This window comes from Lynx canadensis, chromosome B2, assembly GCF_007474595.2.
Source record: "Lynx canadensis isolate LIC74 chromosome B2, mLynCan4.pri.v2, whole genome shotgun sequence".
NCBI lineage: Eukaryota > Metazoa > Chordata > Mammalia > Carnivora > Felidae > Lynx > Lynx canadensis.
The window spans coordinates 103,294,382-103,366,470 of NC_044307.1; the positions used below are offsets into that span (position 1 = coordinate 103,294,382).

Sequence of the window (72,089 nt, forward strand, 5' to 3'; positions counted from 1 at the left end):
TTCATGTCTAGAAATTCTATTTGGAGACAGCTGGGTGGCTCAGTAGGCTTAAGCATCTGACTCTTGATTTCAGCTCAGGTCATGGTCTGTTTCGTGAGTTTGAGCCCCACATTGGGCTCTGCACAGACCTCATGGAGCCTGCTTGGGGTTCTCTCTCTCTATGCCTCTTCCCCCCTGCTCACAGACTCTCTCTCAAAATAAATAAACTAAACTTAAAAAGGAAGTTCTATATGAGTATTTTTCATATCTTTGATGTCGTTATATAACATGTTTAATCCTGTTTCTATCATCTTAAACATGTGGAATATAGTTATAATAAAGGTTTTAATCTCTTGTGTACATATCTAATTTTTTCTCATCTGTATAGTTATAGGTCTGTCTGCAATCATTGCTTTTTCTTTTCATTTGTCTTTTCTTTCTTTTTTTTCTCTTTCTTTCTTTCTTTCTTTCTTTCTTTCTTTCTTTTTTTTTTTTCTTGCCAGACATTATACATTATACTTTGTTAGGGACTAGTTTTTTCTGTTCCTATAAATAATCTTAAGCTTTGCTCTGAGATGTAGTTAATGGGAAAGCCTGGTCTTTTTTCAATTTGTTAGATGACACCAAGCAGCCATTAGTCTGGAGCTGATTTTGTGCCATCACTAAGGTGATGCTCTTCTGAGAACCTTTAACTGATGCTACATGAATTATGCGGTTTTCTAGTGTGGCTGCTGGAAACAAAAACTCATTTCTGGCTGTGTTGAGCTCCAAGTTGTATTCTCTCTGCTCTTTTGGACGTTCTTTCTGTCAGCTGTCAGAAATTTGTGAGAAATACCTGAGCTTCTATCTGAAGCTCTCTCTTTATTACACGTTGTACATACGTATATATATTCTGTCCTGTGAACTTAGCCATCTGAACTCCCCTTAACTGCCAGCTCTATCTTCTCAACTCAGGGAGGACTGGTGAACTTCACTTGTGTCTTCCCTCACCTGTGCCTGTGACCTAAAAACTCTAGGAAGTATTGTGGGAGCAATTACAAAAGGCTGCCTTCTCACTGTGACCTCAGATAGTCTTTTCTCTCTATTGTGTGTATGCATGACCCTGGTGTTTCTCTGTGTGTCCAATGTACTCTTCTTATAAGGACCAAATCAGATTAAATTAGGGTCTACTCTAATTGCCTTCATTTAACCTAATCACCCTTTTAAAGACCTTATCTTCAAATCCGTCCTACAGGTTAAGACTTCCACGTATGAATTGTGGGGGTGAATGGGCACAATTTAGCCCAGAACAACATTTGTTTTCTTTCTCTCATGGATCACTACTCTGTCTGATATCTCAAAACTATTATTTCATATGTTTTGCCCAAATTTTAAGTTGTTTCAGGAGAGAGGTTAAATCCAGTACCTGTTACATCATCTCAGCTAGAAGTGAAATTCTGAAACTGTTAATTTTAAAATGGTACAATTTGTTGATTTTTTTCTGCTTATCCCAAGTTGCTTTTTTCTTGAGTATCCCAAGATATTCTTTTATATCATTTCTAAAAGGTTTATATCATGGCCTCTCCTGGTTAAGTAGTTAATCTACCTGGAATTGATTTTTGTTTATGGTGTAATATTGGAATCCAGTGCATTTTTTTTCCTCATAAGGATATCCAATTGTGTCAGCATTATTTTCTAAAAGGTCAATTCTATTTCCCCCTTTCTATGAAGAATATTCTTATCATAAATCAAGTGTTTATAAATGTGAGAATTTGATTCTTGCCCTCTATTCTGTTCCACTAGTATAATTTTTATTCCTGCAATATTATTCCAAATAATCCTATATGCTCTTATTTACAAATAAAGGTTTGATAATATCAATTGCTAATGAGGATGTACAGGAAAAGCAATACTCATAAATGTTATTGAGAATAGAATCCGTTTATGATCACTGTTTTTGTTTCTTAAGGCTGCCATAACAAATTACCATAGCTGAGTGACTTGAAATAACATTATTTTCTCATAGTTCTGGAGGCCAGAAGTCCAAGATCAAGGTTTCAGCAGGGCCAGACCGTTCCTGAAGGCTCTAGAGAAGAATCTTGCTATGCTTATGGTTGCCAGAAATGTAGCTACATCACTCCAATTTCTGCCTGTCTTCACTTGGCCATCTTTCCTCTGGGTATGTCTCCTGGTCTCCACATCACTCTCTCCTTATAAGGATCCTAGTCAGTGGATTCAGTATCTATCCTAATCTAGTATGACCTTATCTTAACTTGATTACATCTACAAAGACCCAATTTTCAAATATGGTTACATTCACAGGTATCAGGTGTTAGCACTTTGACATATCTCTTTTGGGGGACAAAATTCCAACCACAAAAATTACTTGGAAAAATAATACGACATTTATTAATAGAGTTGAATGCATACATAACCTAAGACTAGCAAGCAATTCCATTCTTAAATATATAAGAGACACAATCCCTACGTGCACCAGACTGTAAGAATATGTTTAGCCATATCATTTATATGTTATATAAAGGTGATAGGGAATAAACAAATTCTGACATATTGTGTAGTAAATACTGCAATGCAATGAAAAGGAACAAACTATACATATAGTCACCAACTTAAATGAATCTTATAAACATACTGTTTGGCAAAAAATACTAGTCACAAAAGAACACATAGAGTATAATTCTACTAAAATTAGCAATCTGTGCCAATATTTCAGGCCACAATGTGTAATTTAAAGAAATTCATACAAGAAGTTTGACATGAAGATGTAAGTATTAATTCTCTGCTAATTCAAGCTGTCTTGAAGAGAAGAGTTTTGCACTTTCCAAAGAGTCTGACAGGTTGGTTCATCCAAAGTAGAGGTCAGCAAACTTTTTCTGTAAAAAAACAGACAGTAAAGCAACCATAGACATTACATAAGAGAATGAGCATGGCTGGATTCCAATACAGCTTTATTTACAACAATAGACAGTGGGCTGCATTTGGCCCACAGACCATAATTAGTTTCCTCATGATCAAAAGCACAGATAAAATTATGTTGTCAACAACCCATGACACCCTGCTCAAAAGCCTTTACTTTATTTATTTGTTCTTTCTGCCAAATTAAGTCCAATCTCCTTACCTTCCATTCAAAGCACAGCAAGATTTTGGGTCCCGGCCTATGTCTCCAACCTCATTTTTCTCCTCCACTCCTCAATCACAAATTTGAATTTGAATCAAGTTGGGGTCTTAGGCACTCTCTCAACATTTCCTCATGCTCTTCGTCCATGCTCACACTGTTCCCATCAAATGGAATATTCCCATAAGAACAAAACCATGTCTACATTCTGCTCATCCTTCCAGAGGTAGCTCACATATGCTGCTTCCCCAGTAATAACTATTTAAATCATCTGATCCAAATTTCTCTTCTCGATTTCCATAACACTTATTCCTTTCATATCTCCTTTAAGACTGTTTTCTCCCCTTATTTTGTTGAGGTATAATTTACACATACTAAAATCCACCCATTTAAAGTGCATAGTTGATGAATTTTGACAGCTGCATACAATTGTATAATCACCATCACAACCAAGATATAAAACACTTCTATAATCTCAAAAAAGGTTTTTTTGTGCCCCTTTGAAGTTGACCCCCTCCTCCAAACTCTGGGTAACTCTGTTCCTTTTTGTCATTATAGTTTTGCCTTTTCTAGATTCTCCTATAAGTGGAACCATAGAGGATATGTCTTTTTTTAATATATGACTTTCAGTTAGGATAAAGTTTCTGAGGTTCATCCATGCTGTTTTTGAACATATTTTGTTCCTTTTTAAAGAGATATACCACAAACTTTATTAGTAGGACAGACATTGAATTGCTCCTATTTTTAATTCCAATGAATAGTGCTGCTATGAACATTTGCAACAGATCTTTGTGCGGACGTGTGTTTTATGTTACTTTGGCCAATACCTAGGAGTGAAATTGCTGGGTCAGATGAAAACACCAGACTGTTTCCCACCATCGTCACATGAGAGTTCCAGTTGCTCCCCATCCTCATTAGCTCTGGTCGTCAGTCTTTAATTTTTTCATACTAGTCGCCGTTGTGGTGTCTCAGTACACTCTTTCATTTGCGGTCCCTAATGACTAATTGTGTTGAGTTACTTTCATGGTGTTTAGTAGCCATCTGTATCTATTCTTGGGTGAAATGGCCTAAGTGTTTGCCCAGTGTTAAAATCGGGTTGTCTTGAGTTGTAAGAGTGCTTTATAAATTCCAGATAAAAGTCCTTTGTCGGATAGGTTTTGCACATATTTTCTCTTGCTCTGTGGCTTGCCTTTTTGTTTCCTTGGATATTTTTCTCCACGAAAAAGAAATTAAATTGAATGAAGTTCATCCTTCCTGTATTTGTAAACTCCATAAGGGTAGGGATTGTGAGTTACACATCTTAAGTGTCAATATATGATAATAAGGACTGGGAACTAATTATGTAATGGGCACTAAGATTTGTGTTTTTTTAATGTTTATATATATTTTTTTCAACGTTTATTTATTTTTGGGACAGAGAGAGACAGAGCATGAACGGGGCAGGGGCAGAGAGAGAGAGGGAGACACAGAATCGGAAACAGGCTCCAGGCTCTGAGCCATCAGCCAGAGCCCGACGCGGGGCTCGAACTCACGGACCGCGAGATGTGACCTGGCTGAAGTCGGACGCTTAACCGACTGCGCCACCCAGGCGCCCCCACTAAGATTTGTTTTATATATTTCTTTGCATTTGATTGTTACCCACCTGTAAGTAGGTGTTCTTGTCCTCACTGTGGTGCTGTGGAGATGAAAGCACTGAGAGGTGTCGTAACTTCATCAGTTAAACTGACTAGTAAGAAATGGGGCCAGAATTCAAACCAGGGTCTTCTGTTTGACCTTGAAGTCCATGCTCTTAGACATTAGGATGCCTCCCTTTGTTGGATGACTCGGTATATGAGTGAATGAATGCTGCCTTATTGTTCTTAAAGATTACGTGTGTGTGTGCACATGCATTAGTAGTAGCCTTTGTACGCATTAAAAACTCTGCAACAATTCAAAGGACTGAAAATAGTGATTAGCCATGATGGGAAGAGAAAGTTGGGGAAGCAAAAGTAGGAAGAAAGTTACCATGTTTTACATCTTTCATTTTTGAACCAGATGAATGTATTATGTAGTATATCAACCTATTAAAAGAAAAATGAAGCCCCATATTTAGGACAATGACATATATTAGAAATCAATAGAAAAATAGCTTATACATTTATTAAGGGAATAGTTACTAATGATTCTGCAAGAGAGAGAGAGAGAAAGAAACCATTACATGCTGTGTCTTCAGAGTAGAGGATTTCTCTACAATATTTTAAATTTGAAGCTTCCACATGTGACTGTAGACATGCTTGCAAATTTAGGCCAAGGGCAAGAAGTCATACCTTCAAAACTCCCTTTTCATTCACCATGTTAGTTCTTTTTTTCCCAACATTTATTTTTTATTTTTGAGACAGAGAGAGACAGAACATGAACAGGGGAGGGTCAGAGAGGGGAGACACAGAATCTGAAACAGGCTCCAGGCTCTGAGCTGTCAGCACAGAGCCCGATGCGGGGCTCGAACTCACGGACCGCGAGATCATGACCTGAGCTGAAGTTGGCTGCTCAACCGACTGAGCCCCCAGGCGCCCCAAAACCACCATGTAGTTCTAATGTGTGGTAGCCAAGCCCATCCTTCTGTGGGGCCCTCAACAAAGGAAGAGTCAATTACTGTTACAAGCTTTGGGTTATTAACATAGAATTTGTACTTGTAGTTGCCTGCTCCCCAGATCACAGAAGGACAAAATTACAATGAATTTTGAAAGACTCCCCTGCAACTAATGAAAATACAATTAATGAAAACAGAAGACTCACTGGCCTTAATGAGAAGGACTGAGATGGATTTAATTGCTGGGCCTACCCCAAATGCTCTGTTAGATTCACACCGTGGAAGAGCCAACATGGATATAGTGGAGCGTGGACACGACATCAATAAGACATGTCAAGCTATTCATCACTTTGACGTTTCATGAAAGCCCTGACAGAAACCACGCAGTCGCTCATGACTGGTTGGATATATTGCTATGTTCCTAAGGCAGCTTCTGCAGACTTGAAAGAGAAGGCAAAAGAGTGCCAGCATGTCTTTGTCCTCTCGTTCCAGCTCCCTGGCTGCCTGGATCACAGCATGCATTATCTGGATCGAAGGGATGACGCTTGTCCAGAAGGCTGGATGCACAGGTGGAAGATGCCGCAGCCGGCACCAGTGACACCTGAAGAATGAGCCAGGTGGAGATGAGCTAAAAAGGAAAGGGAGCTTTAGGAGTGGGCCTAGGGAGAACGGTGGTTGGGGGTATTTATATAGAAGGGATGGATAGTGAAGTCATTAATGATTCTGAGAGAGACAGAGTGGGAGAGAGAAATCATCGCAAGCACCCCACGCCCAGGGCCTACATTGTAGAGAGTTAAACACTGCACACAGAGTACATTTACCTGATAGGAAGCTCTGTGCAAAGGTCCCAAAGCAATTCCTTAAAAGTCCTATGTCATGAGGAGCTTAGAAAGATCTAGACATGGAATGTAGCAATGGCCGTAATGGGTTATAATAAACCCCATTGGCTGGCCTGAGTTTTAACTCCCTGCAATGGCGGTTCTCTTCAGATAAGGAGCCCTGAGCAACCTTTCCTTCCTTAGGTCTTATAGGGGTATCTTATTCTATAGTAATAATAGCCTGCGCAGTGCAGAAAAGCACAGTAAAAGATAAGTGCTCATAAGCAGTATGGTGCAGTAATTAAGAGCCCAGGATCTTGGTAAAAATCTCAGCTCTGTCACTTTCTACCCTTAAGGTGATAGGACAAGCTAATAATTACTTTGCACCCTCACTCTTCTCATCTCAAAAATAGAAATAATAATGAAAATAATAGTATTTGTTTCTATAATAATAGATATAATAATATAGAGATGGAGTATGAGAGAGTATGATAGAGAGTATAAGATAGAGTAAGAGATAAGAGAGATAGAAGTAGATAATAGTATAGAAGTAAGATAATAGAGATAATAGATATTATTTATTAATATAATATTTTATATACTATCTAATAATATATATTATTAATATAATAATATAATAATAATATAATAATAATAATATAGATATATCTATATAATAGATATATATATATAACATAATAGATCAGTTGTTGTGGAGAGAAACAAGGTAAGTATATAATGTGCTTAGCATGACCCTGGAAACAGAAAGCTTCCAATAACTCTAGGCAGTCATGTGGTTACCATTGTTATTACCATTTTATTACCAATAATACCAATACCAATTACCAATATTATTACCATTAATAATATTAATATTATTATGACTCCAGCTTATCTTCTACTTCCCATATTTAATCTGTTAACAAATCATTCAATATAAAATCTGATGTCTACCTTGGCCCAGATTTTGTCATCTTGACTGAAAATATATATGCCTGTTGGTTCCCAGTCTCATTCTTCTTCATCTCAAACTTTTGACCAAGCGTACATCGGAGGTAAGTATATGGCGAATACACTTGTTATTTACATTATCTGACAGTGTGAATATTTGCTTCCCAGAAGCCTGATATGGAAAACACATAGCACCGCTAAAAGCATTAAATAAAATAGAGTTGATATGGTTACACTAATCTGCACTTTCTAAATTTATTGATGGAGGCAAAGAAAATAGGCTGGTGTGGATTTCGTACAATTTTGGATCACACTAACCTAGATTCAAACAGTTCGTTCAGCTAAAAATATTGTTTCCTCCCATGAGGTTCCCAATTTTGCAGAGAAAGATGCCTCTGAGAAGTACATTACTTGATACAGTGAGTGGTCTTGCATTCTGGAGGAGAAATTACACAAGGACATCACCACCACATTCTCCAGAAGTAGAGATTCTTTGGCACTGAGTCCCAACCGACGTAGGGTCCCCTGAAGTACAGAACAAATGATACCAGACAGAGGGTGTCTTTGTGTGGTCAATGTTGACTTCCTTTTGTGGCCAGGCCCACTGAGTTGGGGGTGACAGAAGGCAAGAAAGAAACCAGACCCACAATTAACAGATGGCTGACCCAAGCCCAAGGGGGAAAGAAACCACCTCAGAAGCCTCACAGAAAATATTTGCTTGGGAGGCTCTTCCTTAGAAGGATGCTGAGGGTTGTTAAATGTATCCTGCTGTTAGGCAAGTGAGAATTTTACTGTTTCTTACACAGAAAGAAACACCAGGAAGAAAAGCCCTGCTCTTAAGAACAGTTCTTTTTTTTTTTTTTTACGTTCCCCCCACCCCAAGAACAGTTTTTTAATTATAAAAGTAGAAAACATGTTTTTTTCTAACACTTAACATTGAACTTCCTTCATCATCCCATAAGCAACCTTGCGGATGTCAGGTGGCAAGTCCTCAGGGTCACCTATACCCATCCCTGTCTGCTCCTCTTCAGCAGGGAGACATCTCAAGCCACATTTCATTTCTGTAGTGTGGAGGCAAGTGTCACACATTTTGTAGGTAATTCAGTAGATACCAGTGGGATTAATGTTTTAAAATGAAACCATCGGGGGCATCAAGATGGGCGTCTGCCAGCAGAGTTGTTCAGGTAGTCAAACCACATAGTCCATGAATAAGGTTCCCTGACAGAAGAGACAATCCTAAACTCAATGTATCAGAAGTTTTGAGCTCAGCAGGACTCCCATCTCACTCTTCTTCAATTTCACAGCGTTCTAAGGGCAGGAAATCACCAGATTTGCTGATTCATCAGGGTCCACCAGACACTGCAGAAATAATAAAAACATTACGTCAGAAATACAGAAGGAAACTTGTGTCTCGAGAAGAAATTGAATTTATCCAACGTGGAGGTCCAGAATAATCACTGACAGTGTGGCTGCTGTTTGTAATCAGACAAAAGAATGGTCTTTACAATAAAGGACTTCCAAAATGGCACATGAGAAATACACATTAAACAACTTGAATATTCTGTAAGAAAAAAAAAAGGAAATATAGAAGATTTAGATGGACCACTTGTATCTCCTAACATATGTATCTTGGTCAGCTTCTCCACAAACTTACCTATTTGCTTATATTCTTATTAAAGTATACATTTATAAAATTTTTAAAGAAATTATCAGCTCTGCTTTAACCATCATCCTTATTTAAATTTCACTGACCTTTATACCGAGGCCAAATACATTTTCATCTTTATACTTTGTTAAAGCCATCTATGTAAAGTTGGCAGAAAAACCTATGCTAACTTATAGTTAGTAATAGTCTCCACATGTATTTTATTTTTTTAACCCCAAATCTCAAGGCATTTTAGAAAGAAACATTTTTGCATCTTTTATTTTTAATGAAAAAATAAAATAATGATAAAAAATGCATGTCAATCTAGGGGTGCCTGGGTGGCTCACTCGGTTAAGTGCCCGACTTCAGCTTAGGTCATGATCTTGTGGTCCGTGAGTTCGAGCCCCGCGTTGAGCTCTGTGCTGACAGCTCAGAGCCTGGAGTCTGCTTCAGAATCTGTCTCCCTTTCTCTGCCCCTCCCCACCTCACACTCTGTCTCTGTCTCTCTCAAAAATAAATAAACATTAAAAAAATTTTTTTAAAAATGAATGCAATCTAAATAATAGCCAATAAAAAGTTAGCAAATTCTGGTAATTGATAAAAGAGTATACTATGCAGTCATTAAAATTATGATATAGCTTTACATTAACAGAACACTATCCTTGGAATTTTATTAAAAAAAGTAAAAGCAGTTTTAAAATATGTATAATACAATACTTGATTTTGTAAAAATATGTGTGGATGTATGTGTAAAAATATGTATGGATATGTTTGTGTTTGTAAATAGGAAAGTAATTAAAGGTATTTAACACTGGTTTTCTACCATGATGGGGAAGGGGGCACAGTACAACTGATTCTTGTTTTTATATTTTTTATATTCTTGTTTACTATATTTTCTGTTTTATAACAATGGAGAAGTATTACTTTATATACAGAAAAAATACAGCCAATTTAAAGAATATGTAGCAACAATCATTTTTTTTAAGTTTTTTAATGTTTATTTTTGAGAGAGAGAGAGCGCGCGCACAAGTGGGGGAGGGGCAGAGAGAGAAAGGGAGAAGAATTTGAAGCAGGCTCCAGGCTCGGAGCTGTCAGCACATCTCAGACTCGGGAAATCATGACCTGAGCCGAAGTCTGATGCTTAACCAACTGAGCCACCTAGGTGACCCAACAATCTTAAAATATTTTTGATTTACCCCATATCTCATGACCAATAATTATTTAAATTTTTTTCATGCAAGTTGTACTGGTTAGCTAATTTTTTTAATGTATTTATTTATTTTTGAGAAAGAGAGAGAGAGAGAGAGAATGAGCGGGAGAGGGGCAGAGAGAGAGGGAGACAGAGGATTCAAGATGGGCTCTCCGCTGACTGCCAAGAGTCTGATGTGGGACTCAAACTCACAAACTGTGAGATCATGACCTGATCCAAAGTCGGACGCTCAACCAACTGAGCCACCCGGGCGCCCCTGATAAGCTAATATTTTGAAACAAAGCACACCAAAATTCACTTCCTTAAAATGCTAATCTATTATTATTATAGCTGATGAATCTCTTTGACACCTGAGGATTGCCTGATCTAGGCTGAGTTTGGTTGATGTCACAGGTTGACTTGCATCCCCCCAAAAATGATATGTCAAAGTCCCAACACCTAGTTCCTCAGAATGTGACTGTATTTGGAGGAAAGGCTCTTTAAAGAAGTAACTAAGTTAAAATCAGGTCATTATGGTGGGCCTAATCGAGTATGATTGGTGTTCTTACAAAAGAGGAATGCCTCAAAAGAGAATGCTAGGTGAACATAAAGACAAGCTACAAGCCAAGAAGAGAAGCCTCAGAAGAAACCAAACCTACCAGACTTCTAGCCTTGATCTCGGACTTCCAGGCTTCAGGGCTGTGAAAAACCGAATTTCTGTTGTTGAAGCCCCCTAGTCTGTTACGGCAGTCCTGGAAAACTAACAGAGCTGATAAGAGCTGGGCTCCAGCTATAGGTTGGTTCGACTACTTTAGTGGGGGCAACCCACTTCCATGTGTCTAAATTCCTTTTTCTGGCACCTGGCTAGCCCTGGGCTTATCTTTCTCATGGGTGGCAGGAACACAAGAGAGAAGGTGGAAATATGCAAGATCCCTTGAGGCTTAACTTTGGAGCTAGCACGCTATCCCTTCTGCCTCATTCTATTGACCAAGGCAATTCACATGACCAAACCAAAAGTAGAGATCAAACACAACCTAAGTAATAGTCCATAAGAAGTATGCCTACTATGGGAGAGCACTGCCAAATGGCATGGCATAGAGGGAAAGTGGGGTGGGGAGGGGGAATTGGGGCAAATAATGAAATCTGTCATAATATCTTCGCTGGTCATATATATGTTTATATTGTCTTAGGTCACGTACTATATCTATATATTTCCACTTTTATTTAACGTTTTAATCTTATTCCCCACTTTTGCATCAGATTAATAATTTAAAATTGTATTGGATGCATAATACACCGTATTAAACCCACTCTTTTTTATCAATTGCGACGCCACAGGTACAGAGTCAATTGTAAAGTAGGTTGGTGAGGAACTAGAATAAAGAAAACCTAATTGAAAATTTGCTTCTAAAATCAGTCTATGAAGTTAACACATAAGTTAACCAATATAAAAGTTTAATTCAAATGGAAAGTTCAAAACAGCACAGTATAGTGTTTTGCACATAGCAAGCATTCAATATATATTTGTTGAATAGATTCTATGTAAATTTATTTTGAATGTGAGGACTGTAGCTAAAACAACGCATTAAAATTTTGAGAAATCTCATTTGGTAAATGAAGGAAAACAACAAAAAAACATATGGAAAATACTGATGACAATATTAACTGCAAAATATTACAACCTGATATCCACCATCAACTTTCTGGTTAGAAATATGTGGAAGCATTTTATGGACCTGCTAAAACTTTTTATTCACTTGGGTGGAAGATTGGCTAAAATTTAGCAGTCCTGAGAATAATTTTTTTTAACTATGATCCTGTCTTGTACTCCCACGTTTATACAAAAGGAATGCAAGAAGTTATCGGAGAATTTTGTTTTCTGAAGAGTGATAAGCCTCGTTTTTCTAAAAGGATCAAAGAATGACAAAACTTTATTGAAGTTTCCTTTCTAAGAGAAAGTAAATCTTGGCTCCAAGTTCATTTTCCAAATCAGGAAGCAGAAAATTTTTTCAGGAAAATATTGAACTTGAGAAGTAGAAAAAAAGTTTTTCCACCGGCTAATTATTTTTATAATTTGGTTCTAAAAACGTTACCACTATATGTATTCCTAAAAAAGATTTTAGTGTCTTATGTAATCAGTAATGCAGTCACGTAAAAAGCATGTGGAAATTGCAGAGCTAAATAGCAGACATATATTAATTACATTCAGTACATGCCCATACTCTAGGGATAGCTAAATGTGTGTATAGTACTCCTTTGTCTCCTCTTCGAAACCCTTCTAGAGCTCTGTTATGAATTATATTGTTTAAATATGTCCACATTCAGTTTCAGGAGAGTTATTCCCAAGTCAGTTTCAAACTGAACACATGTTGCATCTGTTTTCTGTTTGTGAATACTGAATGCTTGGCACTTTAATTGGGATATTTTTCTTTGGAATGAAATAATTTCAAATATTCGCTTAATCAAAACATCAGCTTCCCTTTCTAGTTTCCATCATGGATTGTTGGTAGGTTTCCCAGACCTGGTCTCCTGTGCAGGGGAGGACCTACCTCCCCATGGTGTGCAACAGGCAAAGAGGGAAGTCAGGCAATAACCGGACCATTAGCTCATTCCTTCTCCATATCCTGCTCCTCTCTAGATGCTACTTGACTTGAGGGTACATATTCAAATACTCTAGAAAGTTATAACTGTCTCACCTTCTTCTGATAATTTATAATCTTTTTTCTTTGAAAGTGTTAATGGCAGCAGAAACATTTTTTCCATAGGTGAAGTTTCCATGAAGCCACTGGACCCTCACAGCTCCCTCCCCTGCCAGATTCAAATAAGGGCTTTTGGGGCCCTTGATCTTTGGGATACATGCATGTAAGAGAAATTAGCCTGGCAGCAGGAATATAGCAGGGCTAGGCGGATCGAAGCAGAAAGAGACTGCCGGGAAGGAAGACAAACTAAGGAGGCTGTTGCTGTGGTGCATGGTGAAAATAAGGAAGGTCATTGAAGTAGAATTAAAATGTGCTACTGGGGAAAGCATGTACTTCAAAGACTTAAATCAAAGCTCAATCACTTATGAGTCCATTGACCCTGATCAAGGTACCCAATCTCTCTACACCTCAGTGTCTCTACTTAGAAAACAGAGGCGAAATTAACATCCATAATTTTTCAAAAACTAAATGATAAAGGTTTTTAAATGCCTAGTATTTAATAGAAGCTCAATGTTAATATATGATTTTATTTATTTATTTATTTATTTATTTATTTATTGTGAGAGAGAGAGAGAGAGAGAGTGCAGGTTGGGGAGAAGGGTAGAGGAAGAGAGAGAGAATCTTGAGGCTCCTTGCCCATCATGGAGCCTGACGTGGGGCACGATCTCACCATCGTGAATGAGATCATGACCTGAGCCTAAATCAGGAGTCGGATGCCTAACCAACCGAGCCACACAGGTGCCACAGCCAGCCAGGTGCCACCCAGCCGTACGTTAAAATAATATATGATTTTAAATGGACACATTCGAAAAATATTATGATGGAAGAAACAAATCAATGCCAGTGGGCTGAATACAGGAGATGAAAAAGAAAGATATTCAAAGATGAGAAGGTGTCTAGCCCATTGACACATATTTCTCTACTTTATGGACCATGGGACACTTTTTTTCCATGAGGAATCTCCGAGGACACTAGTTAGAGAAGTGTGAACATGGTACCTCTGTTTGGGAGATCAACAAGCACAGCTTCACATTCAAGGTTCCAGTCAGGTGCTCCTGCAAATACATTTGTCAACATTTAATCTAAAAGCTTCCCCAAACTATTTGAGAAAGGAACATGCTTCTTATTTTATCAACTATGCATATACCATGGAACTAGTGTTTTGCAAAACAGACTATGGGAGACACAGGTTTAGATTTTGATCCTGTGCTTTGTTCTGGGTTTTCAGCTTGTTCTAAGGGAGATTCAGATTGACTAACCATAGGGCAATCCCCGAAGATTGCTCTGGAACCTCTCCGAAGGGCAGGTCAGTAACCCGCCATTTCCTTTTGTTCTGTGGCAAGTCTTCATCGGGCCCGCCCCACAACAGGTTCTAGATCTTCAGCACGTGTCCTTCTGGATTTCTTTAAGATTCTAGTCGAAAATAAAACACCGGGAATCTCAAAGTTTGCTTCTTTGTGGGGACTTTTTTTTTTACCTCGAGCTTTCCCTCCGTTATCTGAAAGTTATAAAATGTTAACAATGTAACCTGCTTTTCCCTCACGAATTAATATATCTAAATATATTTCTATGTCAACAATATAGTTTTACACCATCATGTTTATGGAATAATTAATATTCCAGTGAGTTAATAAACTATAATTCCTTACAGAAATTTGCAAGACTAACTATTTAGGTTGTTACTATAAACGATACTAAAATGAACATCTGGGAACTAAGTCTTTTATGTTTGCCAATGATTTTTTTTTTTTTAATCAGCCTCAAAAACACTATAAAAATTTACAGTTCCACACATTATTCACGTTTCCAAGCACCATTCTCTCTTGGAGAGAATGACACAAGAAGATTAGTTAGTCTCCACACTTATGACCAAAGAAGGAGAAGGGATGGGACATTTCCTTCTCCTGAGCTGTGTTTGTCATGTATATTTAAGGTACGCTAGAGCCGGTATCCTTGGGGATGGTGATACCGAATGGCCAAAAGGTTGTCATCAAAACCTCCCAGCTTGCTTTCAAAGCACTTTCATATCTTCATTCACTAACTCTTGTCTTCCATTCCCCTGTACAGTTCTAGTTGTTTACTTTTGTACCTGGAAAGTGTTTGGAGACAAGGTTATTTTAACCTATCATGATATATTTCTGTGATATCAAATTTCCAAATCATGACATACTTAATTTTTAAAAGTGTTAGTTCTAGCAACAGTGAATCTTGACACTGGTATAATATTGAGAAATTAAGCCAACTCAGAAACCACGGAGTAGTCTCACTTGCCAAATTTTGTTCTGATCTATGGAATAGAATTTAGGTATTAATAGTAAGTAATATAAACTAGGCACTTAAAATATGCCAGGCACTCTTTGAGCACTTTGTATGCATTCTCTTCTGTCATTCTCTCAACGAACCCATGAGATCAGCACCATTGTATCATCATCCCCATTTTATGAATTAGGTAACCAAAGAGTAATGAGGTTAAATAACGTGCTTTAAATCAGGCACTACTAACAGTGGCAGCGATGAGACTCCAATTTTGGTTTTTTGCTCATCTTATTCCCTTCCTTCACCTTCTTTCTGAAGAGATTGATCCAAAGAACTATCAGGTGAGGTAGGCCGATGTGTGTCCCCCAGCCCCCATCTGGAGGAGACTCAAAGTAGATTATCAGAATCTGAGAAGGGTCTGGGGGTGCCCATAGAGCTGAGCTGGGCCACTCTTCTGCTCCTCAAGGAAACAACTGAAGTCACTGAATGGCATTCACTGGAACATGGGCTGGGCCAGAGGGTCCAAGATAGCTGGACTCCCCTCTCTGGTCCCTTGGGGGTGCGGAGGGTGCCTGGAAGACTGGGTTCAGCTAGGACTAGCAACAGAAGTGTCTACATAAGCCTCTCGAGCTGGGCAGATACAGGACAGTCAGACATGGCATCTGGGTTTCCCTGCAGTGCATATCCCTAGAACATGAGGAAGAATCTGAATGGTCTTTTATGACCCAGCCTTAAGAGTCCTCTAGGTGTCAGTTCTGTTGTATTTTGTTTGAAGCAGCCATGAGCCCACTCGGATCCAAGGGGGAGGACGGAGACACCACTTCTCAATGGGAGCAATGTCACAAACTTGCAGGCTGTTTTGTAAAATGTCACATCCCCTAACTGATCTCGCTGCTTTCATTCCTGCCTCTCAACAATTTGTTCACCACACAGCAGCATTTTAAAATGTGAATCATGTCATGTTACTTCCTGTTTCTACCTTCTCAGTTGATAATAGCGTTCAATTGCCCTTCTCTCCAGCTCCTTCTGGTGCCTTGCTCGGTGGGCTCCAACTCTTTCCTTTCCTCAAATGCACTGCTCTCTCTCTCGTCTCGGGACACTTGGTGTGCTGCTCCCAATGTCCGGGGTATGCGATACTCAGTCTAGTGGGGACTAGGCTAATTCTGATGCTTCAGATCCCGCTGAAAAGACATTTCCTCAGCTAGAACTTCCTGACCCTGTCTCTCCCTTCACCCCTTTCCCCCACCGCCCAGTCTAATCCAATTTCCCTCAGTGTTCTCTTCCTACAACTCCTTCTTTTCCTCTGTATACACTCACCACAACTGTAACTGTGTATTTGCCTGCGTACTTGCTTGTTGAATGTCTAGCTCCTTCCTTATATCGGAAGGCAGATTAGATTAGATTTGGGGCCAATGCTCTCAGCACCACCAGAAAAGCATCAGTTAGGAGAGGGCCTAACATAAACACAAGTATTTATTTTAGAGGTGAAATTCATAGAACACAAAATCGACCATTTTATTTTTTATTTATTTATTTTTTTTAATTTTTTTTTTGAACGTTTTTTATTTATTTTTGGGACAGAGAGAGACAGAGCATGAACGGGGGAGGGGCAGAGAGAGAGGGAGACACAGAATCGGAAACAGGCTCCAGGCTCTGAGCCATCAGCCCAGAGCCCGACGCGGGGCTCGAACTCACGGACCGCGAGATCGTGACCTGGCTGAAGTCGGACGCTTAACCGACTGCGCCACCCAGGCGCCCCAGAATCGACCATTTTAAAGTGACCATTCAGTGGCGTTCAGTGCATCCACAGTTGTACAACCACCACCTCTATCTAGTTCCAAAACGTTTTCATCATCCCAAAAGAAATCTTGTACCCATTAGGCACTAGCTATTATTTTAGCCCTCTGTGCTAGCCTCTGGCAACTGCCAATCTAAATTCTCTTGCTAAGAATTGATCTGTTCTGAATATTCTGTATAACTGCAGTCATAAAACAGGTGACATTTTGTGTCGGGCTTCTTTGAACTTAGTGTAATTTTTTAAAGTTTATTTATTTATTTACTGAGAGAGAGAGGGAGGGAGAGGGAGAGAGAAGCCCAGGCAGGCTCTACACTGTCAGCTGGCTATGGTGCGGGGCTCAATCTTGCAAACCATGTGATCATGACCTGAGCTGAAATCGAGTCATATGTTTAACTGACTGAGCTCAGGCACCCTTGGTGTAATGTTTTCAAGGTTTGTCTGTGCTATAGCATGTATCAGTATTTCACTCTTCTTTATGGCTTAAATATATATCAGATATACATAAGAGACATGGGTCTTCAGTTGTTTCTGGTGGTGTCTTCATCTGGCTTTGGTACCAGGAAAAGACTGGCCTCATAAAATGAGTTGGGAAGTGTTCCTTCATCGTCTACTTTTTGTAAGAGTTTGAGGACTGGTGTTAATCCTTTAAATGATTGATAGAATTCACCAGTGAAGCCATCTGGTCCTGGACTTTTCTTTATTGGGAGTTGTTTTTTTGTTTTTGTTTTTGTTTTTTTTTAATTAAAGATTCAATCCCTGGGGTGCCTGGGTGGCTCAGGCAGTTGAGCGACCGACTTGAGCTCAGGTCATGATCTTACAGTTCCTGAGTTTGAGCCCTGCATCGGGCTCTGTGCTGACAGCTCGGAGCCTGGAGCCTGCTTCGGATTCTGTATCTCTCTCCCTCTCTCTGTCCCAACTCACTTGCATTCTGTCTCTCAAAAATAAATAAACATTAAAAAATTTTTTTGAAAAATATTCAATCCCTTTACTTATAACAGGTCTATTGAGATTTTTTTCTTTTTGAGTCAGCTTTGATAATTTGTGTATTTCTAAAAATTTCTCCATGTCATCTAAGTTATCAAATTGTTGGCACACAATTCTTCATAGTATTCTCTTGAATACCTTTATTTCTGTAAGTTTGGTAGTAATGTCTCCACTTCCATTGCTGATTTTAGTTAATTTATGTATCCTGCTTTTCTTAGCTTAGCTAAAAGTTTGTCAATTTTATTGATCTCTCCAAATAATTTCCCAAATTTGATTAAATATATCTACAAACCCATGAAGCTCAACAAACTCAAGAATTATGAGTTCACGTAATGCCTGGCTGGCTCACTTGGTGGAGTGTGCAACTCTTGATCTTGGGGTTGTGTGTTTGAGCCCTATGTTGGGTGTAGAGATTACTTAAAAATCAAATCTTAAAAAAAAGAAAAAGAATTATGAGTTCACAAAGAGACCTACACTCAGTAGAATCTCACAGTTTGGTATGAAGGCTCATTTTCTCAATATGTCATCTCATCTTCTATGTCTCTGAGCCCAGAACCAATCTGGTTCAATTTCTGCAGAAGGCAAATCTCTCCTAATTGGGGCGGAAGGGTGTCTGCCAGGCTTCTCAGGGTAGGGAATGGTATTTAGGGATCTAATCGCTCCTCTTAAAGACATCAGCCAGTCTTCCCATTTTCACCTCCCATCAGCACTGCAGCCTTCAGTGAGGCATCCCGTTCTAAGCCTTTTCCAAGTTCTGGCAGGAAACGGACTGGTTCCTGACTTTTTATCATTGCAAGAGTAAGTTCCAGTTACCGCCTGCCTATGACTTTCCAAAATGATCACTTCCCTTTCATGCTATTGTATCCTCTTACATTCTCCTTCTGGATTTATTTTTGCTTCTTGTTAATATACTCGTACAGCTTTGGGAAGAACCAGAGATAAAGTCGTTTCTCATTTCATCTTTGGATCTATCTGAAATTGAGATCATCCTCATTTTGTAGATGATGAAACTGAGGCTCAGAGAGTTTGGGAAACTTGTCCAAAGTCACAAAGATAGCAAATGGTGGAGGCCCAGTTTCAGTGGCCTTTAGACTACCTTATATAGCTTCACTAAGCATAGACACAGTTTGCTCCAATGCCATCTGGCTTCAGCAAGTGTCTCAAACAAGTGTTGTTTTAGAGTTCCCTATGTTGTCTGGAGTAAAACTCAACATTCAGTAAGTTTATCCTCCTAGCGCTCATACCCCAAGACTAGACAGCTTCATTATTTTAACCTTCACTTACACTCGATACTCCTAGTCACAGGAATTCTATCAGGCAATTACCAGCAAAGGGTCAAAAGGCACCAAAGAGGAAATCAACTGGTGGTGCCAGTGGCTGAGAGACATGTTAGGTAGTTGTGCAGAAAGAAAAAAAAAAGGATTTACCTCTAAGGGCAAGGCAGAAGTGACCCAAGCCTAGCCAAGCTAAGTCCACAGAGAGAAGGGTTGAGAATTTACTTCTCCGTTGCACACAACAGCTAACACCAAAGAGTCCTTTGGAAAGAGGAACAGACCAGTTATCAGTTTGCCTCTCGGCTGCAAATGCATCTTCCATTGCCTGCACCGCGGCGTGGGAGTTCGATCTTTTAACTGTTTCTGTTTTGCCAGCTGCCACGATATTAAGCTGTCAGTAGAGGGTGCCAGAGGGTGAAGTGGCTCCTCCGGTGAAGTGGCTCCTCCGGTCGGTCATGGTGTGCTCTTAGCAGGTCGCCGCAGGTCCACGGCTTCCCTGGCGCCTACTGCCTGGAGCATGGGCAGCTTCCCTAGCTCTTGGCCCCACTGTAGGGTGATCGGCAGCGTCCAGCAGCCGGAGTCTCACCTGTACCCCATCAGGCAGCTCAAGCAGTTTCATGGCTGAGTCCCTTCCACAAGACACCTTTCTAGGAGTAGCTTTCCCCAGCCCCCTGGAGACAGGATTTCGGGCAGGGGTTAGAGGGTGGATTTCCAGCAAGTTCCACCAATGCGGTCCCCCAGTGACTTCTGTGCCATCCAGTGAGCCATCAGTGTGCCCTCTCCAGAAGCTTGGGTGGGGGAGTTGGGCTCTTCTTTGGGTACGCTCACAGCCCTAGGGGTAGTGGCTGCTCCTTACATGTTATTCCTGTGGTTTTTAAAAATTTATTCTCTTCATTTTTACTAGGCAATCCCTCAATACTCTAATCCTATTATAATTAATGATTGTTATTAAAATTTCACATTCACATTACAGTACGGTTTCTCTTTCCTGATTTGACTCTGACGCAGGGAAACTCTGGTCTCTATGACCTTTATAGTCTTCTAATAGCACTTCTTGGTATAATGAACTGATTTAAAATTTTAAAAATGAATCTCTATGGGCAAATGTTTAGCTATGAGGAAAATATTGACAGTAAAAATAATTTCTAATATATCATATTCGACAACCAAGAAATATATTCCATGCTTATGCATAAAGACATGAAGGCTCTCTCTGTTGACTTTGGGCTTTAAACATCTCACAGCACAGGAACGGCAAAAACATTTCATCTTTAATGCCAACTCTGATTCATTGTAGGGTTTTTCTGTGTGGAGAAGAATTTAAGGCCAGCAAAGCACTTATCAGTTTGTGATATCTGCCACAGGTAACAGAGAGGACATGGTGGAAAAGCATGGTTATTTGCCAGCTGTTACCTACCCAGGTTTACAGATGAGTAAACTGAGGCATAGACAATTGAAGTGACTTGGCCAAAGCAGAACTATAGAATGCAAAGGCTGGGACTAACTTCATATTTATGATTTCCAGGCCACGGCTCTTTGTCTGTTGCTACTCTACGTGATGATGGTGTTTTGAGGAAGTCAGGTAAGAAGCCCAAGCAAGTTTAAGATAAGGCTGCTTACCTTACATAACCATTAGGGTCCAGCATGCGTATATGGGAAATCAGATTTATGCCCACCATGGTCATAAATCGATCTGAAGTAAATGAGCTTATAGAGTTTTCTGCTTAACTCTAGAAATAGGATGATAAAAGAGCTTTACTATGTGCTTAAAGATTTATGTTAATTTGATTTTAAAACAGATTTTGAAAGGGTATTCACCATTTAAGGGAATAGCATAGAAATTATACCTAAGTTTATTACATGTAAACATTAAACTACACAAATAAATGCGTCTGAAAAGAGTATCTCCTTTCAGTGCACCAAAAAGAAGTTTCTTTTGCATTTGGTTGATAGGGAGTATAATAGCCAATAATGGTTTGGATTGTGGATCATAGAGAAAATCTTTTCCTGAAAAATACTGTATGTCCACTGCAGGCAGATCCTATGGAAATGAGAAATCCAGCCCAGTTAGAAGAGTCTAACTTCTGAAATGCTGATGAGATTAGTGCTCCCATTCTTGCATCTGGAAGGCTCGTACCCACCCCTGGAGCACACGAGCGTGCCCTCAAGCATGTCGATCTCACCTGAAATCTGGTCAAAGGCAACAAAGTTGGAACTTCCCTGCTATCCTGCAGAATAATGAGATTTTTCAAGTGCTTTTCCCATTGAAAGATATAGGACAAGTGCAGGTGAAAAAGGCAAAAGGAGAAATTCTTGTCCCTTCAAATCAAACATTCAGCTTATTGGTTGCCCGACCATGATGACCTTTTGTCGGTATCTGTTAAGCAGACGAAATTGTGATAATGTTTTCTCTTTTAGGAATGCCTACTTGCCTGTTCATTGAAGTTTTACCTGTACATTAGCCTAGTGAGTATAGACCGCATGACTGGAGGTCACCCTTGAAATGTTGATTTCTGAAGAAACAAAAAAAAGTGATTTGTTGGACGATACACAAGAGAAGCTGGAAGAGTCACAACCCAAAGGGGTTAGTTTTAGATTTCAATCATAACTGTTAAACTCACCCCTACACACATACCACTTGTCACAAGGTGAGCCCTCCAAAATTTTTTTTTACCAGTTCAGAGCTCTATCAATAACACAATCTAACTGGGGCGCCTGGGTGGCTCAGTCAGTTGAGCGTCTGACTTCGGCCCGGGTCATAAACTGCTAGTTTGTGAGTTGGAGCCTCACATCAGGCTTGCTGCTCTCAGCGCAGAGCCCACTTCGGATCCTCTGTCATCTCTCTCTTTGTCCCTCCCTCCCTTGAGCTCTCTCAAAAACAAAAAGTATTAAAAAAAAAATAACAGAATCTAAGCAAGGAATATGTTCTCCCTTGTCATTTATTCCACTAGAAAAGAATTTATTAATAATCCTAATCATGACTCTGTGAAGTGCCAAAGATCAAAGAGGTTAGGTACGTAGCTTAATGACAGAAGTTGTGGAACAAGAATCCAATGCCCCTGCATATTACCTTCACTGTACTAAGCTACATATCCTAGAAATAAATTACAATTCTCCTGTTTAACTGTATATGTTAAATGATTACACCTTCCAGCAAAAATAGAAAATTATTCTTCTTCTCGCATTAATTTATATTCTACGTTTTACTAGAAAAGTCACAATTTATTACCAGATACACTCTATTTTATTTTATGGATATAAACTCAGGAATTAGTGTTATAATTGTTTTACCTACAGAAATTCCCAACTAAGTACACCAAATTGTAGCTTAATTCAAATAGTACTGATTCCAAGCCTGCATCCAAAAGAACCTGTTAGTGTTACTCTGCTTGTTAAATAGACCAAGTGACTACAGAAGAAAAATGCAGCTAGAAAAATATTTAAACAATGGAATATATGCCATCTTGTGGTGAGGTGGGGAAATTGCAGCAATCGTTGAGCAGCTCCTAAATACTGGAACTCTCCTGAGCGTTAGTTCTTCGCATTAATATTGCTACTCAAATGACTAGCCAATAACAATGTCTTATTTTGTCCATAATCCATTCACAACAATCTTCCCTGACAGATTATTCTCAAATTGCAACAGCATTAAGATCCTCCTAAATTTGCCAAATCTTACTAGATTGCTTGCTAAACTGAGTTCTCAGAAGATTGCTTCTCTAACCTCCATGACCTAGTAGTTTTAGTAGACACCAAATTGCAACAAAAGGCTCAAATGCAATCCATGTGACGTCTGAAGAACACGTGAAGCTTTCAGGCTTTCTCCCTGAAATCATTTTGGCCCCATCTATTACCCTTTACCTGACATGTTAACAAAACCAATGGCAGCAAACACTGATCGCTGTACTTCTTTTCTTTCTTTTTTTTTTTTTTAATAGTAATCTCTACACCCACCACGGGGCTTGAACTCCTAGCCTTGAGATCAAGTCACATACTCTACCGACTGAGCCAGCCAGACCCCCCTAACAATAGCAGCTAACACTTAACTGAACATTATTCAAACCTTGTGACAACCCTGTGAGGTAGGGATGATTATCACCTTCCTCATTTTAAACTAAAAATGAATGGAAGCACAGAGAAGTTAGTAACTTACACAGGATTATGGTGAAGAAAAAGGGATCTTACACTATTGAAACGCATACTTGTGAGAGCACACAAATCGAAGTTTTCATTTAAACCTTGAAAACCCATGTCATTTATATCACAATAGAAATGCAAAATGTTATGAATCTCAGAGAACAGAGAAGCTTCAGCAATATTTTTACTGAAGGCAATGGAAGCAGATGCAAGTACATGACTTCAATGTAAGAACTCTGAAAACTCTCCTATCGACAGGATGCTAGTAGCTTTGGTAGAAGGGCAAATTAGTTATATATCATTACGTTGTATTACCAATGCTGACTTGGAACAAGCATTCGCCCATGTCACGAAGAAATGTGAAAAACTAAGAACAAAGCAACATCTGGGGTGCCTGGGTGGCTCAGTCGGTGAAGCGTCCGACTTCGGCTCAGGTCATGATCTCACGGTTTGTGGGTTCGAGCCCCGCATCAGGCTCTGTGCTGACAGCTCCGAGCCTGGAGCCTGTTTCAGATTCTGTGTCTCCCTCTCTCTCTTCCCCTCCCCTGTTCATGCTCTGTCTCTGTCTCAAAAATAAATAAACGTTAAAAAAAATAAACATTAAAAAAAATTTTTTTTTAAAAAAAAGAACAAAGCAACATCTTCATTAAAGGACCGTTGTTTCGTTTTGTTTTTCCCTGAGTTGAGGTCTTAGTTGTAAAGTGTCATTAAAAAAAAAAAAAACAAAACTAATGATAGTTGATAGCTACTTTACCCCGATCAGGACCACATGATTCTTCCAGATGGTTTATATCTCATCTTAGGCATTGGGGCTTTTAGCCACATGGCACATGTTCCTCCTCCTGGGAAAAAGTAAAACGAAGTCACTACTGTCACAACAAATGGACTGCAAGAACCTGAAAGTCATCTCAAGAATTTGAGACGTGGAAAAGGAAGCTGTAACGCTGTGCAAAATTCCTATCCCTTCAACCGGAAATTATCTTCTTGCATTTTTTAATTACAATTTTTGTGTAATGGTCCAACCTTCAAATCCCCATGGAAGCAGCCAATGCTCCAATGCTCCATTTCATTATCACCTTTCCTAGATATTTTATTAACACACAAATAAGGTAGTATGTCATGTGATCCACATCTGCCTTTTTCCCCTTAATGGTAGCCCTTGAAGGTTTTTCCATATTCCGTATTTCCATATCTCATATTTGCTATCGCCGTACAGTATTCTTTCATAACAATCATTCAACTCTGCCTCTACTGAACATTGTCATTTTTATCTTTTTTTCAAACACTGTTGCATAATGATCTCTGAAAGTCATCTGCACATCAAGTATGTTAAATTTTCCAAAAGTGGAATTTTGAATTAGATTATTTGTCATTTTGTTAAATTAAGCTCAGGGTTATAGTGACTCACACACCCTACTACAATATGACAATTTCCTCAAACTCTTGCCAACACTTTTCAAATTTATGATAGGTTTAAAAAAATCAGGCCAAAAAATATCTTTTTAATATGCATTTAAAAGTGGTTCAGGACCTTTTCATATTTAACAACTATGTGTCTTTCTTTCCCAGTTAACTTCACATCCTTCACGCACTTTAGTCTTTCTCTACTAGCTTTAGATGTTAGCCTTTTGAACGGTGACAAGTTGCGGTTCTCCCACTGCCATGTCTTTTCCTCAACTTACTTTTATTAGCCTGCAACTTTTTTTCCCCCTTAGTCGAATGTATCGTTTCTTCTACGGTTTGGAGTCAGAAAGATCTCTACTCCAATTATTTTCTTCTTAAAGTTTCTAGTACTTATGGGCTTCATTTCCCCTTTCCAACTTAAATTTTTCTGGTGGAAGGCGTAAAACTTCTTCCATCTGACTATCCATTATCCCACCAAAGTAGTTAACTCTCTCTTCCCTCACCAAGTATTTTTATCCAGTATTAATTTCCAAATGTGTATTATTGATCTTGACATCCTGTTACATTGATCTTTCTCACTCTTAAGACCAGAACCGTGGTTTCTCTGCACTTTTATTTCTAGAAATTTTTAATTGTAAATGGGGTCTTTGTTCTTTCAGTAGTTCTGTCGTTTGGATGTTGTACCAAGTGACCTGGGCTGAATTTGTTTCGTAACTCTCTTGAAGCTTCAATTATATATAAAATGAACTACACTTGCAACAGGGGTAAATCACAATATAAAATGAACCAAGTTACAGAACACAAACACATTTCCTTACTCCTTTAATGAAGGGCTGAGTTCTTTAATATCTAATGTCATACAGGCTTAGATGCTGACAGATTTGCAAGAGTAAAAATATGGGTAAAATATGCATGAACTTCAGACTAGTGGTTACTTCTAAAGAGTGGGAAAAGGGGAATTACATGGCAAAGTGTATAGTCTTCAAACTGTATAGAATCTACTTAAAGGGAAAAAAAAAAAAAACACTTGAAGCAAATATGGCAAAAGTGAAAAAACATGATAAATCTGAATGGATGCATGGCTGCTCATTACCTAAATCCAGGTGTTCATTCCTGTGAACATCTGAAAGCAGGGGCTTACACAGAAACAAACATGTTTTATCTATCTTCTAGAATTTTAGGATTTTCATCTCAAAACCATCAAGTTAGGCCTGGCAAGGTGATTTCACTCGTTTTGACAGGTTCCTAAAATGTATTTTCTCTTGCACATCCTCAAGTACAAACTGCCCACATGTCTGCCTCCTACCACCAGAATGTAAGCGGTGCTGCGGGCATTCTTCCACCATTATGTTCAGTTGCATACCCGAAGCATTAAAATGAATATACTCGATAAATTCAAAGATGAACTGATTCTTTAAATGTTTATTTCCTTGGTTTGGAAACTTAAGAGTGGAACCTGGATGTTACGTAAATGCAGCTTAGACCAGGTTTTGTCTAAATAGGTTTTATTTTAGACAGACTTAATATGAATACAGGAAAATTCTGGTCAGACACAACCATACAATTCCTTGTCTACTTGGTACATAGTGGGGGTTGGCAACAAAGTCACATATTGCTAGTATGGAAGACAGTTTCCTTCTCTGATTATGGTTTTCTTCCAATTCAGAATTTTCATTTTTTCCAATTTTTGGGAATCTTTGGTTCAGCTCAAATATAATTCCTGGATCTTAGTCGCATAGCTTATATTATTAATTCAGAGATAAATTATTATAATGAGATGTCAATCTTCACTGACACTGACTGGCCAAAGTATAAAAACCAAGATGGTAGAACTCCTAGTGCATTAATAAATATTTACTGTAAAATACTCTTTCTTGAATAGTAAATGGATGTCCTTGAAGCTGTTATCAGTTCCTCTAGTGTATTCTAATTGTACAGAAAGTCATGTTATTTGCCTCTGAAAAAAGATTTAATGTAAGAAACAGACAAAAGGCAATCCAAGTACAATTTTTTAATAAAGATAATTACAAAAGATGGAAAAATCAGCTCAGAAAGGCCAATTACTTCTTTAATAGATCAGTTTTTTGACATAATAACTCACATCAATTTTAAATACTATCACATAAAGCATGGTGGAGAAAGAAATTTTGCTTCATAATTAGAAAACTCACAATAAAACTTGCCAAGAAAAACAAAAACAAAAAAAGCCATTTTGAAAATAAATACAGTCCATGCCAAAGTAGTATAAAATGAAGCCAGAAGTCTTCAAAAAGAAAAAATTTTTCTTCCCGATATTTTCTCACTCTTTTATGGTTTCTGAAATTGGTGAGACACTCAAATTCAAGGGTTGCTGAGCTGTTCTGATTTGGCTCTGTTAAAAGAGGCAACATAAAATATTAAAGTCCTGGAGGGTCAGGCCAAGAAACACACACTGATAATGCCTTGAGTCACTTTTTAGAGTACTGACTACCTTAATCTTTCCAGTGATTTTACAATCTATTCAAGTTATCCTATAAAGGCTAGCACAAAATTACATGTGGTCAAATGTATGCTTTCTGATGATAAACACCTCAATTATGATTTTGCCAAACATAACTAAATTATGAATCATGTTATACCAGCCCAGTGTTTAATTTACCCATCTCGGGATGCCTGGGTGGCTCAGTCGGTTAAGTGTCCGACTTCTCAGGTCATGATCTCACGGTTCGTGGAGTTCAAGCCCCGTGTTGGGCTCTGTGCTGACAGCTCAGAGCCTGGAGCCTGCTTCAGATTCTGTGTCTTCCTCTCTCTGCCCCTCCCCAGCTTGCTCTCTGTCTCTTGGTCTCTCTCAAAAATAAATAAACATTAAAAAAAATTTTAAATTTACCCATCTGCCAACACCACACACACACACACACACACACACACACACACACACACACACACAAAGTAATCATGTATACAGAAATAAGAGCACCATGAAAAGATCACATAAAGTTAATAGCAAAAGGTCTCAGATACATTACATACAATACAAACTGATTTAACGTTCAGTTACACATTACTAGTCTTCACCATTTTTTAAGGCAAGCTACATAAGTAAAAAAGAAACAGATAACACATACACTGATAGTTAGACGGCATATATTATCTTGTGCACCACCAATACAGAGTAAAATTTAGAACACCTCATTCAACTTACTGATGCTCTCAGTCAAGTTCGGTCCAGCACTTCTCAAAAGAATACACACAGAACACACCTAAAGTAAATGTATTTATTATTTTTATAGTATATAGAAATTATTAGATAAAAAACACAATTTACCCTTTGGTATCTGTTTTTTCACCACTACTGTCCTTGGATTTATCTTCTTCCTTAACATCTAAAAACAAAAATTGGGAAAAGATTAAAACTTACTTTAAAATATAAAATGTATACCTTACTTAAAATATAAAACGCTGTCTTAGGGGCACCTGGGTGGCTCAGCTGTTTTAGTGTTCAGCTTTGGCTCAGGTCATGTCTCACAGTTTAAGATCCCACATCGGGCTTGCTGCAGTGAAGACTGTCCGTGCAGAGCCAACTTCGGATCCTCTGTCTCCTCTCTCTCTTCCCCTCACTTGGGCTCTCCCCCAAAATAAACAAATATTTAAAAAAAAAAAAAAAAAAAAGCTGTCCTATACAATTTTACTATTCATGAATTCAATAACTATACAAGCTTTGTTAGATGCTGTGCTAAATGAGAGAGGTTCAAGGAGTTAATGTCACATAGACCCTGCCCTCTGAAGTTGTTTTCCTTGCACCACAGTATTACAGCTGAGATATGCACTGTGGAGAAGTTCGGCCTACAGACATGAGCACAGCAGCACTGAGGGAGGTTGGGAAAAACTACCACAAAGAAGTGACCTTTGAGAGATGCCCTCAGAATTAAAGAAGATGTGGCACTTGGCAATGAGAAAGAATGAAATCCTGTCATTTGCAACAACGTGGATGGAACTAAAAGGCATTACGCTGAGTGAAATAAGTCAGAGGACAGATATCATATGTTTTCACTCATATGTGGATCTTGAGAAACTTAACAGAAGACCCTGGGGGAAGGGAAGTGGGAAAAATAGTTACAAACAGAGAGGGAGGGAAGCAAACCACAGGAGACTCTTAAATACAGAGAACAAACTGAGGGTGGATGGGGGGTGGGGGAGAAGGGAAAATGGGTGATGGGCATTGAGGGCACTTGTTGGGATGAGCTCTGGGTGTTGTATGTAAGCCAATTTGATAATAAATTATATTCATACAATAAAATAAAATGAAAGTAAAGAAAATCTTTAAAAAAAGAATAGAGAACCATCCCATTATATAGCAGTACATACAGATCTTCCTCATTCTTTTTTCTTTTTTTTCCATTAAATTTACTTATTTATTTTGAGGGAGAGAGAGAAAGAGCACATGAGCAGGGGAGGGGCAGAGAGAAAGAGAGAGGGAGAATCCCATGCAGGCTCCATGCTGTCAGCACAGAGCCTAATGTGGGGTTCGAACCATGGGATCATGACCTGAGCCAAAATCAAGAGTTGGACGCTTAACCGACTGAGCCACCCAGGCGCCCCAGATCTTCCTCATTCTTATGTACCATAATCCATTTAACGGGTCCTATGTTAGTCAATATTTGCCTTTTTCCAAGTATTTTGCTTTATTAATAATTTCATAATAAATAACCTTGTATAGATAAAAAAGAGAGAGAGAGAGAAATGTCTTAAGAATGAATAGCTTTTGGGTGGGAAAAGGGATGAAGTATCTTGAACAGAGGGAAACCTTAAAAGGACTTTGAGGCAAGGTGGAATTAGCAGGTTTAGAAGGAAGAAATGAAAGACCACTGGGACTGAAGTATTCTGAGAAGAGAGAATCAGGTAAGATAAACCCAAGACACAACAGAGGCTAAATCTTACTGCTTATTCACTTTAACTCTCACTGTGTAAGTACTGAAACTCAACCATTTTAATAAAAATCAATAAAATAGTAACATTACCACTACAAACTCAAGATTACTAAAACAAATTAGCCTAAATGTGAATTTCTTCTTTAAAGAAGCATATGAGCCAAAGTTGTGACGTAATGACCTAATAATAAAGATACAGCGATTATACACAGCATCACTAAGCATTCTACATACACATTTCAGGAAACTGGTCTGCCTTACAATACAAACATGTGTGTGACAATAAGGATGACATTTCTTTCAACTTCTGGCTTAATTTTAGATACGTAAACTTAATAATTCAAATTGCTAAAATGGAACTGGGAAAGGGAGGAGGAAAAAGAAATGGCCCCCACTTTAGAGGTTTTGATTATAGATTTTTAAAAATGTTTTCTATGGTAATATTTCTTTATGTGCAGGACAAGGGATTTTAACAATTGGAAGGTCTTACAAGAAGAGCCCCACCACGAAAGAATTTTTTTTTAAAGTTATCATTATCAGCAACAAAAGTTTTGAGGAGCTAAATACTAAGAGATTAATCCACTACCAGGCTACTAAGCCAGAGCAAAAGGTACTCTCTTTTTAGCTAAAAAGGCAATTAAAGACAAGCAGCACCCTAGTAAATGTGTTTTCCCGTTTGGAAAACAAACAAAAAGCACAAAAAAGATAAAGATTTTAAAATGAGAAGAAACTTCAAAAATGACAAGAATATATACAGACAGTGAGAGAAATGAAAAATACTAGAACAATCCTACAGCTAAAGCAAAGTCCTCCTTACCTCAAAAATAGATGGAATTTCTGGATGCCAATCAGTACATAAGAGCAGACTGGAGCCATCATTGTGATACATTGCAAAGTTAAAATTATAAAATGGTAGAGAATGGTAGCCTACAGAGGAGTGAATCATGAGTAAAAGAACAGAACTAAAAGTGTCAGATATGCTGTGGAATCCTAACCTCTCTAGTAAAAAAGAAAAAAGAACACGATAGCCAGCTTATTCATGTAACTTCGATATAATAGATAAAAGGAAAAGGATGTTGGCCCAGTATCTCTATCAGTTTTCCGCATGCTACAGGGTTAAAATTAACAGCCAGCTAAACTCATGCTCATCACCATTACTTGTATACAGGCAACAGGTATCCAATCAAGAAATGCACCAAGTGTTGAGAGTACAGATATTTAAGATCTGGTGTTCCCTAGCCTTGGGCAGCCCAATCTAGCAAGGAGATACATAAAATCCTATAACGAGGCACTATAATACAATGTGTTAAACAAAATGACCAACGTATGTGTAAGTGTTCTGGGAACTCAGATAAAAGATAACCAATTCTGGTAGTAAATTCACCATTTAGAGCATCATTTTCTCAAAAGACAAGCTACTAACAGCATTTTTAAAGTTAAAGCATTGAAGTATTATACCTCCTCTCCAATCCAGCTTCCAAATCCCTTCTCTTTCCTCAGAGTTTTTATGTTTTCATTCAACAACTTCTGAGCAAAGTCTATTCTCCTAGCTTTTTCACAATGGTGAAAAACTGGTCTGAAGATAATATGACTCTTCTTTTGTGTTTAATTCCCATCAAATAAACTTTAGGTAATTAAAGATTATCTTAGAATTTCAGTTCTGCCCACAGACTCCAAAGGGACCTATAACCACTTGGTCTTCTCACCCAGTCTGTATCATCATAGTGTAATGTTTGCTATTTTATGCCTATGTCAGCAAGAGACAGTAGGTAATAAGGTTTTCTACATTATAGAGCAAATGTGATTAGTAACATCAGCAGAGCCCTAAATAAAAGATTTAAGAGCTAAGCACCATTTACATTGGGAAAAAAAAGTCATCTACCTAGCACACACACCTTTCTAATACTTACTTGTGTAATGGCCTTCAGGCTCTCATAAAAACTGCAGTGAAGCTCATTTTTAAAATTTAGAGTTAAAACACCTTTACCAAAAAATAAACCTGACCTGCTTTTTTGTCCTCTGTTTCCTTCTTGTCTTCTTCAATTCTAGCTTTCTTGGCTCCTTTCTTATGATCAGCCACATTTCTACGACCTCCTTCTCCTTCATCCTCAGAGTCTGAGAATTCTTCATCACAAGCTATCCGTTTGTCAGATGCTCGAACTAATTATACAAAGATTTTAGATAGACAACATTAAAAATATCATTAATACCAAGTATGTTAGAATGTCTACACCACAACAGCATACTATTATGCTATTGCTCTAGCAATCAATAATAAATAGAATGAGAAGCTGGAAAGTCAAACAGAAGGTGCTTAATGTTATTCAACCCATTCTACTTTGGATAATTGGTATTACTAATTAATTCCCAAATATACATAATTAAATTTGACCACATATGTACAGTCACATGAACTGAAAACGTTGACACTCAAATCAGGCTTTAAGGCATATGAAAGTAAAACTATGGAAGATTAGCAATGGAAAAAAAGGCCAGTAATAATGGTGTGCTCAGGAAACATGACCCAAAGTGAAGTTCTCAGGCCATTAACCTTAGTTTGTAGTGATGTTTTTAACAAATCAGAAAAATTTAACAGAATTCACATCAAGGTATTATCTTACTAGAAATTCTCTTGTCTGGATCTTCTCCATCTTCATCTCCGCTGTCTTCATGAACAGCATCTTCTGGAATAGCTTGCATCTGCACGCCAGGTGCATGAGGTAACATGCGTAAATTTTCAAATAAGCGCTGTCTAAATTACACGTACAGATGTATTAGACAAAATTCATTTTCTTTCAAGTTCCTCTTAAATGTAACAGGAAACATTACGCAAAAATTTCATCTTTATCTGACTTAACCTGTGAGTTAAATTAGTAACACATAAAAGCACTGATACTTCAGACTGTCATTAACCCATTCAATCCTCAAAATTTATAATGTAGGTACTATTGCATCCCCCATTTCACTGGTGAGAAAATACAAACCTTCAAGGCAAATGAACCTGCCACATGTCACAAAACTAATGTGTGGCAAAGAAAGAGGACACAAACTCAGGCCTGTGTACTACAATAACCCTCTAAACACTTTGTTCTTAGAAATAAAGCTTTATCAAAATGTTTTCAAAAATGAAAATTTCACTTTCATGTAAGGCAAGGAAGTATACAATTTAGAGAACCTTTGCGATTTAAAAATATTTAATAGAAAATGGAAATATTTTTGAGCTATGAGGTCCATACATTTTCATTATCTCAGGAGAAAAATATCAGTAATCTTAAGGTTTCAATGCTTTTGAATAAGACAAAGGAAGTATCTGATATAAAGCTAAAGATGAAATGTTTATCAAACCAATTCAATGATTTCTTACTTTATCTTTTCCATATATTCGGGAGTATTCTGGTTTGTCATGTTTGAAGGACTAATATGCAGTTTGAAGTCCGGGCCAAAATACTCAAAGTAATCATTATATGGCAATTCTATTAAAAACAATGAAATAAAGTGACATATTAAAAGTTCAGTTTTCACACAAATCCATGCACAAAATCCAGATTCAAGTTGTGAAATGTTCCCCAAGAAAATATATAAAAGTGAACACAAAGGGAATGTATTAAGTGACTATTCTATTTACATGGTTTTGGAATCTACTCTAATCATCCATCCATCCATCCATCCATCCATTTGTATATATAAACAGTTCCAACCAATAAAGATATCATAATAAGAATACCTACCATTGGGAATCTCACAATCAAGGGCAACTGCAGTCTCGTATGTCCAACATCGAGCAACATTACGAATTGTGTATCCACCTCCCCCAAGCATCAGTAATGGTAAATTGAAAGTTTTTACAACTTCTACACATTTAGCATGACCTAAGACAAAGAAGATCTGAGTAACATACAAATCTAAATATTTTAGCAGTTTGAAAAGTTTTAAAAAGATAATAAATGCAAAGTTTTACTCAACCAAAATGGCTTTTCTAAGTATTTAAAAAATATGTAAAAATTTCAAGAAATCTCTAGTCTAAAATTTACTTTTCAATCATATACCTTTCACACAAAGATTTTTAAAACACTGGCTACTTTAGCAAGTATCCCTGATAGAAAAGTCAGATATACAACTAAGATTAAAATATGAGTATTTTTTATTAACATATGAAAAAGTTCTGTGATATGAAGATTCTATGTTCTTGTGAGGTTATGCGGGGTGGGGGGAAAGGTTACAATGAAACATACACAATCTAAATTTTCCCTCTAGACTCATACAAATTATGGAAAGCTATATAACAAAGTTTAACTGTGGGTTATCTTCAGGTAGCAATACTATGGATAATTTTTTTTAACTTATCTAAGATTATAAAATTAGTATCTATTAGTATAAGAAATACTTCAAACTTCTATGTGTAGAAATTTGAGGAAAAAGTAAACCCAATATAAAAACAAAGTATTTCTTTGGATACATGTACCAGTTCAATAATCAATTATAAGTTAATTACCAGTAATTTCTTGATATATTACTTAGGTATACAAATCAATCTTTAAAGAAAAAAAACCCTTCAATTGTAAAAGAAAACCATGCTTACTGGAGATTATCAGGAAAAATCAAAACAGTGCAAAGGAAAAGCTATCTAAAACACCATCATTCAAAGATAGTATTTGAAATATTTCTTTTTTTAAAGTTTACTTTATTGGGGGGAGGGAGAAAGAGAGTACATGTGTAAGTGGGTGAGGGGCAGAGAGAGAGGGAGAAAAGTCTTGAGTAGGCTCCACACTGTTAGTACAGAGCCTGACATCGGGCTTGATCCCATGAACCATGAGATCATGACCTGAGCTGAAACCAAGAGTCAGATGGATGCTTAACCAACTGAACCACCAGGTGCCCCTTAAACGTTTCCCTACAATTCTGAGTTAATAAGGTTTAATTAGTTTTTTCATGTAACTGTATATTGTGAGCATTTCTAATTAAGTATTCTTCAATAGTTGCACCATATGATTCATAACCCAATTTCTATTATCACTAGAAAAATGACTGTTTCTTGTAACAGATAAAAATGAATGGCAGAGATCACAATAGTAACAACATAAAGGAGGGCAGAAAGGAGATGGACAAGAGGGGACTAATAGACTTAAGAAATACAAATTGAAGTTGGCAGTGCAGAAAGCTTAGAATCAAGTTTAAGATTTGGGATTGCAAATATCCTTATGCTTTATACCAGGGAAATTGTAACAGTTGGCTGAAGTGTACATTAATGTAAGAGTAAAACACTATAGTTTATGATTATGAATGCTATTACTTTTCAGTATGAAGGCATTAAAGCATTTTCAAACAGCTAAGACAGGAAAATGGTCTGTTAATACCCATTTTGTACTAATATTAGGTAGATCATTTTTAAAAGAGCATGTCCATTTTGAGGCCAACATATGGTTATCAACACATTAAGTCCAACATATGAAACTATTATTTGGCCACTGCTGACCTACCAAGAAAAGGGGCAATCAAGTTTGTACAGTTCAACCTAATAAAAGCAAAATAGATTATACCATAATTCTAATGCTAACTGGTATAGAAGCAATCGTAACATTAAGTAAAATAGCCTTTAATATCTGGATTTAGTTATTTAATTCCATTTAAGCCAACAGTAATTCTGGAAAAGTTCTATTGAGAATTCTTCACATCTTACGAAGGAATTCAAAGCATCCATTTGTTACCTAAAAGTTCAAAAGGAAAACAACTACAAAATCATGTACAATAGTCATCATTATTGATCCCCATATAACAAATTTTAAGACCTTATTAAATAAAGTTTCAGATTTGTTCTTAAACTCTAGAGTTAATTCCATGATGGTGATCTTTTACTTTGGTCTGGACTTCTATCACAAGTTAATTTCAACACTTGATCAAATTTAAATTTCTGGTGTAGTACTAATCTCCCACATCTTTTCTCATTTCTCAGAAAGCTACTTGAGAATGTGCGCCACCAAAATGAGACAAAAGTGAGGAAGAAGACCGAGGAAAGAGCAATAGGGGAGGGGAGGCACACAAGAGAAGCAAAGAGCTCTTTGTTCTACCATATCTATAGGGGATACTCAACCAAACAGTAACAGATCAGAAGGCTATTCTTCAAGAAGGTAAAAATGACGGAATATTTGATGCATCTGAACATTTGAAGCTATTTAGACACTGGCAGTTTAATAATGAGTAAAGAGAAAGCTAAGTAATTGAAAAACTGGGCAAGAAAAACAAGTTATGCAAAAAAGAAAAATCTGGTAACTGAAAAGTGCTTTAACGTTAATGACACTGTAAACACTGAAGGCCACAACCAAAATTCTAGTATACATACCCAGATTTAAATTGTAAAAATGAAGACACTGGAAGGGTGTGTGCATGTGTTGGGGACAAAGTGGTGAAAAAGAGCTAAATCCCTCTTCTTCCATGATAGGAAGTGAATACGCAAAGCTAAAATAGAAAGTAACAAAATTTGCATGTTATATTTCTAGAAAGATAAAAACCAGGGGTGCCTGGGTGGCTCAGTCGGTTGAGCATCTTGACTCTGGACTTCGGCTCAGGGCACGATCTTGTTCATGGGATGGTGCCCCCTCGGGCTCTGTGTTGGGGGCACGGAGCCTGCTTGGGGTCCTCCCTCTCCCTCACTCCCTGCATCCCCCCTGTGCGCACACACACACACGTGTGCCCTCTTTCTCTCTCAAAATACACATAAACTTAAAAGAAAAAATAAAAGATAAACACCAAAGAGAGGAACCAAAAACACTGAAAATGGCTGCTTTGGTTGAGACTGCCGCTGAATGTATCAACAAAAGAAAACCTAATTTACTGAAACAAGATTAATTATAATTAATGCATACATACATTCAACAAAACCCATGAAAATTACAGAGCATGTAGCTCTGTGAAAAAATTGTAATGAAAACTAGTATGGGAAGTTCTTGGAAGAAAAAAAAATTCTCCTGGGACTATCATCCATTAAATTGCTTACCTTTGACTGTCAAATTGAAGCAACCAAGCCTATCACCAGATAGTGAGTCAGCACCGCACTGTAGCACCACAGCACTAGGTTGATACATTTCCATCACTTTTGAGATAATCTATGTACAAGATAACCAAAGTTATTATCTCTAAAAATACTTTTAAAATTCCATTTTGATTTTATGTTTTTTTTAAAGATTTTATTAAGTATACCCATCATGGGGCTCGAACTCATAACTCCAAGATCAAGAGTTACAGGCCCTAACTGTGCCAGCAAGGTGCCTCTCCATTTTGATTTTGAAATAATAATACTTACAGGCTTAAAAATCTGCCCATAGGACTCATCATCTATACCATCTCTCATTGGAAAATTGACAGCATAGTATTTGCCTTTTCCAGCACCAATATCCTAAAATACATAATTAAACAGCTCTTAGGGAGTATTTCATAGTGAAAATATTTGACATGTTTATTAAAATAGTTTTCTGCAAGGTTGTAAAAACAGGTAACAATATCCAATTCTGAATTCAGCTTTTAGGTTAAGAAAGGAAATAATACAGAAGAAGTACATATTCCAATATTAATGGATTGCATTGTTAGGCTGAAAAGAATGAGTTCCAATTAATCTGAAATGGTTATCTTGGGAGAACAGAAATTGAACATAAACAATTAAAGGCAATATTACATGAGACCAAGAAATTAATCATCAACAGAATACGTAAGACAACATTATAAATAAAGCTACAGAAAATAAATATTCTGAGCAGAAAAACCCTGTAGAACAATTGTCTCTATAATGCAGAATCCTCCTTGTGGCTCATAATCTGGTGTAAGTTTATTTATGATGAAAGATAAGCCCTGACAGTCCTGATGTCTTGACAACTGCAGACTAAAGCACCAAAATCTGCTCTTTAATTGTGCTTAAAGTAAATGTTTCTACTTGTTGAATAAATACCACTCTAGGCATTAATACCTTCCAAATGAAGCAAAAGAAACAGAGAGCTGGGTTCAGCAATGTAGACACACTTAGGATACACACACACACACACACACACAACATACACTTATTTGTATAAATAAGTATTTGAAATACTTATTTCACGCATAGATGCGTGAGTGTAAATGTACCTCTGCATGTGCACACATAGATGTTCCTTGAAGAAACGGTACAGTATAAAAATTGCTACAAAACGGTTCTTTACCTGCCACACCAAAGGATTAGGGGTGACTGATACTCAGGTGTTTTAAATTATGATTCAATATACTTGAATCCTTAGGATTACTAACACTTGTGTGTAAATTCTCCCCTGATCTCTCATATAATAATCTGAGCTTGATTCATTTTAAAAAAGCATAGTTTATCCTTCAATATTAGTTATTATGAGCCAACGTCCAACGAAGACAAGTGGGATTACACATCTCCTCCCAACCAAATTTTTCTTAAGAAATCTAAATGTTTATATGTAACTAAATGCAAACCATACAGATGTGGATAAACTAAAAGCACTGTGAATTCTTAAACTCCTTCATTAAAAACCAAATTCCTGGAATATATCTTGACACTGAGATTTCAGAATACAGAAAGTTGGTCAGCACTTCTCACTCCAGCCAAAGGCTGGCAACTCAGAGCTGCTCCCCTTGTAGCACCAGGCTATATCCCTTCCATTTCTAATTCCTCAACTACTACTGTATCATACCCCTTTTTCTTCTACTTATGCTCCCGATCTAATAAATGCATACAATTTTGAACAATGATCAACGCTCAAAGTATCCTTCTTTTCTAATTTAGAATAAATTGTCACGAAGGAAAAGGAATGTTTATCAAATTAACATCTAAAGATACACACAAGTTTTATGAAACTCCAAATATAACTACATGTATGATTGATCTTGAGTTCCTTGCAAAATTTTGGGGATACCTTTTATAATAACCAAAGGGAATAAATATTATGAGGCTATTTCATATAGTGTGTGCAAAATCTTAAGTGAGTAGAAGATATTCAAAGTCATCCTGAAATCTTTTAAAAACATTCATTCTCCAATATTTTCCACCAACTTCAAACAATCATAAGAATACTGTCAGAAATTAAAACACAGGCTGACTTTTGCCATTTCTGAGATTAATTAGGACCATACTGAAAAGAGACTAATTTTTTTAAACTTAAAATTAGCAAGGCTTTTGCTGAATTTCTAGTGCAATGGTTGTAGGCAAAGGAATTCTAGTGATTTAGAGCAGTGCCTCTCAAACTTTAATGCACAGAATCTGAGTTTCTGAGGCCTGACAATATGTTCCCAGGAGACACTGATACTGCCAGTTTAAGGGTCATACTCTGAGAATCACTAGTATGTAAGTTAAGACCAAGTGAGGAAAGACACTGAATGAGCTAACAGGCAAGAAAGTGAAAATGTAAATTTTCAATTTTAAAAGCCACATAATTTAAACAGAAATAAACCACTGACGCTCTACCTATTTATAAGAAAGATTTCACCATCACAACTCTTACTGAAAGAGCACCACCTTGTGGTCAAATAAAGAAAACTCACATATTTGAAAAACATGGTTGCTAAAATAAACTCCCTACCACAGATATGAAAAATAATCTTAATAAAATAATTTAGAACTAATGTTGAATGCCATGCTAAGAGAAATTTCCTATATAATCCAGGCTGAATTAAAAACAGCTATTTAAATTTTTTAATAAATTTCAACATGCATATAGTTTTGGTTCAAGAAAAACTAGTGTAGAAAAAGAAAAAAAAAAAAAACTTCAGGAACTTTATAGAAACAAGATTTGACCACTGGTTTTTACATTCATTAAAGACCACCAAATGGAAGAAGATAACAGAAATATAAAAGAAATAGTTGCATTTAATTTCACAGGCAGGCAGGATAAGCTATGGTATTCTTTCCCCAAAAGAAAAAGAGATTAAAATTAGACCTATTAAATCAAGACTAACTATAAAAAGAACAGTACAAGAATCTAAAAAAGATTTTGTTTTCTTATTTTCTTCCACCAGTCTTTACAATCAAAGACAATGTTGACTACTATCAAGTAGGTTTTGAAGATTCAAATGAACAGCAATCAAGAAGACTGCTTAGTGCTTCAGTGATGTTCAAAAACAATTATTCAATCAAAGAAAGTGACCGAGCCAAAGGAAGTCCTCTCAGAATTTTTGTATAGTCAACGAAAGTGAATTCTAGCATATGTTAGATAACATATAAAAAAAGACTCTATTCTGCACACAAATTTCAAATTAATGACTCAAGAACAATATTAGTTTAGATATATAATTATTAGCTTCCTCAGTTTTCCTAATATTTATCTCGTAATTATTTATTCAGACCGAATTCAGTCTTACCCGCAAATCTCCTGTTCCGGGAAAGTATTCCCCATACTTATGGAATGATACAGTCATTACACGATCTGTGGTATAAAAAGCTTCTTCGACACCATCACCATGATGGATATCAATATCAATATATAAGACTCTTTGATGATACCTGAAAACAAAGCCGTAAGTTTTCAAAGGGTTTTAAGATGGGGAAGAACCACCATGGATTCAGAAAACCTATTTTTGAGCTCTTGCATTCCAGAATGTTTAATCCCTTTTCTTACTTTACTTCCAGCTTAAGAGACCATTCATACACCTGAAATTACAAGTTTGAGCCTTAGATCCTTAAATCTTCTTTAGCCCCAATCTAGGTAAGAAAATGTATTTACTCTCTGTGAAATCTGTCCTATTCTACAGGTTTTAAAAACATAGCACATGTTCCTATATATTAACAACTGAAGATTATACCATACTTAGAACTGTTACTTTAAAACATCTCTCTAGTACATTTTCAGGGTTATACAACAGTGGTTAGCAATCTATGGTTCATAGTCCAAATTTGGCCAATGGGATCTTTTTTAAAGCTTTAATGTAAGAATAATTTTTACATTTTTAAATGGCTGAAAAATAAAATTAAAACAGGAATAGTTCAGGATATGTGACAATTAAGTGAAATTCAAATTTCAATGTCCATAAATAAAGTGTTACTGAAACATGGCCACGTTTATTTGTTTACATATTGTCTACGGCTTCTTTTGTGCTTCAACTGCAGAGTAGAGCAGTTGTGACAGAAACCACATTCGGTACTCTCATCACTTCACAGTGCTGATTGGAGCACTGCAAATTGCAGCAATACAGTTATAACTTGAATGCATTTTAAGAGCCATGTGTATCATCATAATGTGACATCTTATTACTAGCACGCACCCAGGTCAAAACAAGAGAAAAGGAAGGTGAACTTTGAATGTCATCCTTTTATGGCACTGTAACCTGAGGATTATTCTGTTACTGAGTTTAATGGCAGCACTGTATTTATTACATGATGATACCACAGCTATGTTAAAAGAAAATGTAAACTCTGACATTATCAAACTAAGCACTCTTAGGAACAGTCTCAACTCACAGGAAAGCACCATTCAGCAAAGTTATGAAATAAAAGTAGAATGTCTCATCATAGCAGAATCTCTTCACAAAAATAATAAGAGCAAAGCAAGTTTCTAAGTGGTTCATAAGTGGCTTATCAGCTGTCAACTAATTAAATGTTTGATCATATCAGTTAAAGAAATATGTCCGGACAAATTAAGTTAAACTTGTTTAAGAATATAAGCATGTGGGGGGCGCCTGGGTGGCTCAGTCGGTTAAGTGTCCGACTTCGGCTCAGGTCATGATCTTGCAGTCCGTGAGTTCGAGCCCCGCGTCAGGCTCTGTGCTGACTGCTCAGAGCCTGGAGCCTGTTTCAGATTCTGTGTCTCCCTCTCTCTCTGACCCTTTCCTGTTCATGCTCTGTCTCAAAAATAAATAAATGTAAAAAAAAAAATTAAAAAAAAAAAGAATATAAGCATGTGGGCAAGAACTATTACTCAAGAGATGAAGACACAAGAACCAACATCAATAGTAAATTAAAAACCAAGGCAAATAATTTCAAATGGTTTTCCCTGGCTCTCAATGAGCTCACTGAAACATTTTAGTTGTTTATATGAGGAGTCAATTCCAAATTTTACATGACTGAAAAATTAGCTTCTATGAACCGTATGCATGGTATCAACTATAGACAACATTTTCAGTACTGAGAAAAAACTAATTCACTACAATCTTAAGTGTAATCTAAGACATGTTACAACCGATAATGGTTAAAAAAAAAACAAAACTTTATAAATTTCCAAATTCTTAAGTACCTCCTCTATAGATACCGCTCTCAAACTGCCATCAAGGGTAACTTTAAAACTGTTCTAGTAATTTAGAGATAATTTTATCCATTAGTAGAGAACAAAGCCCCATTGCACGTAAAACTACACAAACTCATTCAAAAAACAAATTTCCTTTAACACAACGTTTCATATTTTTGCCTTCAAGAATTAAAACTTACAAAATGTTAGAACATGAACTTCAGGGTCATGTCATTTCTCATTAGTTGAAACTATAACCCAAATCTAAATCGCTACACTACTTCTAGTACTTTTTTTTTTTTTCCCAACGTTTATTTATTTTTGGGACAGAGAGAGAGCACGAACGGGGGAGGGGCAGAGAGAGAGGGAGACACAGAATCGGAAACAGGCTCCAGGCTCCCAGCCATCAGCCCAGAGCCCGACGCAGGGCTTGAACTCACGGACCGCAAGATCGTGACCTGGCTGTCGGATGCTTAACCGACTGCGCCACCCAGGCGCCCCGACTTCTAGTATTTTTTAAAAGGATATTTAATGGGACTTTTAGATATACATAGGCATTTCTCATTCTCACTAATCCAAGGAATGGGAAAATGTCCTGCATTTCTACAATGGTTTATAAAAAATCCATAGAAGACTCACCATAACTACTTTTAACCTACTTGATATGTTTTTTAAAGCCATAGATTCATATTGTTTTAAACTTTTTTCTTAAGAAAAATAACACAAATTAACTTACTTTAGTAACTCAAGGATGGCAAGTACAATATCATTAACATAACAGAATCCTGATGCTTCTGATTTCTTAGCATGATGTAATCCTCCAGCCCAGTTAACAGCCATATCAGTTTGTTGTCGGTTTAACTTCACAGCTCCAGCTAAAAAACCAGACAGGGTAGACTTTGAACGTGTTTAAAATAAAAAACAGTAGAACTAGACAAAAGCCCTATATAGAGTATGCCATGTATAAAAGAACTTAAAATTACAAAAATATAAGGACCACTGTCTAGGGCACAAACAGCAATTTTTTCTTAAATATATATATATTTTAAGTTTATTTATTTTTGACAGAGACAAAGTGCAAGCATGAGCTGGGGAGGGGCAGAAAGAGAGAAGAAGACACAGAATCCGAAGCAGGCTCCAGGCTCCAAGGTGTCAGCACAGAGCCCGACGTGGGGCTCAAACTCACGAACTGTGAGATCATGACCTAGGCCAAAGTCAGACGCTTAACCGACTGAGCCACCCAGGCGCCCCTCCTCGGATAAATATTATCCTATAGCTGTGATCTGATTAAATAAGGGTATATATGGAAATTGGTAACTAGAGAGGCAGAAGAGAGAAATCTCTAAGTGAAAATATAATAGCAGTAAGAAACTGAAAACTTCAAATCATTATGACCATAAAACATGGGGAATTCATTGACTGATTTTTAAAGAAAGAAGTAACTACCTTTACTTACTTTTTTTTCAAAGTAAGCTCTACACCCAATGTGGGGCTTGAATTCATGATTCCTAGATCAAGAGTCACATGCTCTACCCAATGGGTCAGCCAGGTGCCCCAAACACAGGGGTTTTTAAAGACAACTGTACTCTACTATAAACATACAGACTACTTTTTTGTTATTAAAATCCACTACCATTAAAACTTTTGCTCTAAACAAATAACCCAAAAGATACATACTAAGTTTAAGTCATTTTTTTTTTTAAGTTTGAGAGAGCGAGCACAAGCAGGTGAGGGGGAAAAAGGATCCTAAGCAGGCTCTGTGATGCCAGCACAGAGCCTGACGCAAGGCTTGAACCCACAAACCGTGAGATCTTGACCTGAGCCAAAACCAAGAGTTGGACGCTTAACCAACTGAGCCACCCAGGTGCCCCTAAGCCAATTTTTAAATCTGAATCAGGACACTTACCAACTGAGCCACCAGTTGAGAGCTGACAAAACTCAAAGAGTCCATCAAACACTGGACAATCCTCTCCAACATTAACTGTGAAAGATGGATTTCAGTTACAAGCCCTTCTGTGAATTAATGAAACCTTTTCTTATAAAAACTTTATTTGATGCAATCATAAAACATCTTGGTAGAAAGCTAAAGTTTGTTACTTAAAAATATATCATTTATCCAAGGTAATTAAAGCATTATATGTGAAACACCACCATCAAATCTTACCAGGATTATTTGTAGAACATCTCTATTACCAAAAAATCAGTAGCAATCAAAATATAAAACGTATTTGATTTAATTAAAACACAGACTTAAATTTAGGCATTTCTCCTCAAATATTCAATAAATTAATCAAGATTCTACAAAATTGAAGCAACTTTAATTCCTTTATAATTTACTCTCTCTACAATTCCTTACATGCACAGACTATCCATAACTTTGAACTATATTTTAGCGAGTACTAAAAAGATAAAGCAGCAGGTTGCCTACCCCATCTCAAAGAAGAATTAACTAAGTTCATAACAGCCAGGGTGTAGAAGAAGGAGTATATAAAGCACGAGAAAACAACACCTACAGATACGTGACACACTGCAATATATTTAGTTCCTTAGTACAGACAGGATAAAAGGGACATATATGTATATAACCCATTCTCAAGTCTCTCCCCACCTCTCAAATTACAACTTCTTCAAAAGTAAGGGTAATTATTTTACATAGCTTTGTATATATATATCCTTAATCTAACACTACAATGAATAAATTTTAGTTTCTTACTGCTCAGATATAATCATAATCATAATATAATTCAGTACTATGTATTAATAAATCAATCCTGTTAATTCATCTGTCCCATCTACTCATGACTTTTAATCTTAAGCCTAAATCTCCATCAAAAAAACATGTATAAATAGTATGTTCTATTTACATTACAGCATTTTACTGAATAATCGATAGTAGAAATGTATACAAAGTTCTATAAATGTATGAGATGTCTAACAACTACACTTAATTTAGCATTATTGAAATTGTTCATTAAAAAAAAAATCATCACTAAAATTGATTAATAAAAACACTGATAAGAATGAATTCCAGTTAACAAGGTTTAAAAAACTCTGTTGCAATCATTCTAGGATGACACTTTGCATTACACTTTCAAGCCAACCAATCACTAATAAAATACTTTTTATCTATAAAATGCTTTATAGAAGAAAATCAAAAGTGTCACTAACAATGGGAAGGAACAGATTATGTATTACAATCCAAATTAACTAAAGCACACAAATAGAAAATGAGATACATATACCAGGCTAAGACCAATCAAAGTATAATCACTTTTTTTAAACAGCAAGGGAACAAAGTCTTCCCACTAATACCCATTCTCCCAAAGTTAACCAAAACAAAGAGTAGAGGAACACCAAATAGCTCTTTGGCAGTTTGGCAAATCAATAGGCTTCAAGTAGAGTTTGCTTTTGTTTTTTACAAAGTAGCTTTAATATTTTTACATTGACTTTTCAAACCAATAATTAAAATAATATTTAGATCAGGCAGAATACCTAGATTTGGATAACTCTAATTATAAGCTTCTAAAAATACTCATTTACACTTATCAATACTAGCATATATTTTTAGCACAGAAACGTACATCTCTGCATCTGCTTACTATACTCAGACATATTATCTGGTCTTATTGAACGTAGAAATTTGATGTACTCATCACTGTGGTATTTTGTCATTTCCTCAGCAGTGGCTTTATGGGGCCTCTGTGAAGAAAACCAAATGTCAGAATTGTGGAATTACAACTGGTTATATCAGAATTATCAAACACAAAATATACAATTTCCCCTAACCGTCCTCTAAAAGAATTAGGCTGGCCAGAACAAAATGAATTTCAAGGCTAATCCAAATTTATACATGTGTGTTTTTAGGAAACCGTATCAATTCTGAAGCGAATTTCTACTCCTTTAAAAGCATTAGACAGGTCTGGCCCCAACTATAAATTAATCACTCCTTTTATTTTAGTGGAAATGGCTCAACACTTACCGAATCCATGTTTAGAAACACTTTCTTTCATTTTCCGTCACAAACCTTCTATCATAAACCTGCTCTGCATACAGTGAGAATGAGACTCAATCTCAATTTTAAGTCTTTGTTCAGGATCTCTCTTCCTTTCCTTTGCCTATCTTAATTATCCTTGTGCCCAAGAGCTCAATTTTATTTATGACACACTTCTCCCAGAAGCCCAGAAGGCTTCCAGATAGTCTTATCCAATCCTCTCCTCTGTTTATATTTCAAAGAAAATAACTCATGTGTATATACGTACATATATATACATATATACATATATATATATTATACACACACACACACACATACATACACACACCCCCAACATTGTTAACTGCTTCAAGTCTTTCTTTTCTCCCCAGATAGGCAAGAATTGTGTCTTGCATTTGTTTATATATACTCCCATCAGTGCAAAAACATTTAAAGCAGTTGTATCTTAAATGTTATTTATATTCTGCACATCCACTAACACACTGTTCCATATGCCAATTTTCTAGAATTTTCTACATAATTCTTTTGTAATAGTCCCAGGTCAACTCTTCAGCAGCACAGCCAGGTCAACCACTACGGTAACAAAAATATTTAGTATGCTAAACTGAGTTGTTCTCCAGAATGTGAAAAGGTGGGATATGGGAAACTTTTTAAAAGTAGTGGAGGAGCAGGGAAAAGAGAGGCTACAGTTCCCACACTCCCAGTTTTCTCTGAAGAATAAAACAAAAAGGAGTTTCTGTTTTCTTCCAGACTTTTTCATCTGCTAAATGCCCTCCAAAGGGAGTAATAAAGTTTCAGGGCAGTAGATTAAAAAAATAAAATCACTGCTGAATATTTACCAAAAGGTATACTCACATATATTTCCATTTTTCTATATAAGCCATAATTTAGCAGCAAGTTGTGGGTCATGCGGATTCTATGAGGTTTCATGGGATGACCCTGTCCATAATAATAATTCCCAATATCACCTAAAATAGAAAAACAACATCAACTGAATAATACGAACAAGAGAATCTTCACAATCTAAATTTATGTAGGTTTATCAGTAGCAGGCATTTATCACCCAAATAAGATTTAAAACCTTAAATAATGATTTTGGATTTTTCAACTTTCAAATTATATTAGAAAACCAAGATACTAGGTACATGTTTACATGTGATAACTCCATTAGTATATGTTATGCTTATTTATAGATTAAGGCAAGGAAGATTTCTGATTTTCAGCTTACCAAAATTTCTTATTTAGGATTAGTCCAAATAAAATAATGACTTACAAAAGTGGTTTTTGTTACTTAAATTGATAACTACTTTTCATATTCACTGGCAAGTTCAGATGCCTAAGGTAAATTCGCTGAGTTTCACTGTTCTTATTTAAAGATTTTACAGCAATTACTTCCTGAATATTTAGTGGCATTCCAGAAATCCTTTAGAGTTAGAATTATGTGGGTTAAAACATTCCACATACATCCTTATCACAGTTTGAGAGAAATTTTTGGTAAATGAAATTTAGATCGTAAATAAAATTTTGCTCTGATGAGACACACATACTCATGACATTTTTTAAGGTAGAAAGGATATTTTGTCTCATTCTTTTTTTTTTTTTTTTTTAATTTTTTTTTCAACGTTTATTTATTTTTGGGACAGAGAGAGACAGAGCATGAATGGGGGAGGGGCAGAGAGAGAGGGAGACACAGAATCGGAAACAGGCTCCAGGCTCTGAGCCATCAGCCCAGAGCCTGACGCGGGGCTCGAACTCACGGACCGCGAGATCGTGACCTGGCTGAAGTCGGACGCTTAACTGACTGTGCCACCCAGGCGCCCCTTGTCTCATTCTTAATGATTAAAAGTTGTAACTGCCAGCCTACCTTTCCATGACATCTTATATACCAACGTTTTAAAACTTATACATAAGGTCTATTTTAAAATGAGCAGGTAACACCAAAACCAGATTTTCATCTATCAAATTTCAATAAAATCAATACTTTTAGGTAAAGACCTAGTGGTTTTATAATAAAAATATTAAGGAAACCTCTAAAAATATACTATTTTTTTTAATGTAACAAGCACTTTCTGCAACAGACTGTATTAAATTAGAAATTATTTTAGTATCAATTCTAGTCTTTAAATAAATAATTCCGAAATTTTGTTAGGACAGTCAAGCTGACTTTAATGGCTTGAAGTTAATCACTTCAACATGAGTTTATGTAAAAGCTAGGGATAAAGAATACCATTTCCCTCTCTATCTTCAGGATCAAAAAAACCTTCCAAAATCCTAATATACACTTTTGGCTAAAAAAAAATTTTTTTTAATGTTTATTATTTTTGAGAGAGACACACACACAGAGCAAGCAGGGGAGGGGCAGACAGAGAGAGAGAGAGAGAGAGAGAGAGAGAGAGAGAGAGAGACACAGAATTGGAAGTAGGCTCCAGGTTCTGAGGACAGAGCCCAATGGGGGGCTCGATACCACAAATGAGGAGATCATGACCTGAGCTGAAGACGGCGGCTTAACTGACTGAGTCACCCAAGGCCCCCCCCCCCCCCACCTTTTTTGGTTTAATGTAAACTGAGAACTCAAAAACTTGCATTTCTCTCTTCCATATATTTGATAATACTCCAGGACAAACATTCCTGTTTTATAATGGGCCTATTTTCATAACATAGCTATTTCTAAATACTACTACTGTTTTATTTTGTTGGTATTGTAACACTAATTTACTTAACTCATTTTCAATACAAACTCTCTTCCGAAAACAACATATACACAGTCATTTAAAGGGAAAGCCACCTTTCTTAAACCAAGAGCCAACAACAAAGCTAAGACAATACAGACAAGTAGCTAAGGAAGACTATGGGGATATGTAACATTCCTCTACGTATATATATCACAATTCAGAGGCCATGTATGAAATACACTACCTTTACAAGGATATACTATGAAGCTCAGTTCTACATGGTTGGCACCACACATACTTCCTTGAAAGCAACCTGGTTTCAAGAAATTCTTGAGGTATGGAAAGACCGCTAGAATCACAAAGCATCACGTACCCAAATTAATGCAAGGGAGGTTACTTCTAAGTTATCACTGCCAAGAGACCATGAGAATAAGAATAAAGAAACTCGTCTTCAGAGAACTTCCAAATACTTGGTTAGATTTACTAAGATGAGATGTCTCTAACATCTATTATATTTTAAGACCAAATAACTCTAGTTATAGACATACTGAGAGTCCAATGGAAAGCCACTAATAATCTAATGATAGGAAAGATGCCAATAACCTACAGAAGGGTGACTACAGTAGCAATTTCTCAGCAAGCATGTTCGAAAAAAAATGATAGCAGCAATGAACATTTATTGAGTGCTTACTAGGAGGTACAATTCTAAGCACTTCACATTATGATCTGTTAATCTTGTCAATTAACCCTATGATGTAGGTATTTATTATTACTATTGTTCCTATAGTGAAGAAATGTGAGATGTAGCCGAATCTGGTAATATTGCCAAGCTAGAAGAGTTAGAGTCAAATGTGGGCAGAACAACGCAGACCATCTTTAAGCAGTAGCTAGTAGGAGAGCAACGACATTTACAGTCAGTAGAAATGGCAGGGGAAAGCCTGGCTAGGAAAGGATATAATATGGTAAAGGTTTACGGTCTTCACTAATTTCAAGAAAATGAATATAAGAAACTACTTATCTAATCCATCACTTTTTTACCAATATAGGGTCCTCCAATTTTGTATGAATATACGTAGCTTTCAACAAGTTTTCTCTGCTACAATTTAGGTGCCCCAGACCCATCAAAAATATGTGCCCCCTACCTAAATGACACATGTCCACAAGGGCAACCAAGCCAAAGATAAGTATTAACTGGTTTACCAAGAATTCCCCCAAAATGTAAGGGGTTAATAAAAGAACCATCTCCCAATTCTTTCTGGTTTAATCCCATATCTCAAAATTCTCTCAAGGCTGCTTTGTAGCCATCCACTTTTCAGTAAACATAAAATGTCTTTTCTTAGTTTTAAGAAGCTACAAATTCCACTCATGTAAGTGGTGAAGTAATGCAACTTGGACATTTTATTTTTTTTTGACGTTTATTTATTTTTGGGACAGAGAGAGACAGAGCATGAACGGGGGAGGGGCAGAGAGAGAGGGAGACACAGAATCGGAAACAGGCTCCAGGCTCTGAGCCATCAGCCCAGAGCCCGACACGGAGCTCGAACTCACAAACCGCGAGATCGTGACCTGAGCTGAAGTCGGACGCCTAACCGACTGAGCCACCCAGGCGCCCCGCAACTTGGACATTTTAAATGTTATCTTGATTTTCATCAAAATACATAAAAATGCTTTACCAATGAAGCAAACATCAGAAAAATTAGCTCAAGGTGGTTCCCTGAACACAATAAATTTTAATCGTCAACATGAAGAAGTCCTCACAAAGAATTCATTTTATCTGCAAAATTTTAGCAACTGTTCACTCTTCAAAAGAAGCTATCAGAACAAAATGGCTACTAAGATCTACACTCTCACCTAAAGTACTTGAGACTAGATGTATTTAAGATTTTTTTTCAGGTTTTATAAATGTAGTTGTTACATTTATAAAATGTTGTATATTATGTGATATCCTGGGATCTACACAGCAGCCTATAATCAAACATTAATATTTTTGCAGCAAAAAAATGTGTGAAGATTCACAATATGCAGAATAATGATTATAAATATTAATTTTTTCATCTTCCACATACTGCTTAGTCCACTATCTTTAACACACTGGCCACTGGCTTTCATAAACTGCTCTCTTGGACTTTACTCCTACCCCATAGCCACTCCTCCACCAACCTTTAAGTATCAGGAGCTTCTCAAGTTCATTCATTCATTTAACAAAATCAAGAGACTACCATGTGCCAGGCACTTTTCTAGGTGCTTGGACAAGTCAGTGAACAAGAGGACTGCTCTAAAAATCTTCTTCTCTTAGGAATGAGTCACCTAATCTGTTCCATCTAGATAGAAACTTGGGAATCATCCTTTATTCTGTATCACCATTAACCAGTTCCAGCTCCATTTCCAATCCACCAACAAGTTCTTTTTACTCTCAAAACCTCTCTTAAATGTGTCCATTTCTGTCAGCCACAACCATGATATTTTATGTGGACCAACATACATTCAATTCTTGCTTTCAGTTTTCCATTCATCACTCTTTACCATCCTTTTTCCACTTAAAGAGTTCTATTTAAAAACCTTCAGTGGTTTTCTATTCCCTGAACAAAGTTAAAATCTCTTAGTACATGTTTTGCGTGGTCTGGCCCTTTACTACCTTGCCTTGGCATCCCATGGTTCCCCTACATCTTCCCTTTTGTTTAGTGTGCCAAACCCTAACTTACTTGGCCTTTGTAGTTTGCAATGTACTACATAGGAAAACTTTTTTCCCCTAATGTTTTTTTTTTAATGTTTATTTTTTAAAGAGTGGGACAGAGCATGAACAGGGAAGGGCAGAGAGAGAGGGAGACACAGAATCTGAAGCAGGCTCCAGAGCTCAGCACACAGCCCGACGGGGGGCTCAATACCACAAACCAAGAGATCATGACCTGAGCTGAAGTCAGATGCTTAAGCCACTAAGCCACCCATGTGTCCTCATAGGAAAACTCATTTAAAACTGGCCCATTCTCTTCCTTCAGGCCTTCCTTGTCTGAACGGCCTGCAAAGGTCCACACTTAGGTATACAGCTTTTATTTCCTTCTTAGGACTTAGATAATCTTTTGTCTACCTGGCACACAAATATTAAACCCATCTGATATTTCTATGGGCTTTCATAAACAAGTATAAGCCAACTGCTATGGAAATAGAGAGGAACAGGACTTATTAACCAGTACAAATACCCTTATTAAACTTTTAAATCTGATCTCATTCATATTTCAATGCTATTATCATTCTCTAAGAGATTACCAATTCTAACTATCTCCTTAAATACTTATCAACCGAAGCATTTACAAGTTTTTGTTAAGAAAAATAATTACTAATACTTTCTGTTTTGTAAGAGGAAGCCCCCGGCCCACCCTTTTTTTGTAGCAGCCTAAGGAGGTCCACTGTTGCGTCACCAAAGGAAAAAAGAAAAATCTTTTAGGTACCAGGTTTTGACCTCTTCTTGGACATTAAAACCAGTCAATGTGGTAAAGGATAAGGAGTGGACTGGGTCAAACAGGGATACGAATCTATTTTCAAATGTAATATAGACAAAATGCCACTCATTTTACCTGTCTATAACTCAGAATGGTTTTAAGAAGCAAAGAAAATGTTATATGAAAGTGCTCTATCCAGGGGCGCCTGGGTGGCTCAGTCGGTTAAGCGTCCGACTTCGGCTCAGGTCATGATCTCGCGGTCCGTGGGTTCGAGCCCCGCGTCGGGCTCTGTGCTGACGGCTCAGAGCCTGGAGCCTGTTTCAGATTCTGTGTCTCCCTCTTGCTCTGACCCTCCCCTGTTCATGCTCTCTCTCTGTCCCAAAAATAAATAAATGTTAAAAAAAAAAAAAAAAAGAAAGAAAGTGCTCTATCCATAAAAATAAGGTACTGATCATTTATTCATCAATAATTTAAAAAACCTTTAACTTTTATTTACATGATGGAGGCACAGACATAAGCAAAACAGACAAGACTCTGTCCTCACAAAGCTTATATTCAGTGAGGTGGACAAAATTCAGGTGATATAAACAGCATGAGAGTATAATAGGGAAAAAGTCAGTAATGAGGATTAAGGTAATAGGGAAAAGTCTCATAAGGTGAAATTTTAAGGAAACGAGTAGTAAAGAATAGCTGGGGGAAGAGGACCCAAGTATAAGAAAAACTGTTTTATTTAAGTATTACACAGTACTAGGTCTAAATAGTGATGTGCAATTAGGACTACTGGTATTTATGAACTGCTGCTGTAATTCATTCAGTACTCTGATTTGCTGATAACCTGTTCTAGAAAAAATGATTACCTATTTTACGGATAATATTTATACTACAGCAAAGAACCCATGCCGTTTTATTAAAGGCTATCTATCTAACAAAAGGCTTTGGCACCACTGTTACAAATAAAAGTCTAAGAAAATCTGTGAATAGTTGGCTGCCAAACAGAATTCTTGAGTATCCTGGGAGGTGCAATCTTGATAACTTTTATATTCTATCTTTGTATAGTGGTGCATGCTTTTCATTGAACCACTTGTCTCCAAAAATTCTGATGCACACTATCAAGAGGAAAAAACAGAGCACAGAGCAATATACAGACAATTATGTAAATGACATATATATACAACCCTATTATATCACATACATTGTAAAATAGGCACTAAATGTGATTGGCCTAAAGCTTGATTCAAAACAAAGCACATTTAACATTTCTAGATAAAGTGTTATAAATGCATTGTGGGGCACCTGGTTGGCTCAGTGGTTAGGTGTCTGACTCTTGATTTGGCTCAGGTCATGATCGGCCCACATCTGGCTCTGTAGAAGGGATCCTGCTTGGGATTCTCCCACTCCCTCTCTCTCTGCCCCACCACTGTTTGCGTGGGCTCTCTCTCACAAGATAAATAAGTAAACTTAAAAAAATAAAATAAATGTGAGTATCACAGACAAGGCCGTTAACACAGCTTGGTTTGCTAATTACATTTAAGTACAGAAATCACATCATTTTAAAGTCAGAAGGGATCTCAGCAACTAGTTATGTCACTTTACATAGTATTGATAATCTTGTAGTACCTGCAAGAATACCAAGATTTAGAAGGGAGTTTTTGGAAACTTTGGAGGCATGGGTCAACAATTGCTGCAGTTTCCTCAAAGGTTTAAGGATACCTCATCCACCAATGCCTGAAGGTTCACCTGGAACCAGCGTTCCAGCCATCTAAAGGGTATAATACTGAACACTATAAAGCATACAGAGAAAAATACACGTCTTCAAGAAGTCTCTTTCATTTGCTAGATATTCTCTCTGTGTTGCAAAGAGTGTGCCTAATGGTCCCACTAAGCCTAAACGTAGGATTCCTATGGTTGTAGAATTCGCTTCACTCCTGTCTTCTACTCTCTTTACCAACACATTAAAAGCAGCTAATTTAGGCGAGCAGATTTTTAGTTTCAATCCAATCCATGTTGTATACCTCCAAGTCTCCCCATTCTTTGGTGCAGAAGCTACTTTACCTTTCTCTTTCCTCACAATTAGAAAAAGAAAAATTACCACTACCTTTATAAGCTGACAAAATAGGATTTTGGGGATAACGAAAATGTAAGCTTTTTGAATTAATTGTTCAAAGCTTAGTATATATGCTATCACGTACTAATAATTAGCACAGTGATACCCAGCCAACTTAATAGTTTCTCCAAAGCATTTTATTAGCTCCCCCCACCCCCTACAAAAATCCAAAGAAAATTCCAAATGAAAGCAACCAAAAATTCCGTTCTAAAAATGAGGCAAGAGCCTGAGATTTCCAAAAACTCAGTTACACAACTGGTGTTGGTCATCAGGTAAAGCAGTTGAATGGTATACAGTAAATAAGTGATACTCATGAGACTTGATTTTTTCCACTCTACCTATCAAGCCCCGCATCCTGCCCTTGGCATCCCATTCCCTCAGCAAAGGCTCATCACAAATGGGCCCAGAAACACAGCTGTTCTTAAAACTGCTCCTTACGTGTACTTCCTGCTTCTACAATTCAAGTCTGATGACAAGAAGTTATAAGCAGCTTCATTAGAGCCTTAGCACTAGTTTCCCCCGCTTTTCAAACCTTAGAAACAATATCATTTTAAAAATTAATTTACACATACGGTTATTTACTTTCCAATTTGATCAGGGAATGGAGAGCAAGGGCTCCGCCAGTGACTCAAAATACGCATAAATTTTTAAAGACTGATCATTAAGAAATATAGTTTATATTAAAATTAAAATGTACTCCTATCTCTATCCCTCCAGGATGGCATAATTTCAATTTGTATTACACATATATGCAATGCTCTCAAAAAATGTTTTATACCACAGCTGTTAACTACTTAGTACTAGCCATCAAACATCAAACAATTTAGATTTCTTCCGTATGATCTGAAGTTTTCCCCCAAAGACACATTTTATATGGTCATTTTATATGATCAGGCATTAAAAGATTCATCTTTGCTAAATGAAGTAATATGGTATGGCCATTTTCAAATTAAAATCAGCTTCATTCTGAACCAGATCTCTAAGGTCTGGTTCCACCTAAGATTTTGTAATACAGACAATACACCACTTGTAGGAAACAACTTTCAAGATTTGTACTGCTTGAGACACATCAAATAGGACTCGCAGGTCACGGAGCCTAGCTTCTTTGTTAACTTTTCAAAATCCTTCTGTGGAGAATAATCCAGGAGAAACTATTTGCCGTTAATGTCTTTGTGTAACGTCTCTGCTCAAATTTCAAATGGGAGAACCCCTAAAATTTAAGCTATCTGATTTTCATATTTTACTGGGCCGCAAGCTCAAGCTTACCTGATTATTCAGCACTTTCCGCACGACTCCTCAAAGTTTTCCTACACCCAAACTCCCACCACCTAGTAACAGCTTTCACAAGCAAGATGCCAATGCTCTCCTAAACCTCCAAAGCAGGGTGTATTTCCTGATCGAACAAAGAGCAACAAAGAAGTGGGTGGTAACCGCCTCTCACAGAGGCAAGCCAGGACCCATCGAGTCTGATCCACGAACACAAGCAGTAACAGCTCCACGTCTCCCTAGCACCGTCATATTTCCCGCTTAGACTGACTACCTCAAACTCGAAAAACCCCAATTTTTTTCGAGGAAGTGAAGCCTTTTCGTTTGAATCCTGAGAAAGTGGCGCTGAAAGCACCGGGCGAACAAAGGAGAAGGATGGAGCCCCGGCGAAACGGAGGAGTGAGTGTGCCCCAAGGCGTCCATGGGCCCCACCCTCAGTAACTACTCGCCAGCCGCGACCCGGTCGAGGGGTCCGGGGTGAAGCTGGAGGCGGAGAAAGGAGCAGACACTGCGGCCAGCCAGAGCCGAAGAGGAAGGGAGGGGCGGGGCGGGAGCGAGCCGCGACCGGGGGGGGGGGGGGAGAGGGGGGGACGGGGACTGGGGGCGGGGCTCTCGCGGCCGCGGGGCTTTGTGTGAAGTCTGGGCCGGGGTAGATATTTTGACCCGGGGGGGAGGGGTCGGGGGCCGGAGCAGGGTCCCCCAACACCACCGTTCCCGCGAGTGGCGGGCAGGAGAGGCGAGAGGCCGGACCATCCCCTTGGCCACCTCCACCGAGGCAGGGTAGGCCGGCACCGTCCTACAGGCGGCCGCCTTCAGGGCGGCGGACCGTACAGCCGGAGGGAGAGCGGCAAGAGGGAAAAGGGGGCCGTCCACCTGGCACCCGCCGCAGAGCCGGCGGGGGCCGCTCGCCGCGGAGGGGCTCCCCCTGACGGCGTCGGGTCGGGAACGGGTTAAGATGCGGCCAGACGTCGGTCCCTCCTCCTTCCCACCCCTCAGCACCGGCGCCCACTCGCTTCGGCGGCCGCGGAGTCCGGCTCGGCTCCCGGCCTGGCTCCCCAGCCCTGCCCGCCCACCTTGCCGCCGGCCCGGCCTCTCACCATCGTAGTAGTAGCAGACTTTCTTCTTGCCGCCTCCCTGACTGTACGCCATGGGCTCCCCGGCCACCGCCGCCTCCGGGCTCCGGCTCCTCCTCCTGCTGCTGCTGCTGCCGCCGCGGCTAGGCGGGGAAAGAAAAGGGCTGGGGCGAAGGTGGGGGTGGCAGTCCCGCGGGGAAGGGCCAGCCGAAGGGAGGAGAGGAGGGGGTGCCGGGAGGACTCGGTACCGCCCGGCCGATGGGCCGAGAGCGCGGAGCGGGGGGTGGCAGCGGCGCCAACTCGCGACACTGGGGAGGGGGAGGGGGCAGCCAAACCACCTCCGGAGGCCGAGGGGAGGTGGGACGCGTCCACTGTGGCCTTCACGGGGGGGAAAGAGGGGTCCGACTAGAAAAAGAATCCTTGTCAGCCTTGAGATAAGAGGCCTTCTAATGATGAATAACTTGTGGAGAGCGGCGCCAAATGCAGTCGTGAAACGAGAAAAATAGTCAGGCTATCACTCCACAAGTAGCTAAAGGGAGTGTGGCGCCGGGTGAGCGCTCCCCCCCTCACAATCTTCGCACAGTGGTTGCGCCTATTCGGAGTCTGCGCAGTCGCGCCTCCCCAACCGTAGCCTTGGCCGCCTAGACCCCCCTCCGCGTCGTCCCACGCCGCTCCCCTCCCCCACTGTCGCGAAGCTCCCGCCCGAGCGGACCACGTGCCGGGAACCGGGCGGGGAGAGACCACTCCTGCACCCCTTCCGGCCTCTTCGAACACGCCGGGCTGCAGCCCATGGTCCCTGGGCCGGGTCGCCTCAGGTTTCTCGTTTGTTCATTTATTCTTTATTTTTTGTTGATAATTGCTCCGAGGTTGCGATCTGTTAAGGGGACCTAATACAGACAATAAGTAGTACAGTACTGCCTGGTTTTGAATGAGTATTTATAGAATGCATTTACATCAGGGCGTAAAGCACAGTGGTAAGCATTTGCACTTAGAATATTTTCATTGATACCTATTTATAAAAGCTACCTGGTAGGCCATTTAAGACTCCCCCAAACACTGAGATGTAAGTATTATTCCTATTTCTTCTTTAGTAAGGTACTTGGTCGTCTCCACTGTTGATCCAGGGTTTGAATTCATTCAGTCCTCCCCCCCCCACCCCCCCAATCCACACATCCATACTGCTGCTGCTGTTTGGACACTAGAAGATTGGAGCAGAATGCTAAAACACTTTCAAAACTCATGGAAGCGATAGATACCTGTGTCTGATCAATAGGTCAACAAACATTTGTCAAGCACCTATTGTAAGCCAACCACATTGCATTGTGAGGGGTGGGGGCTTCTGACAGTCTACAGTGTAGCATTCTTATTCCAACTATATCTTGTACAAGTTTCTCCCAAATACCCGAATACCCGAACACACACTCTCTTCCATAGCCTCACCAAAAAAAAAAAAAAAAAAAAAAAAAAAAAGGCCTTATTGAAGCAGGAGCCATTTGGAGCCACTACCAAAAATATCTTCTTGATTTTGCTATTGACTTCAAAATCCTCAAGGTATTTATACTTAAAAAAGCAATTTTCCTGGATCTCACCCCAAGAAGTTTAAGAAAAGTCCAGAGTAACCCCTTTTCCCAAGTCTGTATTTTTAACAAGCATACCAGGTAACTGATGCAGTTGGTACAAGAACCACAGTGTGAGAAACATTGGCTTAAGGTTAATTACAAGGTATTGACTTTAAAGTTTTACTCTATCAAGTCCAAAATCAACTTGGTAGATTCTGAGCAAAAACTAGTATTCTTCTCAGATTCAGCATAGTGAAGTCTGAAATGAGACTTTATTTACTTCAGGAAAATTTCCCTGACTCTACCTACCTCCTTGACCCCAAGTCTTTCTTTGCCCCTCATGTAGTTCTTGGGACTAGTACTGCTCTAGCTCAACACCACGTTAAGATTGCTCACAACTTCTTTTAACTTCTGATTAGAATAGAGGTTAGCCAGAGGAAGGACTATGTCTGTCTCGCATGCAATTTTATCTCTGTGCCTATGACATGGGGCAAGTCACTTGAACTTTTTTTGGTCTGAATTGCCTTATCTGTAAAATGAGGCAGGATCACTTAAGGAATAGTTCCTCATATGAATACTGAGTGGCTCAAATAAGAAAGTTAATATGGAATAGTTTTTAAACAGTGAGAACTTTGTAAATATAAGGGATTATTATGATTGTTATTACAATACTGGTAATAATAATCATTGTTTGCATCCACAGCATTTAGCTTTGAATGTGTGAGATGAGCCTGGGCATATATCTTAACTGTTGAGGAACTTGTTATGTTATTTATTATTTAATAATTTTAAACTAATTGAAGCAAATTATTTTACCCTTAGAAACTAGCATTGGAGAAGGATATCTTACCCAGTGACAAGAGCTGACCAAGTGAATTATGTGCCTAAACATCGTAATGAACTGTAGATTATCAAACATTCTATCAGAATTGACAAACTCTAATTTCATTTACTGTATTCAAACTCATCTCTCACAAACCTTTTTACCATCAGAAAAAAGAAAGTCTTTTGGGTGCCTGGGTGGCTCAGTTGGTTGGGCATCCATCTTTGGCTCGGGTCATGAACTTGCGGTCTGTAAGTTCAAGCCCCATGTCCATCTGTGTGCTAACAGCTCAGAGGCTGGAGCCTGCTTCGGATTCTCTGTCTCCCTCTCTCTCTCTCTCTCTCTGCCCCTCCCCCTCTCACGCTCTGTCTCTCTCTTTTTCTCAAAAATAAATAAACATTAAAAAAAGAAGTTTTAGACAATATATAGGAGAAGGAAACAAGTTGAGAACAAGGTTAATTCATAGAATGTGTAATTGAGGATTATCTTTATTCTTTTTTTTTTTTTACATTATTTTTTAAATGTTCATTTATTTGCAGGGGGAGGGTCAGGGAGAGAGGGGGAGAGAGGATCCAAAGCAGGCTCCTCACTGACAGCAGGGAGCCCAATGTGGGGTTGAATTCAGAACCACGAGATCCTGACCTGAGCCAAAGCTGGACATTCAACCAACTGAGCCACCCAAGGGCCTGGAGGATTGTCTTTATTCTTAAACTATTTTTCTTTGGTTTCTACTTCGTCTACATGGACATATCTTTATAATCTTGAAGATGTTTAGTACTTTGAGATTATTCAGTGAAAGGATCTGTTAAACATAATTGGATTATTTTGACTATTTAGAACTGATTGACTAGAAACTATTTAGATTATTTAGAAACCGATTGTTTAAAAAAAAAAACCGGAAAACAATTGTCTCAGCTTATGCTAAAAATGAAACCCTGCTACCAACTGCAGCAGATAGTTTAATTTTTAGTTACTATAAAAGAATTGTTCATATAAGCTTGTTTCTACTCTAAGGGAAATTTAGATTTCCTGGTGTTAAATTCTATGTAGCAATTCCATAAGGTAGTACAGAAGGTAGAGAAGTAGAATTACTAACATGAGGGTGCTGTCACACACTAAACCAGCCTCAAGCTGAATTTTGATTTCCCTAGAAACATGGTTCCTATTTTTACCCAGTACTATAAGCTATAACTCATTAATCTGAACAGTAGCACCAAATAATGAAACATTATTGTGCTATTTGAGCTGTGCATTTGTGTAATAAAATTTTAAATTTCCCATTTTTATTAAAAATAGATTTTTGAATCATAGCTTATCTACTAAATTATTCTGTTGCATTACACTTTCCATGTTACCCCTCTTAGCTTCTTAGCTGATGGATGCTTTGCTTCTGTCCCTTAAAACATAGTATTACTTTCATCCAACCCATCTACTTACATACATTTTCTAGAAAAATTCTATACCCATGCTTTATCTGGGAAAATCTATTTGCTAGTGTCTCCCAATCACCCAACACTTGTATCTTAATTCTTCATCTTTCCTCTCAAATTTTTTAACTTTCCTTCAAATCTGATAATTATTTCTCTCTACTTAGCACAGAACTGTACAAATGGAGGTAGAGTATGTGTGTTGGGACCACTGAGTGAAAAGCCCAATAATGAGGATCATGGAGCAGAATGGTGGGACCTGGGTCCTTGAAGACCTCATTTATATCTGTACCAGACCTGGACTGTCCACCTCCTGACTTCTGGTTACATGCAGGGAAAAAAAGACATATCAAAACAAATATTTGGGTAAACCACTGTAGTCAGGACTTTGTTAAATGCAGTTGGATACAATCCTACTTCATGTAAAATATGCATTAGGAGTTAGTGGCTTTTGGTGATTTCCAGTTAGAAATTACAGATTTCTGTGGAGAGACATCTTTCCTTGGGTTTTGAACATCTTGAGAGTGGAGGTACTGAATGCCCTTTTTTCCAAACAATCCATTCAAAGATGTTTGTATAATGAACAGCTTTGGAAGATAAGAGAAAGTGACTCCCTCTGGGGCAAAGGCAGGGCATGTGTACTACCCATTATAAAAGATTCAGGTTCTCTAAGTTCAGGGTTCATCTCCTATAACGCAACACGCTACAAGTGTAAGTGTCATCTGGTCCTCTTCCTCATGACCTGTAGGAATTGGGGCTTGGCCACAGCACAAAACATAATACTTATACTCTGGTCACTGCTATTGCTTTGAATAATAAATTACCTTTGCCTTTGGCACAGGAGTCTTGTGTCTATGAAACTGTGGTTGTCTAGCTTGTTAGCTTGCAAATAGTGTAAAATCTCAGACCCTTCACATTTCTTGACAGGTTTTAGTGATGAGATTGGGGGGCTGATAAAGACATGGCTTACTAAAAAGGAAGGATGAGAGCCTTGTCAACCAGCAGAATTTGAGGGAAGTCCATGGAAATTGGTAGCAAACATTTGACCAGATTATACAGTCAACTGGGAATTAAATGGCCCTCCACTGTATTGCCTGTTAATGAAGAGGAACTGGGGGGCTTGCAGGCTGAATACCAACCAGTAGGTTTAAAGACAGGTGCTGCACAGTATCCTGCTTGTGTAGCTTTCCTCCAGGTGGGGGTACTTCTTCACCATGTTGGAGACACAGCCAACCTGTGTGTTCAGACTTAGATTGATCCCACTAGCAATCCCCAACAGTTGTAATAAATAATACTTGATTTCTGGGGATACCCTGTTCACTCCCAGAACTATACTTCTTGAATGGAAGTCAGGTATTAATTTTACCGCTTCCAAGGTCACAGTAATGTGCACCCTAGCTATGGTCATAAGAGACTTTGAAGTGTTTAAGGAACCGCCAGTAGATTGCATAGGTTTCAGATGACAGTGGAGATCTCTTTGAAACAGGGCCACCTTTAGTTATTTGGAGGAACTTCCCAGAAGGATAACTGACTCCTTTATGTGCACTCTGTGGTTGATTATCCTGATGATGTCAGGCAATTAGAAAAGATGGTAAGAAATTTGTCCCTGAGTTTAGCTCAAGTGATCAGCGATGCCACCGAAGCCTTAGAAAGCAGTGAGGTCTGCCTCAACTCACCAGCCAGGGTTGTTATAGATGATAGAATTACCCTAGGTGGCAGGTTTTGAACCATCCTTAATACATCAGCTGAACTGGATTAATGCCTCAGACCAGATAGAAAGGTCAGATCAGAATCATAAGGAAAAAAGCCAGTGACCCGATGGTTTATGGGATTTCAGGAACCTTGGGGCATGCCTGAGGTCAGTACTACAGATTGGTCTCCTCCTGCTGCTTGGCTGTCAGTGACAGGGCCTTAATTAAACGCTATATGAGACAAAATGAATGAAGCCTCTGCTAGTCAGATTAATCAGAGTGGTTAATGGTAATATATCCACGTGAAAGTTTGAGTTCTGTCAAGAACACGTAGGGTGGATTGTTATAAGAGGCCGGTCCCTGCACATTCTTGCTGAGTATGCCAGGTTGCAAGACTTCTCTGTCTCCTGAGACTAAGCAGTTTCTGTAGCTAGTCACATAGATATCTAAGTAGGAAGGTGACATATCATGGCTAATGTGTAAGTGCTCACTCTCAGGGTCAGGGAGACTGGCTTGCTTGCTGCTTGCTCGGAAATCTGGGCCCTTGGTCCCGGGTTTCTCTTTTGCAGTACAACCCACTCTGTGTGCAGGTGTCATCTGGGTCGTTACGTATTCTTTCTGGGACTTAGGAGACAAGAGAAACTGAAAAAAATGGGTTGATGCTCATTCAGTTTTGCTACGCTGTGAGCAGTAAAGTACTTTGTCTCTGATCCGGGAATCTCCTGACTTCAGCCAGAGTCCATGAAACTTTAACAGGTTAACTTAACTCACTTGCAAGATGCGATAAAATCTCAAGGGCTTGACAGTTCATGACCATGTAATGCCAAAGCATTGTTAGCAATGAGAAATTTTTCCTTATACTGTGAACCCACAGATATATCCAGCTTATGGTGAATTCTAGATTCTTCTTTCCAGTCATGGGTGGAGCAGGGGGGAACATGTAAAAATTCCTAGCACATTACCTCTGGATGAGTTTTATTGGAAAACTATCAGATCGTTAGTTAGGAGAGGAAAATTGAGATGCTTTTATCCCATTTGTGCTAATGTGAATACAAAGATGTTGAAGTATTCATCAAAAGCACTTAAATAGAATCACAAATCGTTGAAGATTCAGTATCTTTTTTATGTGAACACGGACAGGGAATGCTGACAATCTAGAATAGATATTGTTCAGCAGCAGTGAAGGTTACCTTCTCTTGCTCTCTTCTAACTGACCATTTTTTTCTTTTTTCTAATTTTATTGAGATATAATGCACCTGTGACCTTGTTTTCTCTTTCATCCAAATTTTGCATTGCCATGCTCCAAGACATTACCACACCTTCCTTTATGAAACAATGACCAACACCCGAGTGCGCATAATGGTACAGACTGCACTGTTTAGTGCTGTCCTTTTTTCTATAGTAATGTCTTCCATTTTGTAAAGCATTAAACTTTTACTGTAGACTCCGGTCTTAGTTGAGCTAGTGGCAAATGTGCTTCACCGGATGTTCATGGCTGATGGCCTGGTATCATAATTTTGCCTCCTTGCTTTACAGGGATAATTTGATGCTAGTTTTTATGGTCTGTTGATATAATAAATGCTTACATTTGTTGGTATATTAGTCTGTTAAAAGCATCTTTCAGGCAAAACTTTTAAAAACAGTCTGTTAAGGCTTGGATTTTTTTTTCTTTCCCCTCCATCACTTGCTTTCCCCTCCAATACACTTTTATTGTATTTCATTTATGATGGTAGGTTAATTACCCAAATACATTTTCATTTCTTTTTAAGCTTAAATAATAAGTATTTGTATGAGGTTTGACTCAAGAAAAGATCTCACTTAAAAATAAGACAAATAATATCTAAATTCATATAGCATTGTCCTAACCCCTCTTCCCTAACTCTCCACCTTTATCCTCCAGCATCCTATGTGTGGTTTATATGTTAGCATCTATATTTTTTTCTTATTCATACTTATTTACCTTTACAAAATTATAAGATCCTTGAGGGCATATGTATTAGTTTACTCGGGCTGCAATAACACAATACCATCAATTAAGTGGCTTAAACAATAGAAATTTATTTTCTCACAATTTTGGAGGCTAGAAGCCTAAGATAAAGGTATTGGCAGGTTTAGTTTCTTCTGAGTCCTCTTTCTTTGGCTTGCAGATGGCTGGCTTTTTGCTGTGTCCTCACATGGTCATCCCTTTGTGTTGTCTGTGACCTAACCTCTTTTGTAAGGGCACCATACAAAAAGTCTTATTGGGGGTGCCTGGGTGGCTCAGTTGGTTAAGCATTTGACTTCAGCTCAGGTCATGACTCACAGTTTCTCAGTTTGAGCCCCACATCAGGTTCTGTGCTAACAGCTCAGAGCCTGGAGCCTGCTCCAGTCTCAGTCTCTCTCTCTGTCTCTCTGTCTCTCTGCCTCTCCCCTGCTCCCACTCTCTCTCTCTCAAAAATAAACACTGAAAAAAAAAAAAAGTCTTATTGGATTAGTACCAAACCTAACAGCCCCATTTTAACTCACCTCTTTAAAGGTCCTAACTCCAAATACATCACATTCAGAGGTTCTAGGGGTTAGGACTTCGACATATGAACTGTAATGGAACACAAGTCAGTCCATAACAGGAGGGAAACTTGTCTTATAAGTCTTCAAATTTTGGATGACTGATGTAAATGTACACATCATAATGTTCTAAAATTAATTCAGGCTTTGTAATGCATCAAAATAGCCCCACTTATGCTACAACTACTCTATAAAATACATCAAAATAATCCCTTGAAGCCTCCTAGATAAGAGTATTATATTGGTCAAGGTTCTTGGTTGCCAGTTCTGGTGATGATAAGCAAAACAGAATGTATGAGAAGGGTATAGATGGCTCAAGAAGTTGATGGGAAAGCAAGAGGAACAGGCTTGGAAAATTGAGAAGAATCAACCAGTAAGACGGATGATAAAACACAGCTAAATATCTTCATATGTGGGGTCTGGTTATGAGGGTGCTTTCTCCGTGGACATTGGAAACTGTCACTGCTAACAATCACCAAACCCAGCTTAAGACCCTGGAGTTAGCTGCCACTTCGTGCACTGTCCCTGCCTTCTCTGTGTGTTAACTTCAGCACAAAAGTCCTGGGCAGGAGCACCCAATAAATGGTTCTTAGGTTATATGCTCTAGCTGTCAGGAATCAATGGAAGTGAAGTGTGTGGTCTTTTGGTAGAAGATGGGAGCATGGCTCCCACTAAAATACATCAATGACAGACTGCCCAAACATAAGAAGAGGGTCAAAATGCTGGTCAGCCCAAAAGTGTCCACCTCAGCTATTAGCCTCTTGATAGCAAATGACATATAATTAACTCTGATGGTTTTCTCTATCTTGTACTGAAGGTCTCATCTTTCTCTTTATAAAATAACTTTGAAAACTTAATTTTTATTATAATGTATTCAACTAGAAAATGAGCCATTTGTGTAGAAAATAAAGAAAAATTACTGGTAATCTCATAGACATCAGATCTAACATAGGCCATTTTGGTGGTTAATTTTATGTGTCACCTTGCTGGGACCACAGTTCTGAGATATTCAGACATTCTGGATGTTTCTGAGTGATGGTTAGTTTTACCTGTCAACTTAATTGAGCCACGGAATGCTGAGATGTTTGGTTAACCATTATTCTGGGTCTTTCTGTGAGGATGTTTCTAGGTGGGATTAAGATTTGAACCAGTAGGTTGAGTAAAGCAGACTGCCTTCCATAATGTGGTTGGGCCCCATCCAGTTAGTTAAAGTTCTAATTGGAACAAAAGACTGACTTCCTCCCGAGCAAGAGGGAATTCTGCCAGCAGATGGCCTTCAGACTTGAACTGCAGTATTGACTCCTGGGTCTCTAGCCTTTGGACTTGAAATTCAGCATCACCTCTTCCCTGGGTCTCCAGCCTGCTGACCCACCCTGCAGATTGTGGGCGTGCCCATCTCCATAATTGTAGGAGCTAATGCCTTAAAATATATCTTTTTAAAGATACACACATCTTATTGATTCTGTTTCTTTAGAGAACCTGACTAATAAAATCATAAAGATAGAATGAGTACTGTGTCACTGAAGAGTAAGCTGTATACTGCATGACTGAAATCTGGTGCACTTCAGCTCTCTTATGTTAATGCTTTCTTTAAGCTATTAGCATACCACAGAAACTAAAGAAGAAAAGAACTGCATAGGTTATGCAGTTTTTATATTTTGCTGAGTTTCCCTCTACACTGTATTTCCAAGTACTTTAAAAGTACTTATAACAGGCAATAAAGATTTTCGCTACACCCACCGGAAAATTATTCAGTGTCTTTATAATAAAAATCTACCAGAATTTAGCTTAGCTTATTTTATTCTATTAAATAAATATTTCCCGTTAAATTATTTCCCTTATTAGTTACTGCTTTCAGTTACATTACTTGCAAACACTCATTGGCTAGGTAGGATGGTATCAGCGTTAATTATTCATCTTGCTTTTACTTCCTCAATTATTTTTCTACTAAAATTTTAAGATAATAGGAAATACCTAAAATTGTAGATTCCCTAAAAATTTATTTATAAATTGAACTTTTGGTATCTTAAAGTTGCATATTAAATAATTTAAAAAGTAACCTTGCTGGAATTTTCTAATTATAAAAATGCTTGCCCTAAGTACTTAGTTGGTGCCTGGCAAAATTTCCTTCCCTTTTTCTCCCTTCCTCCTTTCTTTCCTTTTCTATTTCTTTCTGAACTATCTATCCTTTCAAGTCTATTTTGCTAACATCATAGTTATCGTCCTAGAATGGTTTCTATAATGTGAATTTTTGTGCATTTTATCAATTTTGATCCCCAAATATTTGGAACTTATTCTGGGAAAAAATGTTGATGCCCTTAATGTAATGTGATTATTACAAAGATGTTTAATAACAACTTTATAATTTTTGATCAGTGTTCATGTTAGACAAAAGAACTGTGCTATTTTTTTTTTTTTTTTAATATGGAACGTTTCAGGATTGTGTGTCACTCTTGTGCAGAGGACATGCTGGTATTCTCTGTATCATTCCAATTTTAATGTTTTTTTTAATTTTTATTTTTGAGAGAGAGAGAGAGAATGGGGGAGGGGCAGAGAGAGAGGGAGGCACAGAATCTGAAGCAGGCTCCAGGCTCTGGCTTCCAGCACAGAGCCCCACACAGGGCTCGAACTCATGAACCATGACCTGAGCCAAAGTCGGATGCTTAACCAATTGAGCCCCCCCCCACATAGCGCCCCACAGTGGTCCTCTTTTGACAGCACAATTATCATTTACCGAATCGCTGAGTCCAAGTTAACTAAGTAAGCTAGCGAGGCCTGACACAGACCTGTCGCCACCATCTTGAAACTGACTGCCTCCAGGCCTTATGCTAGTCTGAAATGGATTAGTACTTGCAACTAAAGTTGATGCATAAAACTTCGGATTATATAGTATTTGAGTTTTGTTTTATATGTGGTTCTATAGAAAAATAAAAAAATGTAAACAGGCCAAAGAAAATCATCTATCATTCATCTCTTTCTAGCCTGAAATAACATTTTGTTGCATGTACTGCCCTACTTTTTAAATGCATACTAAACTATGTAAGCACATAAGAAAATATATTATAAAACAAAAGTGGTTTTATCCAACAAAACTATTGGTATACTGTTTGATAAGTGCGTACTGTTTTAAATTTATGTTTTCCCTATCAATAATACATTTCTATATAAATAAATGCAAAACTATTTCATGAATAAAGTAGGATTTGTTTAACCAAACCTCTATTAGATTTTTAAAAATCTTGGGCTCTTATAAAACCGTACCTTCTTTAAATGTATTATAATAGATCTTTGTGCATTTGTCCAATATTTACCTTAAAGAGCTTCTGATATATCGCTATGTTTAGGTCTATTAGAATTATATTATAAAAAGCTGCCTTTATCAAGTATGGGGGAGAATAGCTGCGGTTTTTGTACCACATTTTCCCCTTTTTTTCTGGTTCTTTAGGGGAACTACACCTTGTAACATCTTACTCTGCCTCCCACCTTGGACCATGATCCTGGAAGGGTTGAATCACATGGCCTCCCTCCTTCCCTCCCAGGCATGTGCTTGTGATCCAAATTGGACCAGAGTATTTCCCCAGACATTGCTGATAGAGCAAATTGAGAGACTTGTCTATCTGCTCTTGGCTGTCTTCCCTGGCACGAAGGAGGAGGCTGTTTGTACAAGGAGCAACTGAGAGAATTAAAGAGGGAAGTAGAAAAGTGATAGATGACAGGAGGGAAGGAAGGAATGAAGGAAAGAAGGAAGGGAGGAAGGGAAGAAGGAAGGAAGGAAAGGAAAGGGAAGGAAGGAAAGGAAGGAAGGAAGGAAAAAAGGAAAGAAGAAAGGAGGGAAGGATGGAAGGAAGGAAGGAAATATTTGAGCTTCTATATCTAGCCATGCCTGAGAGTTAGAACTACCTCTGGACTCTTCAGTTGTATGAGCCGATAAATTCACTTTATTATTTTTTTTATTTTTGTTTATATTTCAGTTGTATAAGCCGATAAATTCACTTTATTATTTTTTTATTTTTTGCTTATACTAGTTGATTTGGATCTCTGTCTCTTATAACCAAAACAGTCTTGATAATACATGAAGCAATATAAAAAATAAAAGTAATAAAGATTTATCTGTCTTATCAATAAATTATCTGAGTAGCTATACACACATTTTTTTCTATCATGTTGTCCAGTATTTTAAAACACAGAATTTCTGCTCTCACGCTTACATGACTTATCACTAGTCTCTACCTATTTAAACATCCAACTTTGAAGGAATGCTGCCCTTTACAGGAACATGACTTTTTCAGAGACTGAAAATTTGGATTAAAAAACTTTTAAAAGTCTGTAAGTATTCACATTTCAAAATGTTGTGCTATAATATATAATAGTCTTTTAAATGCTTCTCATTATAATGGAAATATGATTTCAATTATAACAATTCAGGTTACTAACAACTTTTCAAGAACACGAATGATGCAAAAGGACTGTTACATAGCTTTGTTTTGAATTTTTCCCATTCATGAGAACTTACCCAGTTGTATTTTCATCATCTTTTCTTGGCACTTGCTTAGTTTTTGACACAGTTGTTGCACAGGAGCATACAAAGCTTAGGAAGTATGACTGGCATCACCTGGTAAACTCAGGATACAAACACTCTTACATGTCTTTTTTTTTTTTCCTACGGTCTAGTTTGAAAACTCACCTGCCATATTTAATAGGAAGCATAATGTCTCCTTAAAATCTTTCCCCCCAAATTGTTCAAGAACTCTGGGAGATGACTGAGCTCAAAGGTTAATCCTGGCAAATAGAGAAGTCTGTAGTAGCTCTTTTTTGCCACACGGTGTCACAAAAGGAAGAGCTTGCACAGGCTGATCGCTATGCTGTGGGAGTCCCTTGCTGGTCCAGACCCCTGTCCAGAATCCATGACATCCTCTGTACTTGATGCCCTTTCTCTGAGGGCCACCCATTGTTCCCTAAAGCACAACCAGCCTGTAAGCTTGTTGGATTCAGAGAAGCCTCTAGGAGCAAGTATTGCCTTGTGCCCAAACCAGCCCCATCCCATAAACACGTATGTCCTTTTCTTCTTTTGGGGGGTTTCCCTGGGAAGAGCTTTTTATTTTGACATAATTTGAAACTTCCAGAATATTTGCAAGGATGGGATGAGAAACTTCGGTATACCGTTTCTCCAGATTTGCTAGTTACTCCCACATACATTTTTCTTTTTCTGAACCATTTAAAAGGAGGTTGGAAACATTCCTGTGTGTATTTCCTGAGGGCTAAGACATTCCCCTACATAATTAGAGTAGAATTATCAAAGTTAGGAGATATAATAATTATGTAATGCTATTGTCTAATTCAGAGTGTATGTTAAGATTTCTACAACTATCCCAGTAATATTTTTATAGTTATTCTCCTCCCTCCCTGCCCCAGTTTAAGATCCAGTCCAGGACCATATATAACATTTAGCTGAAATGCCTGTTTAATCTCCTTTAATCGGAAACCGGTTTTGGGTTGTTGTTGTATTTTTTTTTTTTTGTCTGTCTTCATCTTGCCATTTTTGAGGAGTACAGGCCAATTATTTTATAGAACGTCTTTCTCTTTGTGTTTATCTGATATTTCTTGTTGCTAGATTTCATTGTTTGCAGAAATGCCTCTGAAGTGATGTGTCTTTCTCAGTGTGTTATGCCTGGTGACACATAGTGTCTGTTTCCCTCATTACTGATCATGTTAACTGGCTTATGAACTTGGTTAAGGTAATGCCCACCAGGTTTCTCCACCATATAGCTTTTATTTTTCCCCTTGTGAGGAAGTTATTTCTGAGAAGATGGTTTGAGACTCTCCCTGTGGCTGCTTAGTGTTTTTCCCAGCATAGTGGCTGAGTTCTGTGAATGAGCATACCAAAAGAACAAAGTAAAAAAAAAGAAAATGACATTTTTGTGATCTTGTCTCAGAAGTCATACATCTTCACTTCTACAGAACTTTCTTAGACAAGACAACCACAAAGACGCACCCCGGTTCAAGGCCAGGGGACACAGAGCTCATTACGCAATGGGTAAGACGCAAGGTTGCCTTTGGGAAAAAACGGATCGAGAGTGTTGGCAGCTGTTTTTGAAAGATGCTGTGTGACATACTAGGCAACATCCTGCCTACGGACTCGTGGCCCTTTTCTCCGAGCGGTGTCTCCCCTCCCGCTGTGTGTTCAATCTGTTTAATTTTAGGCCTCTGAGAACCCTGGATTGAGACTCTTCTGCCAGTGGATTGGTTGGGGACCCCGTTATCTTGTGTGACCCTTGCTGCCACCCAGTGCAGCCATCCAGACGAGAGGTGGCACCTTCCTATGGACCGTATTGGCAAAGAAGAGAATACAGATGAAAAAGGACCCTCCTCTTGCCTTCTGTTCCAGAGCCGCTTACAGAGAATGGTTGATTTTATGGTTTCCTTGCTCTTCAGGTCCCTCCGGATGTCACTTTTATGCTCTGGTGCTGGGATCTGGGCATGTATAACAGTTGACTTCTTCCCCCTCCCTGCCCCGAGACCTTCTAAGTCCCATACGGTGAGATTCCCAAGGCAGTAGTAACTTTCCGAGGAAATTCAACAAGTCTCATCCCATTCAAGGAATAGAACATAGGTCAAAACTCATCAAGTTGTATACTTTGACTACGTACAGTTTGTTGTACCTCAATTAATATCTCCCTCAGGTGGAAACTAGAGTACCGTGTACTCTAATGTATGTATCCATTATACATGCTTATAATATGAATAGGTTTTAATTCACTGGTTGGAGGATAAAAACGATTTCACATTTCTTTTTAAGGGACTCCCATTCCCTCTTTCCTTTGTTCTCTTTAGAATCCTTATTGTGATAAATTTAAGAACACTGAGGGTACTTTGTCCACAAGGGCCACACCTACCATTGTGAAGAAGTCTAATGACCCATTAGAAGTGGACCCTTTGCAGCTCTTCCCGCCACTGGGCCCTCAAGGTGCTGGGTAAGGAAGGCTCTGGCATCAACCACAAATCATGGCCAGGATGAGCCTTCTCTCAGTTTATTCTGAAGCGTGCACATAATCTGTTTCCTTTAACTCTATGCAGATTATTTGTTCCATGTAAACAACCAGGGACACTAATGGGCTACAAAGCATTGCTGTTAGTTAATAATATAATGCAATATCAAATAACCCTAAAGGAGGGTCACCACCTAAATTTCCTTGAACTAAAAACTTTTCTCTCTCTCTCTTTTTTTCTTTTTGAGGGAAGGACCTGACTAACTCTATACTTGATGTTTATTGTTCTCTATAATCCTTAAAACCCTAGGCTGTAGCATCTGTCACAGATTTAAGGTGACCTCAAACTAATCTCTGAGGACAGTGGACAGTTACTAGCTAGCCCTATCTTTGTACAAATAATTCCCCTAAGTTTCCCAAAATGAATGGCAGCCAACCCAATGGCATGGTGTCTTCATCTCTAGGAACTAACACTGCCATCATTCCCTTGCTGAAAAGTAAATATTTTAAGAACTGTTCTGTAAAGAAGCATCACACACAGCAGAGTTAGAAATTGGGAAGTGGCCTTGGGATTGGCAGAGCTCTCTA

At 38.2% G+C, this 72,089-nt stretch overlaps 1 protein-coding gene and 2 pseudogenes across 2 annotated transcripts; 1 reads left to right on the plus strand and 2 right to left on the minus strand.

Moving 5' to 3' along the window:
• Positions 1-8,550: 8,550 nt before the first annotated feature.
• On the plus strand, positions 8,551-8,922 carry LOC115514313 (annotated as a pseudogene).
• A 17,892-nt stretch (positions 8,923-26,814) lies between these two features.
• HDAC2 (histone deacetylase 2) lies at positions 26,815-56,786 on the minus strand. Of its 2 annotated transcripts, none has more exons than XM_030316193.2 (14): positions 56,496-56,786; positions 46,775-46,887; positions 45,507-45,624; positions 43,832-43,906; positions 42,662-42,800; positions 40,067-40,208; positions 37,023-37,115; positions 36,717-36,825; positions 33,454-33,594; positions 33,090-33,198; positions 32,347-32,477; positions 31,730-31,885; positions 28,123-28,180; positions 26,815-27,189 (listed from the first exon to the last, which is right to left on the minus strand). In XM_030316193.2, the coding sequence occupies exons 1-14, from the start codon at positions 56,545-56,547 to the stop codon at positions 27,159-27,161; spliced, it is 1,467 nt and encodes a 488-aa protein (XP_030172053.1). In that variant the 5' UTR covers positions 56,548-56,786; the 3' UTR covers positions 26,815-27,158. The 2 variants fall into 2 exon arrangements, with proteins under 2 accessions (XP_030172053.1, XP_030172054.1); XM_030316194.1 differs by lacking the exon at positions 56,496-56,786 and adding an exon at positions 55,399-55,417.
• Positions 56,787-66,933: 10,147 nt separating this feature from the next.
• LOC115515126 lies at positions 66,934-67,026 on the minus strand (annotated as a pseudogene).
• Between the last annotated feature and the right edge of the window lie 5,063 nt (positions 67,027-72,089).

What these genes read in the sequence shown, in the direction of transcription:
- HDAC2 (XM_030316193.2), bottom strand. Translation starts at nt 56,547, where the DNA reads ATGGCGTACAGTCAGGGAGGCGGCAAGAAGAAAGTCTGCTACTACTAC. An exon ending in ATAGAAAAATGGAAATATAT is followed by an intron (nt 45,625 to 46,774) that starts GTGAGTATACCT and finishes TTTTCTTCACAG; the next exon opens with AGGCCCCATAAAGCCACTGC. An exon ending in TGATTGTGAGATTCCCAATG is followed by an intron (nt 33,199 to 33,453) that starts GTAGGTATTCTT and finishes TGTTTTTAATAG; the next exon opens with AATTGCCATATAATGATTAC.